At 38.9% G+C, this 72,089-nt stretch overlaps 1 protein-coding gene across 2 annotated transcripts; it reads left to right on the top strand.

Moving 5' to 3' along the window:
- The first annotated feature begins 19,720 nt into the window (after positions 1-19,720).
- On the top strand, positions 19,721-47,149 carry LOC127618733 (histo-blood group ABO system transferase 1-like). Of its 2 annotated transcripts, none has more exons than XM_052091349.1 (7): positions 19,721-19,855; positions 41,052-41,081; positions 41,202-41,255; positions 41,389-41,430; positions 43,406-43,438; positions 43,566-43,700; positions 44,128-47,149. In XM_052091349.1, exons 1-7 carry the CDS (start codon positions 19,794-19,796, stop codon positions 44,816-44,818), a joined length of 1,047 nt encoding a protein of 348 aa, XP_051947309.1. In that variant the 5' UTR covers positions 19,721-19,793; the 3' UTR covers positions 44,819-47,149. The 2 variants fall into 2 exon arrangements, with proteins under 2 accessions (XP_051947309.1, XP_051947308.1); XM_052091348.1 differs by having other exon boundaries at positions 43,563-43,700.
- Positions 47,150-72,089: the final 24,940 nt, after the last annotated feature.

The following is a 72,089-nucleotide window of genomic DNA, read 5'->3' as shown; positions in this document are numbered from 1 at the left end:
TGTATCCATCCTTCCATGTCACAGGAGGTTCCTGAGGTTCGCTCGGGGCTGAAGCTTACCAATATCGGGTTCTTCCGCTCGCCTAGCACTATCTCCCCGCACATTCACCAAATGTATGGATGCAGCTCTTGCTCCACTGAGACTTCAGGGCATCCGTGATACTGAATTATATCGACGACTGGCTCATTCTGGCCCAGTCTCGAGAAATGGCGGTTCGGCATCGAGATGTCGTTCTTGGCCACATTCGAAGTTTGGGGTTGAGGCTCAACACAAAAAAGAGTGTGTTACAACCATCCCAGTGCACAAAGTTTCTGGGCGTTGTGTGGAACTCGGTTACGATGCAGGCACGCATGCCTCCTGCACGTATCGAGTCCCTTATGGCGATGGTGGCCGGGTTAAAGCTAGGCCAGGCCATCACTGTAAAGCAATTTCAAAGACTGCTGGGCCTCATGGCAGCGGCATCCAACATTGTACCTTTGGGCCTTCTACACATGAGGCCCCTCCAGTGGTGGCTGAAAACCAAGGGGTTTTCCCCCAAGGGGAATCCATTTCGTATAATCAGATTAACGCGCAGGTGCCTTCGTTCTCTGCTAATATGGAAGAAACCTTGGTTCCTGTCCCAAGGGCCAGTGTTGGGAGCGTCATGTCGCCGGAAAACCGTTTCGACAGACGCCTCCCTCACTGGCTGGGGCGCGGTCATGGACGGCCGCTTTGCCAGGGGTCTGTGGCAGGACCATCATCATTCTTTGCACATAAACTGTCTAGAGATGTTGGCTGTGTTCAGGGCTCTGAGGAGCTTCCTTCCAGACATCAAAGGTTACCATGTCCTAGTACGTTCTGACAATACATCAGTGGTAGCTTATCTGAACCGACAAGGAGGACTCAGATCGCGCCCTCTGTGCATACTGTCTATCAGAGCAATATATATTCCGGGGGTTCAGAATCAGGGAGCAGACATCCTGTCGAGGCAGGGGCTGAGGCCCGGGGAATGGAGACTTCATCCAGAGGTGGTGAAGTTGATGTGGGACAAATTTGGACCATCGGAAGTGGATCTATTCGCGTCTTGAGAGACGTCCCACTGTCCACTTTGGTTCTCCCTCTCACATCCAGCCCCACTGGGGTTAGACGCCATGGTACAGGCTTGGCCGAGGCTTCGCCTGTACGCATTTCCCCCGATCGCTCTGCTCCCGGAGTCCTGGAAAGGGTCCGCCAAGAGGGCATCAGTCTTCTTCTGGTTGCCCCGATGTGGCCGCCCGAGTATGGTTCTCAGACATAATTTCACTCCTGATAGCTCCGCCATGGCAGATTCCTCTGAGGAGGGATCTGTTGTCTCAGGCAGGGGCACAGTCTTCCACCCTCGTCCAGAGCTGTGGAAACTGTGGGTCTGGCCCCTGAGGGGTTCAGTACCTAAATGCTGGTCTATCAGCGGGGGTGGTTGAAACCATACTTAGCTCTAGGGCTCCGTCTACTAGGAGATTATATGGCCTCAAGTGGAATGTGTTCTTGGTGTAGAGAACATGAATTAGATCCAGTTAACTGCCCGGTGGCTTCAGTTCTGGAGTTTCGTCAAGATCGCTTCTCTGTGGTCTCTCCCTTCCACACTTAAGGTGTACGTGGCTGCCATTTCGGCGTTCCATGCACCACTGAGTGATGGGCCTCTGGGGAGGCACCAGCTGGTCATTCGTTTTCTCCGTGGTACATGGAGGATAAGACCGGCAACCAGGTCCAGGGTTCCTGCCTGGGACCTGGCGGTGGTTCTCGAAGGGTTATCCCTGGCCCCTTCGAACCCCTTCAGTCGGCTTCACCCAAGGACCTGACGCTCAAGATGGCTTTTCTCTTAGCTATTACCTCTCTAAAGAGGGTGGGTGATCTTCAAGCCCTGGCAGTGATGCCAGCTTGCTTGGAGTTTGCCCCTGGCGGAGTTAAAGCCATTTTGCACCCGAGACCTGGCTGTGTGCCTAAGGTGCCGCCTAACACGGCACGGTCCACGGTCCTGCAGGCATTTCATCCTCCACCTCATGTGTCGGCAGAAGAAGAGAGGCTCCATTTGCTCTGCCCTGTCAGAGCTTTGAGCTGCTATCTCGAGAGGTCCTCTTCCTGGAGGAGGTCGGACCAACTGTTAGTGTGTTTTGGGTCACCTAGGAAGGGGCTCCCTGCCTCGAAACAAACCATTAGTAATTGTATTGTTCAGGCTATTATCTCGGCCTACAAGGTGCGCAATTTGCCTTCACCTTTGGCCGTAAGGGCTCATTCAACTAGAGGCATGGCGTCCTCTAGGGCTCTCTTATCGGGAGTACCCCTCCAGGAGATCTGGAGGGGTACAGCCGGTTGGGCTACCCCGCACACTTTCATCAGGTTTTATAGTCTGCACCTCCCTAGTACGCCTGGCGCACTTGTGCTCTCGTCCTAGCTGAGTGCCTGAGTTCAGTTTCACCCTAGGGCAGGCCTTTTTCGCGCGTGGCCTAGTGGGCATTCGTTCCCCAAAGAGTCGCTTTCAACGACGCAGTGCGAAGTTCCCTCGAAGGGAACGCCTCGGTTATGACTATAACCCTTGTTCCCTGAGAAGGAACGAGACACTGCGTCGTCCTGCCACGCCCCTCAAGGCCTGAGAGCGGCTTGCTTCATCGCTAGGCTAATGTGTGTGTGTGCCGGCGTCACTTATGCATCTGGTTCTGCCGTCACGTTACGTCATGACGCAACACCAATCAAGATTGGAATAGTTTCATTCATACTTCAGAGGCGCACGCTAAGGAGCGTTCCCCAAAGAGTCGTTTTCAACGACGCAGTGTCTCGTTCCCTTCTCAGGGAACAAGGGTTATAGTCATAACCCGAGACGTTCTTGTTGGCATGAATTAATTGTGAAATAGACATTTGAGTATGTTGACAGCAAAAAAAAAAAAAGTAAAGCGATGGATACTCTAAAACAAGTGAAGTGCAGTATATAGATACTAAGAAACAACAATGGTAATTTTACTCACACAGGCACCTGAGACTCGTAGTGACGAACTAATTGACAGCTGCTGTCAGACTCTATGTTATTATTATTCCTCACACGGTCGCAAGACGACATGTACATGAATCTGCCGTGGTTAGCTGGAACCTGCTTACGTCAGCTGTCACCGCTTACGTCACGAAGTACCGCAACAGCCAATAGGAAAATTCAACTGCAGTAGCCACCATTCAACCTGAAGAGGGCAGCACTCAGACGTTTTTACACCATATATTGTAGAATTAAAACACTTAATACACAAATGTCAAAAAAATTACTTGAATCAATGACCAGTACTAATAAAGCCCCATGCTTACAGATCATTAACTAAAAAAAGTTGGTTTAGGGTTTAGTTACCATTTAACTTCTCCGGTTAGTTTGATAGAAAGGCTTTGCAGTGGCAAAATAGGGGCAAGGACTTCCAATTCAATAGAAAACCATGGAGGGGCTCTTTCAGGTAGAAGCAACAAATGAGCCAAATGCCTGAGACCAAATCTTCGGTAGGCCTAGCCCACCTTTGTCAATCGGCCTATGAAGTTTGTTGAAATGTAATCTGGGATGCTTACCAATAAAGGATTTCGTTATGCTATCAAATTGCTTGAAATAAGCGAGGGGGACATCTATAGGGAGTGACTGTAGTAGGTAGCTGAATTTTGGAATACAATTCATTTTAATAACATTAACCTTCCCAATCATTGATAAATGTAATGATGCCCACCTGTCCACATCGCTCAATAACCTTTTTATAAAAGGTTCAAAATTAACTCTAACTAAATCAGACTAATTTTCTGGGAATAAAATACCTAAATGCTTAATGCCCTGTTTGGGCCACTGGAAGGTGCTCGGTTGAAAAGCTGTTACCAGGCAGTATGCTGTAAGAGCCAAAGCCTCAGATTTAGACCAAGTGACTTTGTATCCTGAGAACTTGGAAAAGTAATTAATCATTCTGTGGAGGCAAGACATAGATCTAGTGGGGAGACAAATAATAAAATATCATCTGCGTAAAGCAGAAGCTTATGTGTCACAGCTCCTGCAATCACCCCTGGAATATCATCCTCTTTTCTTATCGCGGCTGCTAATGGTTTCAGGGCAAGACAGAACAATAATGGGGAAAGAGTGCAACCCTGCCGAGTGCCCCTATTCAGAGTAAAATAATCTGAAATTAAGTAATTTGTTTGCACTGCTGCTACAGGGTGTCTATAAAGTAAATTAATCTAACCAATAAATGTACTCCCGAACCCATACATTTCCAAAATCTTAAAAAGATAATCCCATTCTACCATATCAAACACCTTTTCGGCGTCAAGTGAGATGGCAGTGACCAGAGACAGATCATTTGCTACTGACCACATAATAATAATGAAACGCCTAATGCTATCAGAAATATAAATCCAAATATCTGCAAGACCAAGATTTTTACATACCCTGTGAAACTATGATCAAGGACTGGGTTAAGTGTGTAAATATTAGCCAAAATCAACATTTGCCCCTGAATTTCTTCTAAAACAATAATGACACTTCCTAATTTATCTTTAATCTGTTTAAGAGAAGGGGATCATTATACGGATAAATAAACATCTACAATTCAAATATCTTACTTTAGCCAGCACTAAAGAAAATATGTCCATCCCATATCTTCACAAATTTGTGGACCACTTATGGATTATTATGGATGGCACGGTGGTGCAGCGGTTAGCACTGTCGCCTCACAGCAAGAAGGTCGTGGGTTCAAACCCTGGTTGCCCCGGCCTTTCTGTGTGGAGTAAGCATGTTCTCCCCGTGTCTGCGTGGGTTCTCTCTGGGTACTCCGGCTTCCTCCCACCATCCAAAAGACATGCAGGCTAGGTTAATTGGTGTCTCCAAAAAAAAAATTGCCCTAGGTGTGGATGTGGAGGTGAGTGTATGTCTGTCTATGTGTGGCCCTGCGATGGACTGGCGACCTGTCCAGGGTGTCCCCTGCCTTTCGCCCAATGTTAGCTGGGATAGGCTCCAGCCCCTTGTGACCCTGTACACAGGATAAGCGGTTGATGATGGATGGATGGATGGATGGATGGATGGTTACTGTTGTAACGTCTGTTCCCTGATGGAGAGAACGAGACATTGTGTCGAATGTAGTGATTCTTTTGAGAGCCTCGTGTACCTCTGAACGTGAGAAAAGGCCAATGAGAAATTAGTAGAAACAATTTGCATGTCCCGCCCCCGGACATACGGGTTTAAAGGGAAGCGGGTGTGCGTCTGTCAGTCAGGTTTTTGCACTGAGGAGCTGAGAATAAGGTACGGCCGTTTACAGTGGTAGGTCTAGTGTCGTGGCAAGGGGACACAACGTCTTGTTTCCTTTATCAGGGAACAGAGGTGACGTTCCCCTTCTGTCACTCACTCAATGTTGTGTCGAATGTAGTGACACAAGGGGTCCCATTTTAAAGTGCCATGCACTAGACCGTGTTAAGTGAACTGCTGACACAGGTGCAAGCAGGCTGCTGCGTGCTAGAACCTACTGTATCAGCCGCACATAACCCTCCCCAACACCCATAGAAAAAGGTGTCATATACAGACCTTAGGTTACCAGCTCCCCTAAGGGGGGAACAGGCGCTATATGACCATAATGGGAGCAAGCCAGCCAATCGTGGTCTTGTCTCTCTCTATGTTTCTTGCATAGAGCGTAAAGCAGCTGGGGCTATCTTAACACTATGAAATGCATCGAGGAAGGCGATCTTTCCCGATCCTATTCTTTCAAGGGGAAAAGACCCTGGGGAGACCACATCCTGCTCAGACTAGGGGGAGGTGATACATGTGGCCAATACACCACATGGGTTGTCAAGCCACACGTGGGAGTGGCGCGGTGGCATGTCCTACCTGATGAGGGAGGAACTCTACAAATACAGCGACCAGGGGCAGAGGGACTGGCCAAAGGAGACGCGGGTCCGCCGACAGGGGGACCGTACCGCAGAAAATACAGTTGACTCTGAATTTCTTCTCCCGACGTGCCTTCCAAATGAAGTCCCTGGCTCGCGGCCTGTTCAGGAGTGTCAGCTTGAGCAAGTAAGTGTCTTGTAATGTCTCCAGAGTCTGAGGATTTTGACTTCTTTGCCATGTATAGCCATGCCATGCAAATATGTAATTGGGTGTGTCGAATCTCACTGGATTATAACATACAAATTATTAAAAAAACTAGCAAAGTGTGCAGAGCTCGTGGCATCTGCTTCTCGCATGGCTTCATGTATCCCTCGAAAATATAAAATTGATAAAAATCATTCTATCATAAGGTTGCAGTATCTGTGGGTTTTTAAAGGCATCAGTAACATCTTACAGAACATTATCCAGGTTTAGACCTGTGTTTACATTAATGTGCCCAATTCAACTCTTAGATCCTGCATTATTAAATGCACTACTGGGTAGTGAGAAGAATTTATAGGGAAAAAATGTATTAAATATTGATCTGTTTCTCACCGACACTTATATTGCTTCTGAAGATATATATTTGACCACTGGAGTCATTTGGATTACTGTCATGCTGACGTTATGTGAATTTTGGGGCTTCAAAGGGTCTGTCACAATTCAATTGGATTGTAAGGACCTACAGAGCTGAGATATTCTTCAAAAAATCTTCATTTGTATGCATCAGAAGAAAGAAAGTCATACACAGCTGGGATGGAATGAGAAACTTTTACAGGTGTCCTAATTTGCTCTCTTGAAGCAGTTCCTGAGGTGACGTGGCCTGATATGGGCTGACGGGAAATTAGATAGCATGAAACTCCATGCACATGCCGACTAGGCAACCGTTTTTAAGGCATCATAGGCACTCACCTAACATGGCTAATTCACACACATTGATTAATGTTCTATGATTGGATTTAAATCATCAGCAAAAAGCAAGAATTATGAGTTGAGTTTAATGGTACACAAATGCGCAGCGAAGTGATTCATTTGCTACCAATGGGAGTCCAGACAGTGGAGTTCACGTGATCCGCTTCATGATGCAGTTGAAGAATTTTCCAAGAGTCGAAAGAATTCTCTTTGAATTTTATTTGATGTTGAATAAAAAGTATAAAAATAGCCCCTGCTACATGTGATGCTATTGTCTGTCCAGTTCAGCAGTAATGCTGTAATGTAATCATTGCAGGTACATGAAATGATACAATAAAAACGTAACAACTGTAAAGGTATACGGGCATCAGGGCTAGACACAAGGGTTATATATCACAGTAATTATAACTATGTGAGTGAGACTTTCAAGCTCTCCAGGCAAATATATATTGCAATAACTCTTTACTTGAATGTTCCCTATGTTAAGGTATTATAAAGGGGTTCAGTAATGACTAATAAGTAATATACAAATGCATTACATACATTAAAACAACATACATTAAAAAGTGGAATTTCATGCAATACCTGCCATATATTGAGCTATTTTACCTCACATGTTATAAATGCATATTATCACTTGCTAAACATTAGTAACCTACAGTATGAAAATGTACCTCAATGTTATTAAGGAGTTGCCAACGTTAGAAATCTGTACATAAAGTTCAGCATAATTTAATGGTCATCAAGCAGTATTATGTTATATATGCTGTGAATTGTCATGAAGTGCTGAGAAGTGTTTTAGCATGACTTTATTTAACTAGGACTAGTTAAGTTGGGACACCACTCATAGTTGCACTTCTTTTTTTTTTACATAAATCATCAACATGGTAATGTACAACACAAGTGAGTAAAGACATTTATGAATATAACACAAAATAAAATTATCTCTGCTTTTAATTCACTATAATACTATTTTACTGCATTGTGCACTGTGGTCACAGTCTTCTTACACAACCAGTTAAGCCTGCTCAAAATTCTGTGTAAAGACACAATGCCATATAAATGCCAGATGATATTAAGCCTGCTCTGACCCACATCAGCATAGATTCCTTGGGAAATCAGAACAAACAAGTCCAAAAGTTTCTTTTCCTGAGATTAATTGACAAATTGTTCAAAAAGGTTTGATTGTGGACATTGCTTCCACATAATTAAAATTATTTTCTATTATATGAAATTAAAATGTAGGCTCTACTCAGATACTTTGTGTAGCAGAAACCTAAATGAATTGAGTAAACCCAACTTAAATGTGATCTTTTCAAATACTTTACAGAATACATATATTTTACAGAAGTACAGTACAGAACCTCGACCTAAACATTATCTCCACTCTTCTCCACAATGGTAACCTCTAAATAAATTCAACATGACTGAAACTCCCCTTAATCCCAAAATAACAGAACATTAAACACAAATCTTATACTGGGGTGCATTAATAATTAATACATTAAAATAATACTTAATTTAAAATGTACTTTCCCAATCCAATCCCATGCAAAGCATACTGGGAACTGGAAATCACCTGCCTGGTTTCAGCAATACATTGATATATCAAATATTATTCACATAGTCCCAACACAATTGGATTAAGTAAACACAATTAACACAATAATTGGATTGTACACAATTAAGTTATGTTGAGATTAAATTCTTGAGAATTGTGCTACGTTAGCTCATTTCAGTTAAGTAAATAGAACTGTAGAAGTAGATCCGGCAGTACTTCACCCACTTACAAGGTGCATGAATAGAAACAACAGGAATGGCACACAGGAATCCAGCAACACCTGCTGTGAAAACCTGTAGTAAATGGGTTGAATATAACTTGGACTTTACACAATGTAATTAATGAGCTGCTTTCTCTTTTTTTCAGCATGTTTGCTTCCTTACAAATGGTTCATCTTCTTTTCCATCTCAGAAACATGATTTCATTGATTGCTGTGTCAACAAAATAACAACAAAATCAGCATGTTTCCTGATGTGATTTGAAACATCTAACCCCACAAGAGATTCATAACTTGTCAGATCATGATCATATTGAGTTTTCCAGAGGGTCAGAAACATTTCTTTCTATAGGCTATGCAATGACTGGGTCCAATGCACCAAATGCCCAAAAACAGCATCCTGACTTTTGTAAGGTTTTTATATGGTACATATATGGTAACAATTACAATAAGGTTCCATTTGTTAAGATTAGTTGACTACATTTGTTAACACGAATAACAAAGAACAATACCTTTGAAGCTTTTGTTAGTCTTGTTCATTTCAAATGTACTAATCCGTTTAATAATTAAAAGTGGTATATGTTAACATTTGTTACTGCAATATGAACTAACATGAGCTATGAACATTTGTGTTCATCATGCTGTTTATTGTTCATCATGATACCTACTGCATTAACTAATATTAAACAAATGGAACCTTGTTAGCAAGAATATTTAAAGACAAGAACTAGTTCAGATAGTATCACAATCATATTTGATCAAAAGACAACATAACATCCCCAAAGGCTCATAGGTGAACAGATTGAATGTTTTCTGATTCTGAGTCACAAAAGGCCCAGTTACATAAAGGATATGATACTAATAGCAAGACTGTGTTGTATTGAAGGGAGTCAAGCACAAAAGGCAATTGTCAGGTGAATGTTGAGGATGTGGGAACTTAACAGATCTCCACTGGGACCATTTACGACACAAAAGATGTGACCGTTTGTTTACTCCCATCACTTTTCATGCCACAACACTACCACAAACACTCTTAATTAAACAGTTAAACAAAAGGAAATCACGAAAGAGTCAAATATTTTAACAAAGATATTACTATTAGTATTGTATGTGTTCTAATCAACGAATACTTTCTCGCAGTACTCGTATGTCACCACGAGAGGACACCTGAATACCTTTTCTTTCCAAATGCGATGATGTGGCTGAAAAGAAGCTATACCAGAATTAATGTATGGAAAATGGATCCCGCCATGCAATACAAAAATAAAAGAGTTAATTCTGACTTTGTATCTCACAATCGTGTCTTTTTTCTTGCAATTGCGAGATATAAAACCCGCTAGAGTTGGAGTACTCGAGTTTGCACTCGGACTTGTGTCTGAGTCACAAGTCCAATTTTAATGGACTTGGACTTGTCATGGACTCGGATGCATTTTTTACTCTGATTCAAGCCTTTGGGACTCTGGATTTGTTTCAGACTCCAGCAAAGTCCATGGGATTTGATTTGTGATGCAATGAACTAAATAAATAAATACAAATAATGAAACAGAAATAAATGGACACTCGGTCTGCAAGCAGTTGTAGCACCCCCTGATGTCGTAGACGTAGCCAGAGTTTGTTTCACCATGTTGAGCAAACACACCTGCAGAGAGGCATATTCAGTCAACTAATACGCTTGAATGTTTCTAAGAAGACTGCTGCGTAACATCGATTTCTGAGGTGGCTGGCACGATAATCACATAAAGACAGGTACATATTTATCCAATGTACAAGAAACTACAAGGCAGTTTCGCACAGTACGGGACCTGACAACTAAAACTGCACACAGCGTTTGTTCAGCCAAGACAGTGGTCGCATTGTGGTTTCGTCGTGGTCGTGGCTTCATTAAGTCAAGTCACCCACATCATGTCTCTCACAGTTTACTAAAACAACAAATACAAATTCTGAAAAATAGTATTAATATTGGATATTAAGTCTTTCTAGGCATAATGTATCCACACATGTAGGCATCTCTAGTCTCTTGTTGTCAATTTAAACTGGTCCTTGATTAATTAACTTGTAACCTGTAACTTTTTAAAAAGTCGGGGAAAAGTTGTTTTTATAATAGTTGTTATTTCTTAAGCAGAATGCAACTCTGAAAAACAGATAAACAGCACCTATTTATTGTTTTCTATTTTAAAAGCATTGATGAGCTGCCTAAAATATGTTCTTTTACAGTTTTTTCCCACAATGAAATGTGTGAAGTTATTTTAGGTAGCGATTATTTTATTATTTTAATTTTTATTATTATTATTATTATTTTTTATAATTGATTTATAGATTGGGTGACCTGATGTCCTGGTTTATTACACAGGCCAGTCCTGGTTTTTGGTAGGGTCACCGATGTTTTCTTCTTAAATTGAATCTCCTCATTGTCCTTCTCACTATTGTCTCTGGTATCGTTAGCAGAAAAGAAACTTCATTATACATTCATTCTAGTCAAATCAGCTGAAATGTATCAGGTTAACATGGCAATGACGTCATGCGCTTAGCGCTCACACTCTATGTCGTCCTGTCAATCAGCACAAATGCCCAAAATAATGCAAAAATGCATTTCTACAATGAGCTGAAAAGCCGGTCCAACTGTAAGCAGGTTGTTCTCAGAATGTTCATTTTCCCCATGAGCACAGAGATAAATCTGTGCCACATTCAGACAGATACATTGCACTTTTTACATAGTAAGCACTTAAAGGAACATTCCATGTTCAATACAAGCTCAGCTCAAACAACAACATTTGTGGCATAATGTTGATTACCACAAAAATGTATTTTGACTCTTACCTCCTCTTTAAAAAAAAGCTAAAATCTGGGTTACAGTTAGACACATAAAATAGAAGTCAATTAGGTCAGTCTGTAAACGTTAAAATAAGTCCAGTTCAAAAGTTTGCATCCCCTTGGTTCTCGGGTTACACCTTTTATAATAGTTGTGTATGTGTCCATCAATTGTCATAAGTGTCAAAAGTTTGATGTCTATATCAATTAGCCATTGCTGGGAAGAACTCAAATGTGCAGAAGTTTCTGGGAAACCAAAGAATGTACAGTATTTTCTAAAGAGAAGTGGCTCTAAAGCTCACGTGCAGTCTGTCTCATGAACCAGCACAGGAGATCAACGGTCGACTTGGCCCCTTTTGGACTCTGACTCGACTCAGACTCGACTAAGGTGGATTCGAACCCAACTCTACAGTTTGATATGTAACCATTATTGTTTTATAATTAATTTTTGTTCCTTTTGCAAGGCAATACGCTTTTGTTATACAACTCTTTTAAGTTATTTGCATACCTCAGGCAATTACAATCCAGTAAAGACCTCAGATGTTTATCACTGTCACAGACAAGCATCCTGGACAGCTCAAAAGTTTATTAATTAATTTAAAAAAAATGATTGTGTAGATTGAAGAAGACTGAACATTATTTACAGATATTGTCTGCTTTCTATCCTTTATAAACCTAGATCTACAAAAGAGAAAAACTGATCTCTAGTGGACATTTCACTTGAAAAGTGCAGCAATTTGTTTCTGGAGAAACGTATTTCAGGTTTTGTAGGAATGTAGGCAGAGTCACATATTTCCAGGACAAATGGTTCAAAAGATACAAGCAAAAGAAAAGCGATTTTTATTTAACTGGTGGTGGCGCTATTTCCTAGAGACCCCACAATTTGTCAGGGGAGCTATTCATGACCACCCTTATTAGGGGGCCAAGCAGGAAACGCAGGAAATGCTGCTGGAACCCTCTTGTAATTGTACTGATTTTCTTCTTGTTTTTTCTGAAAGTCGTGGAGACACCAATCTTGGCAGGATGATCACAAATCACCCCCACTACTCAGGCACGCAAACGCACACCCATCTGACCCTAGGTGGTGCTGTAATATACACTTTTGCATATTGGCTCATATCTCTGCAACCATAAAGGCTGTAATAATTTTCAGCATATTATAACTTGTTTTGGGAATGGCTATGCACAAGCAGGGTGTCAACTCGAAGCCGCATATAAAATTTTATGACAATCAGCCACACGGTGGCGGTATAATTATTGCTCATGTTACCGGAACCGTATAGGCTACAATACAAATGTGTAGCTTCTCTGAATCCACCAGGATCGAAGACATAAGTAAATATATTTTGGGGCGTGGCTAACAATGATGTATTAGGTTGTATGTTGTGAGCGCAATTTTCAAACTTAGCTAAATTTGTACATATAGACAAGAGAAAATTTCAAGTTTAAATGCTGAGTTTTATACATTTTTGAAGCAAGGAGGCACTATAACTTAAGAAAATCCTAATTGTGCAACTGTGCTAAAATCAGTTGACTTAACTCCATGGTGTGCACCAAACAAATGGACCGTCCTTCACGAAGCTCAACGAGCAGAATAGCTGCCGACTCTGCTCCGGGGTCCGTCTGACCCGTTGCTGGATGGCTTTCCTCAGATGGCTATAGTCCAGGAGGCTGGCGGCAGGAAGTTGTTGTGCCGCCAGCTGCGCCTCCCTGGAAAACAGGGACAACAGGCGGGCCGCCCATTGATCGGGAGGCCACCTCCATACCTCTGCCGTTTTCTTGAACAGGTCGAGGAAGGCCTCCGGATCATCGCTCGGCCCCATTTCGCTTGGCAGCACCAGCCCCCTCCGCAGCGCTTGCCGGTCCTCGGCTTGTGCCTGGAGCAAGGATTGGAAGCGCTGTTCTTGCTCCCGGCGAACCTCCAAGAGGGCATGATGTTGTGTTTGCTGGATGTTGGTGAGGGCGTTGATGTTTTCGGCCAGCGGTGAAGACGGCACTCTCCTCCAAACCTGGGTTTTGGCACCACTGTGAACTGGTTGGGTTGGAGCGATGGAGCAATCAGGAGACAACGAAGCAGGTTCAAGGTCAGTCCTTTTATTCCTTTTAAACATACAAATAAATATTCTATGGCTATGAAAGCACTCTAAATAATATTCATCAATCTCTCTCTCTGTTCAGTGCTGTCGTGCTTTCTGGACATTCTCTCTCTCTCTCTCTCTCTCTCTCTCTCTCAACACTTGGCGTTCCTTAAATGTCTCTCTCCGTATCACTATAACAAGACACAGGTGTTAGAGATAATTACAAACCAGGTGACAAGCCTCTCTCTCTCTCTCTCCCGCAGACCGAAATACGACCACGCCCACCATGTCACAGAAGGATTTCTACTGCCCTTACTTCATCATACCCAACAAAGGCGGTGGGTTGCGACCAATTTTGAATGTCATGGTTACTATTGTAACCTCTGTTCCCTGAGGGAGGGAACAATACATTGTGTCCCTTCTGCCATGGCACTAGACCTACCACTGTAAATGGCCATACCTTATTCTTGGCTCCTCAGTGCAAAAACCTGACTGACAGACACATGCCCGCTTCCCTTTATATCCGTATGTCCGGGGGCAGGACATACCCCTTGTGTCACTTCATTCGACACAACGTCTCATTCCCTCCCTCAGGGAACGGAGGTTACAACAGTAACCTTGACGTTTCTTCTCATCATAGGAGCTATGTTGCCCATTACAGTTCGGTACAGGCGTCGGAATCGCCGTCAGCCATCCTTGCAGCATATCTTCATTTGTGTGTGCAACGGAAGAATTCCTGGTGCTGTTTTGACACTTTTACACATTTTATTCGCTCTTCGTTTGTTTTCAGCTGGTAAAAATACCACCATAAATACATATATAAATCTAACGAGCACATTTCGCCCAGCATCAAGTATTGTTTTGGATGGGTCAAAAAATATAAAATCATAAAACCTTTTTTTCCTGATGCCTTTTGTTTTGTATCATTAGGTTCGGTGTTAAAAATGCCAGTGTGAACGCTAAGCAAACCAGGACTAAATGTATAATTTTCTTTTTTGGTCTGGACCAAGAGAACGAAACTACAAGTGTGAACACACCCTCAGACAAAATCTGGTGCGGTTTGCTTGTGGTCAGAAAGCAAACCGACCCAACGGACCAACGAACCAGACAATATCCCTATAATAACCATGAACATAACTGAGGGATCTTTGCAGAAGACATCTGTAGATCAGCACTTCTCTGTAATTCATCATCAAAAGGTGGATATAGCCTTTTGGCAATTATATTAGATATAATTTCATGTTTAAAATAGGAGCTGTTTTATAATTCCTGAGGTATAATGTTAGTATGCTAGTTTCTATCTTTTGGATAGAAGCAGAACACGGGCAGGATGTCGTTAGTTACGTGGCTTTACTCTGCTGTTTGTATGTTTGTATGTTTGTGTTTGTGTGTGTGTGTGTGTGTGTGTGTGTGTGTGTGTGTGTGTGTGTGTGTGTGTGTGTGTGTGTGTGTGTGTGTGTGTGTGTGTGTGATCTGTGAGAACAGGCAGATTTCAATGGAGAAATAATGCAAAAGAAACTAATGATGAATAAACATAACAATGACGGAAACTTTACAACTCGAATCCATCCGATTTACGGATCATTTGTATTTGAAGCACAACCTCGAACTGGCGACGCTCAAAAATTCTCACAAATTTGTAATGGTTGACATTTTTTACAGGCATATCATTTTAACTGGTATATCAATGGATGAGCTTAACCCTGGAACAGAGAACAAACACAGTGACCAATAAGGGGACAGCTTGCATGTAACTTTTATTAACATAGTTTTGGTCTGTTTTGAAATGTTGCCTTGTGAAAGCAAACCGAACCAAGAAGGCAAGGCAAGTTTATTTATATAGCACATTTCATACACAATGGTAATTCAAAGTGCTTTACATAGAAGAGATTAAAATAAGTAAAAAAAAATATAAGAATAATTGTTTAGAATATAAAATAAAATAAAATACAGTACAAACAGTGGGACACACAGTGGCACAGTGCTCATTCAGTAAATGCACAGCTAAACAGATGTGTTTTAAGTCTGGATTTGAATGTGACTACTGTAGGAGCACATCTGATCTCTTCTGGAAGCTGGTTCCAGCTGCGGCTGGCATAATAGCTAAAAGCAGACTCTCCTTGCTGAGAGTGAACCCTTGGTATTTCTAGCTGATGTGATCCTAATGACCTGAGTGATCTGTTGGGTTTATATTCAGTGAGCATATCTGCAATATATTGAGGTCCTAGCCTCATACCAGTAATAATTTATATACCAGTAATAATACTTTAAAATCAATCCTAAATGTAACTGGGAGCCAGTGTAAAGACCTGAGGACTGGTGTGATATGTTCATATTTTCTGGTTCTGCTCAGAATCCTGGCAGCAGCGTTCTGTATGAGCTGCAACTGTCTTATGGTCTTTTTGGGAAGGCCAGTGAGGAGTCCATTACAATAATCCACCCTGCTGGTGATGAAAGCATGCACAAGTTTCTCTAGGTCTTGACTGGAAACAAAGCATCTAATTCTTGCAATATTTTTCAGATGATAGTATGCTGATTTAGTTATTGCTTTGATATGACTACTGAAACTAAGGTCTGACTCTAGAGACACACCAAGATTCCTGACTTGCTTTTTAGTAGTTTGACCCCTAGCGTCAAGGTATGCATTCACCTTGAGAACTTCATCTTTGTTTCCAAACGCAATGACTTCAGTTTTGTCTTTGTTTAACTGAAGAAAGTTTTGGCACATCCAACTGTTTAATTCATCAATGCATTGGCACAGGGAGTCAATGGGGCTGTGATCGTTAGGTGATAGGGCTAAGTAATTTGGTTCTTTTTTATTATTTGGGAGCATATACAGGTTGAACAGGAGTGGCGCAAGAATTGAGCCTTGCAACATTAACAATTTAGTCCCCATTTCAGAACAAAGCATGCGGTCTACAGGTCTGAAAACGCCCTAAGTCTCACTGTGGCAGCGGGGGCGTGGTCAAGTGCCCGTCTGGGAGAGAAAGCGGTAAGGGCGCTTACACCTGAGCTAGATTATGTCTAACACCTGTGTCTAATTTCAGTAAGCCTGGGGAGAGCGGCATAAAAAGGCAGCAGCCACAGAGCCTCGAGAGAGAGTGTGACACGTCAGTACAGTGTTGATGTATGCTGCATGAGAGAACAGGTTGAGAGAACTATTTGTTATTAGAAGTTTATGATTGCTGAGCGATTCCTGTTGACTGTCAATTAAAGCCTTACCTCTGTTTTGGAAGCCCTGTTCCCAGTGTCCTCCTTCCCTCCTTAAAGACAAACTTTACATTCATGTACCTAAAGTGTACAGTACATACTTATCTCTGTTAATTTCAAGATGGACATCTTAGGAAAATAATGAAAGCAGAGGGTCTCTGATTTTTTATACTTTATGCATCACTCATTACATAAGTGTGTTACTGTACGATTATAATGTTGCTTAAAGCACAAGCATAAAGTATGACAAAATAAAAGCACACATTTAATTTTTTTTAAAAAAATATTAAAAAATGTATGTTTTAATAAGATGTCAAATTATAATAATAATAAAAGGGTTATGGTTTATATCAGCAGTCACCAATTAGCGGACTGCGGTCAGGGTCCGGGTCTCTGCTGGATTCCATTCGGACCATGAGACATCATGACATCGGCTGTCCCATCTCTGCATTTCTGCACTTCAAGTGATCAGCGCAAGTGTTTGGGCATAGATCGCACTGATATTTCAGCACTGCATCCTCAAGTATTTTTCTCTATTACGGAACACACTTAATTTATACCCTTTCGCACTCCGCACGCACTTATTTTAATGACAGTAGGCAGTAGAAGAAAAAAACAGAGAGAAGCAATATAGATACTGGCATCATTCACTAAAACACACTGCAGAAATCAAGAATGAGGCAAAGAGAAATTCATGTGTCTGAAATGAATCTGACTGTTCAGCTAAATCAGGTTTGTGACAGGACAACATGCTTCCAGAGCACCTTTAAACATGAAAAAAAAAATTACCTCTAAAATTGCCTTTATTATGATCAGCATGTTTAAATCTTTCACAAAAAGATTATTTTTGTGAAAATGAATCAAAGATGTCATAATTTCTGGCATAGATGGCAAGGCAAAACAACAAGAAATGTGATATTACTAGTAGTATAGTGGAGTTCTCATGAGAATGTTTCCATTATTTGATATTTATATTCCATTTATATTTAACTTAACTTTAGCTAACAGTATTTTTACTTCTGTACTATTGTGATGTACAAAGTTTGTTGTTGGTACATTTTCACTTTATGAATACGGTCCCTTCAGACTTTTAAAGTTGTCCATATTTTCTCTTGGGGGTACCCCTGAACCCCTATAATGTATCTTTCTTTAGTCACAAGGCCTGCTATGCCCCTGAGGCATCTAAAAATATTCAAATACAAATACTGGACTGCTGTCTTTCAGCTTCATGAATACCATCGCCCGCCCGAGTGCCTGCGCTGTGACCTTCGTGGCTCTGAGAGCGAGGTCGGTGGCAGAGAGCAGTTCCTGCAGCACATCGGGGTTGGAAATACCCAGGTGCAGATCTTTGAGTGCCTTGGCTTGGTGAACTTGCAGGAGAGCCATGGCATGCAGGGAGAGGCGGCCTGTCTGGTGGCGCTGTAGACTTTCGAGGTCAGTGATGACGTCATTCTACAGGCTCTGGAGGGGGTACCGGGCGGTCCCGCAAGGTGGCGGCGTTCTCGGGACACAAGTGTATCGCAACCGCTCTGTCCACCTGGGGGACCTCCGTGTACTTGTGGGCCGCCCCGGCATCCAGGGTAGTGAGAGCGGACAAGCGGAGGGGTCCTTCCGGGCAGTAAAAGGTGCCCTCCACGACCGCTCGTCATGCACTTCCGGGAAGAACGGAACCAGGGTGGCTATGAGCGGCACCCGATGAACCGATCGAGTTGCCGTGAGGGGGGGTACGGAGGTTTCCAGTCCAGCCTCGTGCTCACGGCGGCCCGGGAATGCATAGCGGACATCTGCAATTCAACCTCATACTGGGCGAGCAGACCTGAAGTTGGCAGCCCAGATGAGTAATCAGCATCAGACACCGCTGTGACGCTCTCCAATGCAGCGGCGATGTTGTCATCCAATTCCGGGGGCTCAAGGGAGAATGCCGACTCATCCCGAGCTCGGACGGAAGCAAGCAAGCGTGGCTGGGGGTGGGTGGTTCATGGGGATTTACCCGGCGAAACCGAGCCTGTCATCATCCACAAATCGCCTTCATCATCAGCCAGGTTGTCTTCGATCCTGTGGGAAGAAGGAACGACGCGGGGGGCAGCTGAAGTGGCTTTCTCTCGTGAGAAAAGAAAGCCGCGACCGCAATGTTACCATGTCTATTTCTGAGAACATGAACCATTCATAAAACGCTGCCTGCGTGTGATCGCAGCCCAGTTACGCGAGGCAGCTTTTATAACCGTCAGAAGTGGAGAGAAATCAACTGCATCCAGGAACTACACAGAGGCGGAAGACATCTTTAAAAAGACGTGTTCTGAAAAGGACGTTCAAAACTTGCTGTGTATTGATCTTTTATGAGTGGGAACTCCTCAAAAAATCTTTTAGAGGAAATAAACTCTTTTTAGGAGGAGAAACACTCTTTCGGGCAATGAAAGCGCTGTCGAATAGCCCAGGGGCATGGACTGCACAGCGTGCAGAGAGAGAGAAGGCCAGCTGGAAATGTGCCGTAGATCCAACAGCAGTGCTTATCGCCAGTAGAGGTGAGTGAAACAGAGGTGAATTCAGCTTTGCTGTTGCACAACCATTCGGCTCTGAAGAAAAATTCTGACTGACACTCGCTGCCCCGCTTCCCTTTATACACCCATATGTCCGGGGCGGGGCATGCAAATTCTGTCTGCCAACTTGACATTGGCCTTTTTTCAAGTTCAGAGGTACGCTTGGCATCCCAGGAAGACCCCTTGTGTCACTTCATTCAACACAATGTCGAGTGAGGGACAGAAGGGGAACTATCTACATTTCCTACCTGTGCTTATACTGTATGGTATTGCCCTGTAAACATAAGGGCAAAGGCTTATGACATGAACAACAAACATAATGTCACTTGATAAATACCCATATACTTGAAAACAGTGACCAAATCAAGTACTAGGAAATGCAACCCAGGGTATATTATAATACATGTATCCTGTTTAATTGTTTTATACAACATCTATAATATCCCTACCATGGAAAAACAAGTTTTTCCTGCTCTAATATGTGGCTCCACCCTGTATATATGAAACTGTCAACTCTCTCACAACAGCAACCCACTCCTTGCTCGATCTGAATCTTTCCTGCTTTGTGACAAAAGACATCCAGGAAAAAATGAAACTCAATCGGATTTTTATATTATTCATTCTGTTATTGCTTGGAATTTTATTCTATGGGTATGTAAATATTATTATTTCTCTCTCTCTCTCTCTCTCTCTCTCTCTCTCTCTCTCTCTCTCTCTCTCTCTCTCTATATATATATATATATATATATATATATATATATATATATGTAGCTGGGATGCTCTTGTCTTTGTTGTTTGGATATGACAATAATGCAGGATTAATGTAAACTCTTAATTGAGTGTCCCTAGAGGAACAGAGTTGGTCCACACACACACACACACACACACACACACATGTTGTGTTTCCATGTTTTATGGGGACTTTCCATAGACATAATGGTTTTTATACTGTACAAACTTTATATTCTATCCCCTAAACCTAACCCTACCCCTAAACCTAACCCTCACAGAAAACTTTCTGCATTTTTACATTTTCAAAAAACATAATTTAGTATGATTTATAAGCTGTTTTCCTCATGGGGACCGACAAAATGTCCCCACAAGGTCAAAAATTTCGGGTTTTACTATCCTTATGGGGACATTTGGTCCCCACAAAGTGATAAATACATGCTCACACATACACACACACACACACACACACACACACACACACACACACACACACACACAGTTGTGTTTCCATGTTTTATGGGGACTTTCCATAGACATAATGGTTTTTATACTGTACAAACTTTATATTCTATCCCCTAAACCTAACCCTACCCCTAAACCTAACCCTCACAGAAAACTTTCTGCATTTTTACATTTTAAAAAAACATAATTTAGTATGATTTATAAGCTGTTTTCCTCATGGGGACCGACAAAATGTCCCCACAAGGTCAAAAATTTCGGGTTTTACTATCCTTATGGGGACATTTGGTACCCACAAAGTGATAAATACATGCTCACACACACACACACACACACACACACACACACACACACACACACACACAACATATATATATATATATATATATATATATATATATATATATATATATATATATATATATATATATATATATATAAAATAAAAACAGATTTTATTAAAAAATAATTGTAGACATACTGTATATGGTAAATGTGTTTTATTGCTTTCAATGTTGTCAAGTAATTTTTATCTGTAAACTGCTTTTCACAACACACATCGTTTCAAAGCAACTTTACAAGAAAACATGTATTAACAAAAACAAAATACAAAAAAGTGTGATATCTATAATGCTTACAGTGATCATTCTGTAGTTTGATTAAATATGATTGTAAAATGTGTATAGAAATTAAATAAATAATAATTGTATCTAGAACCCCTGTGAGGAAGCTTAAGGCGACTGTGACAAGTAACACAAAACTAAAACAAAACCTCACATTGGGGGCGAGTTTCTCTCTGGCTAAACAGCATGAATATACCTCCGTGAAGTTGGCACCCCATATAATTAAATGATCACCAAAACCATTTCATTCGTTTGTGCTGATTTGTGCCGCATAAAATAACGTTTGTGCTGTTTGGTTTTTGAGAGATAAGCATTCTTTTTCGGGCGTGGTGACGTCATTCTCCACCCCATGTTGTCTAAATCGCGCCAAACCGGTGTCATTCGTTTGTGCTCGATTTGTGCTGGTTAGTGCTTGCTCAGTGCAAGTTTCTTACTGTTGCTGTCATTGCTATTTATTTTTGAATATTTTAACAGTTTGATCATTGCAGTAAATTCAAGCTTCAAATCCAAATCACACATGCCCTGTATTTGTGAGTGTGGTAAAGTTAGTTTTATGTTTGACATTCGCGACAATTCCCATTAAACTCTCCGTGCAAATCACATTTTCAAGCCAAACCAACCTGGACATGCATGAATATGTTTTCTTTGCCTAGCAAAAAGCTGAATAAAAAACAAATCGATTCTTTTCCCATATCGATTTTATTAGCCCTATAAATCATTTAAACAATTTAACCATTTGATATTATGACATCACAAAAAATACGAAATGTTCTTAAAACATTTAAAGTTTTTAAAATATATTATACTCAATTAATATAGAAAATAAATTAAATTAAATAATTAAAAATACAAAATATAATATAAAAAATAATATAATAAAAAGTAAGTCTTGTGCTGTATAAAGAATAATATTACAGTTGGTTTCATGTCTCTAGGTCAAACGGTCATTGAGTTAATGGAGTTAGAATATTATAAACATTTACACTACTATATTTATTTGAACACATATAGAATGTAAATTGAAAGGGATATTTTTAAGAACATTTCGTATTTTTTGTGATGTCATAATATCAAATGGTTAAATTGTTTAAATGATTTATAGGGCTAATAAAATCGATATGGAATAAAAATCTTTTTTTTTATTCAAGTACGTGTCACGTGACTTTCCGTTGACGCAAGGGTAATTGTCTCTTCGGCTATTTTCACTTCCCAATGAAACGGCCATGCGTAGAAGCACATAAAGTACAAATATATAGTGAAAACTGGTTTAAATCTAGAATATAATACAATAATAATTTCCATTACTCTTCTTTCTCAATTGTTACCTCATTCTTAGAAACATTTTTGTGAGAATTTTTTACAACGTCCATAAATATTATACTGTATATGCATTTTAATTCAATATTTATTAGCATAACTTATAATAAACTGTTAACCCTTACTGTAGTTAATAGGGTAAATAACTTACAGTAAGTATGGCCAGAAAATTACTACATTGCATCATGGACAATTTATGGTGTCACTTTTTACAGTAAATTACTGTAGATTATTTTAACTGAATAATTAGAGTAACAAGCTGTAATTACATCCACTCCCAGATAGTGTAAATCTCTGAGATGTCAGACTAAAATCTTTTAATCTGGAAAGCATCACATTGCGATTAACAGCTGCTATACATCTTAAACAGATTTGATTTACATCTCAAAGACATTGACATCTCAGACAAAACAAATAAAATCAGTCTCATAGATGTATTGCAGATGAGCAAATAACATAAAAAAAATATGTCTCAGATGTAAACCCACACACATCATAAAGATGTCTGGGGGGTGGGTGTTGAATTTAAAATGGGTGTTGCTATGGTTGGGCTTAGCATCCAGAGGACCCCCACCTATAATACATTTTGAAATATGTTACAATATATAATAAATAATACTATATACTACACCAATACCTTAAACATTAAAGCAATCGTACATGTAAAGAAAGGGCGTGGTGCTGACCATTTTTTCTTCTCTATGCCTGAATAGCACATATACACCCAGAGGTGCTGTGCAAGGTCAGGGAGGACTTGGAACAAGTCATTCTAGTGGCTCCCTATTGGCCCACTCGGACTTGGTTCTCAGATCTCGTACTCCTCCCGACAGCCCCTCCCTGGCAAATCCCCCTGAGGAAGGACCTTCTTTCTCAGGAACGGGGCACGCTCTGGCATCCGCACCCAGACCTCTGGAAACTCCACGTCTGGCCCCTGGATGGGATGCGGAAGATCTAGCACGCAGATCTTTAAATGTTCTGAGCAGCTCTTTGTCTGCTTTGGTGGACAGCGGAAAGGGAACGCTGTCTCCAAACAGAGGCTTTCCCACTGGGTAGTAGACGCCATTACGTTGGCCTATCGCACCCAAGCCGTGTCCCCCCCCCCCCCCCTTGCGGGTCCGAGCACACTCAACAAGAAGCGTTGCGTCCTCATGGGCACTGGCCAGGGGCACCTCCCTAGAAGACATATGCAGAGCAGCGGGTTGGGCAACACCCAATACCTTTGCGAGATTTCACAATCTCAGGGTTGAGTCGGTTTCATCCCGTGTTTTCTCTGGTCCGAGCCAGTAGAATTTGGTACATGCTGACAAACTGACCGGGTGGACCGCTTGCACATAGCGCACTTTCCCTCCGCTGAGGTAATACAGTGTGCCTTTACCCCAGGAGATCCCACAAACTCGGCTCCCTGGATGACTCCTCCCTAGCCCACTGGTCCACGAATTCGCCGACCAAGATGTGGACTTTTCCCCCTGTGCGTATTTTCCGTGGTACGGTCCCCTTGCGAGTGGACCCGTGTCTCCCTTGGGCAGTCCTCACGGACCCCCAGTCGCCATGTCCTCCCTCCCAATGAGGTAGGATCTACCACCGCACCATTCTCCACATGTGACCTAAAAGCCCATGTGATGTATTTCACCACTCTTTACCTCCCCCAATCTGGGCAGGTGTGGTCTCCGCAGGGTCTTTCCCCCCTGAAAGAATAGGAAAACTGGGAAAGATCGCCTTCCCCGAGAGCGTATGATAGCGTTAAGATGGCCCCAGCTGCTTTATCTCTATGCGAGAAACATAGAGAGAGAATGCGCCCATGCTTGGCACGTCGCATTGCTGAACTAAGGCACTGTTGCGGCCGAACCTCATTGTCGGCTCCTCAGAAAAATGCATTTTCCTCCCTTTATACCCATATGTCTGGGGGCGGGACATGCAAATTCTGTCTGCCAATTTCTCATTGGCCTTTTCTCATAGATCAGAGATGCAAAAGGCTCTAAAGAGAGACCCCTAGTGTCGCTTCTTTGACACAAGGTCTCGTTCCCTCCATCAGGGAACGGAGGTTACATCCGTAACCTAGACGATTTTATTAATATCAGTATTGCAACTGAGGAGAAACTTAATACCGCCAAATTTTTTTTTAAATAAATTTGGCATAAAATACCACAATTTGTTATTAGATTTGATACAATTCTGAGTCAATTACATTTAAATCACCTTGATGAAATAGATTACCTAATACACCTCTATTTAAGTAATGTGGCCTATTATTCCAAATAAAATTATACATTTCTTATTAACTTGCCTAATAATTAACTTTGGAGCATCTAAAACCATTGCTGTATAAGCTAATTTTGAAACCATTCAGCCTTTGATAGAAATATTCTACCAGTCAAAGATAAATCTGTAATTAACTAAGCATTACATTTATTTTGTACTTTATCAATTAATGGAAAATAATTTAAATAAATTCTTTCCATTTGATTTTTACATATTTTGATCCCCAAATAAGAAACTTGGTTTTAACTGGTATGCCACACAATTCCAGCACACCATCAGGTATGTCTTTCAAAGGGAAAAATTCACATTATATTTAGAATTAAGCCCGAGACAAAATATATCTAAACACCTAAGTGCTGCATCTATTTCTCTGTCACTTCTCAAAAATATGGTTTTGTCATCTGCAAGCTGTGATCATTTTATTTCTTTGTCAGATATACAAATACCCTGAAATAGCTACTTTTTAACATGAATACACAACACTTGCATAACTAATAGAAATAAGAAAGGAGCTGCAGGATCTCCTTGTTTTACACCTCTAGAAATATAAAATCTGGGAGTTGTTCCAAAAGGTAATTTAATAGAAGTATTGCAATCGCTATACATTGTATGAATCGCTCTGATAAAGAATGCTGTGGACCATGCATCAAGAATGCATGGTCCACAGAGTCAAAGGCTTTATAATAATCAACAAATAATATATAACTTCATCCTGAATTAAGAAATTATAATCAATTAGGTCCAAAATTAGACAAATATTATTTCCAATATATGTGCCACGCATAAAACCTGATTGGCAGTCATCAATAATTGTATCCAGACAAAATTTCAACCTCTCTGCAAATATAGACAATAACAATTTAGCATCATTATTAATTAAAGATATGGGCCTCCAATTTTCAATATTAAGTAGGTCTTTGCATGATTTTGGAATAAGGGTTATTAAACTTTGAATCATTGTAGGCAACACTTTCTCAGCTTCCAATATTTCCGGAAAAACATGTAAAAGAAACACAGAAAGATCTTCCTGAAAGGTTTTATAAAATTTGGCAGTTAAACAGTCATTTCCCAGTGATTTATTATTCTTCAGTTTGGCAATATTTTTATGAATTTCATCCAATGTTATTTCCCTATCACAAACTGAATTTTTGTCTTTGTCTATTATAGTACAATTTATTTTAATATCATCCAAGAATGATTTTACATCTCCAATTCCTTCATCTTTTGTGTATAATTTTTTATAAAAGCTTGTTACAAATTGAGAGATCTCATTTAAATCAGTTGAAACTTGAGCAGTGATCAAAACAGTCCTGTAGCATAAAATCGTATTGGTTCGACCAGCACCGGATCGTTCTGAGTGTGGGTGCTTCCTGTTTCAGTTTCTGTCTGTAAGTGGGCAGAAGCAGAACAGAAGAGTGGTGCGATTTGCCAAATGGTGGGTGGGGGAGGGATTTGTAGCCATCCCAGAAGGGAGAGTAGCAATGGTCTCCTCGTGTGTTGAAACTGATGTGTTGGCAGTATTTCGGTGCTATTGACTTCACATGAGTATATTGCGATATTATCCGATCCTATGGTACAGAAACTATCGGAAACATCATGCCGACTTCACGTGAGATTATGTTGATTGAAACACACCACGTGTCATTCTTTTGTCAAATACTTCAATTAAATTAGTTAATTAAAACAGATTCTCAATTTTTATAATTACAATACTTAATTAGGCCTAAAATAGAATTTTAAGAAATGAATCAGCTACAGTACAAATGAAAACCAGAGGAATTCTGATTTTCTTTTATATTTTTGCCCTGTACACTATACATAACAGAATTAGAGGATATTTTCTGTACCGCCAATACATTCTTTAAGAAAAGATGCTCAGAATACAGAAAAATGTACTTGTTGTGTACAATGAAGTTTTCATAAAACAAAATACAAATATATTTCAAATATGAATTAAAACTCAAGCACACCCTCTGAAATAACTATTTTCTCTTGTCACATCTTGTTAATGATCAAACTGCATGTCAAATATAATAGTTAAAAGTCTTTAAATGGTGTAAAAAAAAAAAACATTTTAATTCATACATGTATTATAAATTAGCAGTTTTGCATTTAGTTGTGTCTTGTGCTCAACCCTGTTACCTAGCTTGATAAATTAAGGAGAAAAACAACAGGTCACATGATGAACAGAAAATGAAAGGGAGTGTTCACCCAAAAATGTTAATTATTTTGTCAGTTACCCACCCTCAAGTCTTATGTATCATATGATTATTCTTCAGCTGAACACAAATATTTTTAGAAGACTGTTTCAGCTCTGTTGGTTCATACAATACAAGTGAATTGTGGTCAGAACTTTGAAGCTGCAAAAATCAATTCATAAGACTCCAGTGGTTAAATCTATATCTTTAGAAATGATATTGTAACATAACGGTAGGCTGAGGACAAGACAAAGTATAGAACCCAAATTTTTATTACAGTGCTGATTTTCAAAACAAAACAAACAGAAATGACTTGACTAATCTATAAACTTGGACTTGACTCAGAAACAGAGTTACAACAAAACAATACTCCACAAGGGACTAATGCAAACAAGAGGGATTAAATACACTGACAAGGGAAACACATGACAAAGACAACCAATCACAAGACTAAACTAAGAACAAGATAACAAGACTACTAACACGTTAACAAGACAATAAACCAATGAGAACAAGATATATAAATATGAGGGAAACAGGATATCACATGACGAGACCAGGAATACACAGAACTACAAACTAAAAGTCTAAAAGTGGCCACTATGGCGGATGTCCCAATTGAAACTTATATAAGTGTGGGTGAGAAACAGATCAATATTTAAGTCCTTTTTTTTTTTACCATAAATCTCCACTTTCTCTTTCAATTTCTTCTTCTTTTGTTTTTGGTGATTCACATTCTTTGTTCATATCGCCACCTACTGTGCAAGGAGGATAATTTATGAAGAATTTAAATTAGCTGTTTATATAAATATATATAATTTTTATAATCAATATTATACCTGCATTCATGTACAATACAATTTTTAAAGATTATAGAGCAGCTGATGGAAACAGTCAAAGCTCCTTGGACTCAGTTGCATGATTTATTGTTTCACTTGTCTTTTTATAGACCAGTACATATATATATATATATATATATATATATATATATATATATATATATATATATATATATATATATATATATATATATATATCTCCACTTAGCGCTGCTGAAAAGCAGAGGCGCTATTGTGTCAGTTAATTGAAACAAAGTTTTAAATTATAGTTTTGAGATCCAGAAAACAATAGCTAAAACATCGTTTTTTAAGAGAGTGTTTTTGCACGTCAAAGTTGATTATGAGAAATGTACAATATAAGTTTCAATTTTCTAATTTCTAGAGGGAAGATTTAGTAAGAGTCAGCTGATCCCTTTGTCTTCTAACATTTACAGTACCTGCCATCTTGTAAATCAAAACTAGGTTAAAAATAGTAATTGCTGTGTTTGCTCGATAATCATAGCCACACTGCAAAGACAACAAAAGTGCCTTTAGCATCTTGCGACTCTCAGTCTTGTTTTACTGATCGCAGACTTTGTGTTTCACCTGGTATTGAGATGCGTTTTCATTGATCCGATCACAAATGTACTAGCGAGACACCTGGGCGTATCTTTTGACCACTTGTGTTTTGATTTAGAGGGGAACGTCTATGAATTCATGAGGACATACATCATTTATAATGTCTATGTATTGTTGAATGAAAAAATAAAAAAGTCAAATACAAAAAAAGCACTAAAAACCACCACACAGTTTCTTTTAATCATACGCAAACATAACATTAAGAGTAGAATTCTGAGTTATTTTAGTGCAGTACCTGTAAGTGAGCTTCTAATGTCCTTGTTTCTCATATCTGTGTACCTGTATGTTGATTTTAGACACACTGAAGAACTTGTGCATGTACATGCATTCGCTTTTTAAAATTGCTATGTTCGTACTGTTAATTCCCTTTTAAATCCGCACGTAACCAACAAAGTTTTAACTCTTGTTTTATTATGTGGCGCTCTGCTGCTGTGGCACTATGAGCCCAAAGTATGAATGTGTTTGAAGTAGAGTTTTTAATTTTTCTTAATCACAATTAACGCATTTCTTCTCAAAACAGTAGTGGAACTATGGCGGAACCTTTGCAAATGTGTCCATCCAGAGTCATTACACTGACAGACATGCCACAACTCACATGTAACAGCGATAGGAAAGGACCTGTTAATGCTATTCGCATGTACAAAACAAGCCCAGATTGGACTTTTGACAGAAGGCTCTTAACTTTATCATGAAAATGCAGAATGAGACCTTGTCTGCAGCACTTTATTTTTGTGGAGATTAAAGCCGTGGTTGACGCTGACATTGACGTGATTACGCAAATCATGAATGCGGCCAAGTGATTGCTGTAGGCACAGTTTCCTTGGTGAGTAATATTATGGAGGATGAGAGTTTAAGAGATTTAATGTCTCTTACAATGAATATGCAATCTATGGGAGGACTAGTTCTTTCAATTAGTCAAACTCCCTCTTAGACTTTAAGAAAAGTTTAATGGTCCTTGAATTGGTGCTATTTTAGTGCATTTCTACCTTTATACTCTGGAAGCTTTGTTTGGAAAATGTTAATAAAGCATTATATTGTTACATATTGACTGTGAAAAATGATGTGATTAATCGTGATTAATTTGTTTGAAGTGGACAAATCTCAAAACAGTTTGGACCTCATGGACCTCAAAGCTGTTTTTGGTGTAAATGGATCAGCCAAATTGCATCTTAAAATTACAATTACAAAATAAATTCATAAACTCGCACAGTTTGTTGTGATAATGTCAACAAACATAAAAGAATGGCTTGTGCACCTTTTTGCACTCATTTGCACTTAGTTGAAAAGGGGGAAAATGATATATAAAAAAAATGATAAAAATAATAGAGAATAGAACATGTGGGGTGATGTTTTATTTTATTTTCTAATTCACGTTTGTCTCCTGTTCCTACACCTTTCTCTCCTCGTGCACTCTCTATATTTAATTGGCTTTGGCTCATAGTCAGTCTCTCGAATCTAGATATCAAGAAGGTTTGTAGTATCTGTTGAAGTACACGCTACATAAAAGTTGGTTGTGAAAACTGAGACAGTTGGTGACTCAAAACATCAAACAAGACAAACAAGACAAACTTGAGTCGTGAAGTGTGCACTAGGCTTAAGGACATGTAACTGTCGCATAGGGACTATGGTTCAAATTTAGCTATTAAAGTTACAATATATATTGTGAATTTTCATTGAAAAATAAACAAATAAATAAACAAATCTCAGGAGATCAGCAGTTACAGAAATACTCAAACCAGCCCGTCTGGCACCAACAATCATGCCACGGTCAAAATCACAGAGATAAAATGTTTTCCCCAATTCTGATGGTTGACGTGAACAAATCTAAAACATTAACAAACAGCAATTAGGTCAATATACATATGCATGAAAGACAATTTTCCAACTCATTAGCAATGTTGTTTTAATTAAGTATTCTCTAAGTTGAATAATAATTAAATCAATTCACTGAATTGAGTAATCTTATAAAGTACATATTATAACTTCAGAATATATATGAATTATTTAATTAAACTTAAATGAGGACTATAAACTTAAAAAAAAAATTAGTAGGTCTAAACAAAATTAATATGTTACAAACAATACAGTGTGGTAAAAGGCAAAGCATCTGTTGTCTTTTGCATTAATTAAACACATTTAATATGGAGCAAACTTAAACATATTTCAATAATTTAAACCATTTGTTTGAATTCAACTTTTTTTAAAGTAAATTACTGTGCATTGGCCTTTGCTCATTTTCTCCATCCACCACCTCTATCGGGAACTTTTCATGTTTGTTGTGCAACCTGTCTTTCCACACCTTCATTCCATGAATTCTTGGTTTGGGAGTTTTTCTTCACTGTAAATAATAAAGTACAAGAAATACATAATAAAAGCAACATAGTCTAACTGAATGCAGACTTAATTATATCAAATATATTTAAAGGTAGGCCCATTTCTCATGTGTTGCCAACACCTCCATATTGTTTGATAGACTATTCACAATGCAAAGTCCAATGATTTAACAATAAGTGGCTGTATCCAGCATAAGTATTATTGAAATGTGCGTAACATCAAGTAACACTTGTATACACTTTTTCCCGATCATCATGGTTCAGAAACAATAATAGTTTAACAATGGTAACACTTACAATAAGGTTCCAATTGTTAACATTAGTTAACAACATTGGTTAAAATGAACTAACAATGAACAATACTTTTACAGCATTTAAGCATGTTAATTAAAACCTACTGTATACTAATACATTTGTAAGCATTAGTTAATGTACTATGAACTAACAATTAACAAATGATAACTAAATGCAGTAAAAATATATTGTTATTTTAGAATCAGAATGAGCTTTATTGCCAAGTGTTCTCACTTTTTTTTTTTTTGGTGATAAGAGAAACAAGTGCACACAGAACAGTACAGTGAGACACATAATATAAAAAAAGATAAGAGTATAAATAGACATAGAAATGATAGGACATATAATGTCGTATGTACATGTGGACGTAGTAATGTATGTGCAAGGTAAAGGTATGTACAGTTACTGAATTAAATATGTCAATTCACATATGTACATGAGATAAGTTTTTACATTATTGCACTATGGGGAAGTCCTGAGGCAGTTTAATTGTTCATGTGGAACATGGCCTGAGAGTAGAAACTGTTCTTGTGCCCGGATGTCCTGGTGCTCAGTGCTCTGTAGCGCCAGCCAAGGGCAGCAGTTCAAAAAGGGAGTGGGCAGGGTGTGTGGGGGTCACCAACAATCCTCTAAGCAGTCCTGACTGTCCTTCTGTCTGACTTGGTGGCTGAACTAAACCAGACAGTTATAGGTGTACACAGGACAAAATCAATGACGGCCGAGTCGAACTGTTCACACCCAAATCCTTTGGTCCAGTTAATCTTTTTTTGCAAGAAGCTGCAAAAGCCTCCCAATGATCCGTTACACAGCCTCTTCTGTTCAGATTATTTCTATTATTCGATTTTATACTTCCTGAAACAAAAAAATGGTATAAAACATTGTATTAACATGGTAAAATCAAAACTTGATCCGACACTGAATGCTCAAGCAGCCTAATTTACACTTAGAAAACTCCTAATGTTGCTATAACAATGCACTTACCAATTTACTTGAAGTGAAAATCAGTCCTCCTTTCCTGTTTAGTAAATTAAGCAATCACACGGTCATGCAGAACATCTTGTGTATTTAAATCCATAAGGATTTCTTTCTTAGTGGTGATGTAGCAGTGATGACAGTCGACTCCTCAGTAAGATCTCACACTTTTTGCTCTTGAATTACGTACATCACTTAAAGCGTGATTGCGTCATTCAAGGCCAGCTAGAAGGCCTCGACTGGGACATATCCTAAAGATCACACCCACCAAGAACAAATAAATCAATCAGATTTTCTGATGAATCTGACAATCTGACTTTAGTTGCACATTCTTTTGCACTGTTGAGGAATTCTGTAGAAATTCTGAAGGCTTCCATCAAACATTTACCCTGGCTCCCCACGTGTTCCGCATATCTGCCCCATTCTTCCCAGAAGTTCATAACGAACTGACAAATTCATGGGGTGCGCCCTATTTAGCTTGCTCGCACAGCGACTCCACTCTCCTCAAAGTGGACCATGGGGAATACAAAGAATATGCCCAATTACCCCCTGTGGAAGAGGCGGTAGCAGCACATCTCTGCCCAGTGAGTAGCAGGGCGTGAAAATCATGCACCATTCATCCTTCCAAGACGTGTCGACTGACATCCGCACTGGTTGGAAAAGCTTTCTCAGTGGCAGGCATAGCTGATTCAGCACTCCATGCGATAGCATTGCTCCAGGTTTTCCAAGCTAAGCTCCTCAAGCAAATGGACGAGCAAGACTACGAACCCAAGACATTCTAAGAGCTCCGCACTGCTACGGACTTAGCGCTGCGAGCCATGAATGTCACTGCACAGGCCACTGGTAAGTGAATTGGCAACCTAGTAGTTTTGGATCATCACATCTGGTTGACACTCATGAAAAGGTATGATGCTGAAAAAGCCGCTCTCTTTGATGCTCCAACCGGCCTTTTCAGCAGCTCTGTGGATAAATTTGCTGAGCGCTACGTCACAACTCGGTTTATGCCAAAACGGAGCAATACAACTAGCTTGCTCCCGCTCTGTCTTGGGCCAGCATCTGGCAACAAAAAAAACAAACACGCCAGCTTGTTCAGCATCGGTGTAAGTCACAGCCAAGCGACTGGTAAAGCCACACAAACTGAATCAGTGTGAGACCCGTGCCGAGGGGAATAAACTCCCCATGCAGCAGAGCACACCTCCCTTGTACACTGCCCTACAAAGGCAAAATACCTTAACTCGCTAGAGTGTGGAACTGAGAAAAATTACTTTAAAGTTTTTTAGTTGTCCAGCCAAATGTATTATAGGTAGGACACTGAAAATCTGGCAATTAGATGTTTTAGTAATGAAATCTATCTACATAAAAAAATCTTGAGCTCAAACTTGACTTTTGACCCCTATTTTGAAGTTACTGTACTCTGCCTTTGTATTGTCTGCAAAAAGTTAAGCCAAGACAAAAGGCAGTAACTTCCATATTATCACTATTTGGTTGCTGATCACCATTTACAAAATCATCATAATAACACCTGTATAAAATCTAGTGATCATTGAATTTATTTTGGATGACTTACAATTACTTATAGCCATGTACTTATTGCTATCCTGTGCTATGGTTGTATTCTGATGACATTTTGAATACATTACACATACCTCCATAAATGGTAAATGGTCTGCACTTATATTGCGCCTTTTTAAGCCTTAACGGTATTCAAAGCGCTTTACACTGTGACTCATTTACCCATTCACACACACACATTCATACACCAATGGCGGTAAACTTTGGCATGGTGGAGTCGTGTAGGCCAGGATTCGAACCACCAACCCTGCGATTAGTGGCCGACCCGCTCTATCAACTGAGCCACAGCCACCCCAATAGTGGTCTAAAGTTAAAAAAAAAAAATAATAATTATTAATAATTGAATGCAAAGATATAAAAAAATCATGTAAAAATTTAAAATGCATGTACAAGTAAGTTAACTTGGAATCCTGTTAATTTCTTGTAGTTTCATGGTGTTCTTACTCATCATCCTCCACAACATTGCTCACAGGCAGTGAACACCAGAAAGCCCTCCTGTTTGGGGGCATAAAATTACATAGATTTGGGTGGGCTCTAGTGCTGGCAGTTGTGCTGTGACTGGAGTGAGGGGAAACTCCATAAGAGCAACAAGGGTGGTGTCAGGTGTGTTGCATAACAGCTCATCGGAACCAAACACCAGGAAACTAATATCCAGACACCTATCAAGAACTGTCCATGTTTTTCATTTGGGTGCTGGATCACAATCAATATTTTGATCGGAAATAGAAAGCTTTTGTAACATTATAAATGTCTTTACTGTCACTTTTGATCAATATAATGCATTCTTGCTGAATAAAAGTATTAATTTCTTAAAAAAAAATAAAAAACTTACTGACCCCCAAATTTTTAACGGTAGTGTATAATGTTAACAAAGCTTTCTTTTTCAGATAATGTGGTTATTTTGAGCTTGTCTCGGGGGCGTTCACAATTTGCATTGATCATCTCAGCACATTACCTTATGAATAATGTCCTCTGTCCATTGGTGTGATCACATTACGGATATATCTGAGCCGGGAGAAACTGTACATTGCTGTGTTTCATACAGATTACATTGCAGGAGAATATTTGTTTGAAATTTGACTTGTTCTATTTAAAAGTAGATATTTAAGCTTTCTTTAGACATATGTTTCATGTTTGTGTGATAATTATTCACGGAGTTTCAGTTCATTTTAGTGACGTGTTTCAGAAATATGCTCATGTAGACAGAGACGTCGCACCCTGTTTATTTCCTTTATTGTGAATTTACACAAATAAAAGTAGACCCTTTATAGTTTCTAATGATGTCTTACACTTATCTGTATGCCCAAAAATTAGTGTTTTAAGTTGTTTCTGCTGTTATGAGGAAAAAATCCTGCAGGGTGCACCGGCCCGTCCACCGACCCCAGAGGTTTAAACGCGGTAGTAAAAACACTCAACAATATTTGTTTACTACACTTTTATTCAGGTGTCGTGTGTATCAATGATATATGTATGACAGTACACGGGCTACACCGTAATTTAACCGCGGCAAACTTTAATGTAAAAACAAAGGCAGACTACCGTAACTCCTTGCCGGCACAGTAACTTCATTTTGACGCACGGCTAAACAAAGGCAGATGACCCTAACTCAATTTGGCCATTCCAAAACAAAGTCAAAGAGCGGTAACTGGAGTTACAGGGTTATGCCTTGGTTTCTCCTGGGCTTTTGTAAGTTACTGTTAAGACAACCCATTAATTTCTCGGAAAAACAACAACATTGACTCAAGATACTTATCCACATGATAAAGGAGGTCTTGAAAATCTCAAAATATAAATAACTAATTTTCGACCAAAAACGAAGTTATGGCCTTTGTACGGCTGTACAGCTCTATGAAGCAGAATACAGAGCTTGCCGTTCCTTCTGGACCCATCCCGAAGAAGGATTTGATTGGAGTCAGATAAGGCCGTTCCCCACTTCCCCACTGCTCTTTGTCTGGACATAAATATTGTTGTTCAAAATGTTTTTGTGTCTCACATTCAAAGTCATGCAATAAAGAATGCAAAAATGAGTTGAGTGTTGGCTGCACCTCTTGCCCTACGGAGGTTTCTCCCACTAATCCAGGGCAAGGACGTCTTGATCCGTTCAGACAGCACCGCAACGGTAGTGTACATAAATCTCCAAGGTGGCGTGCGCTCTCGTCATATGTCACAACCCGCCATCTCCTCCTTGGGAGTCAGCCGCGTCTCAGGTCGCTGAGTGCCACTCATATCCCTGGCAACTGCAACACGATGGCAGGCATGTTTCGCCCAGCGGTCCAGCTGATATTGGACAAGGCACAGAGAGATCTATTTAACTCCCAAGAAAATCCCACTGCCTGCTCTGGTACTCCCTGACATGAGCTCCTCTCGGGACAGACATGCTGGCACACAGCTGGCCCCGGGGGCTGCGCAAGTACGCATTTCCCCCAGTGAGCCTTCTTGCACCGGTGCTGTTCAAGATCAGGGAGGATGAGGAACAGGTTATCCTGGTGGCCCCTTACTGGCTCACCCGGTCCTGGTTATCGGATCTTATGCTCCTCGCGACAGCACCTCCCTGGAAAATTCCCCTGAGGAAGGACCTTCTTTCTCAGGGACAGGGCACCCTCTGGCACCCGCACTCAGACCTCTGGAACCTCCACGTCTGGCCCCTGGACAGGATGCGAAAGATATAGTCGTAGACACGATCAACCGAGCCAGAGCTCCCTCCACCAGGCAACTTTACACCCTAAAGTGGCGCTTGTTCGCGAATTGGTGTTCTTCTCAAGCCGAAGACCCCCTGAGGTGCACAGTTTGGTCAGTGCTTTCATTCCTGCAGGAGAGGCTGGAGGGGAGGCTGTCCCCCTCCACCTTGAAGGTTTATGTAGATGCTATCGCAGCCCACCATGACGCAGTAGATGGCAAATCCCTAGGTAAGCATGACTTGATTATCAGGTTCCTGAATGCCGCCCGGAGACTGAACCCTACATGGTCTAGCCTGTTCCCCTCCTGGGATCTCTCTGTGGTCCTCTCGGGCCTTCAGAGACCCCCCTTCAAGGTGCTTGATTCAGTTGTACTCAAGGCCCTCTCCCTGAAGACGGCCCTCCTGATCGCGTTAGCTTCCATCAAGAGTGTTGGGGACCTGCATGCGTTCTCTGTCAGCGACACCTGCCTGGAGTTCGGTCCAGCGCATTCTCACGTTATCCTGAGTCCGCGACCGGGCTACGTGCCAAAGGTTCCTACGAACCCCATTCAGGGACCAGGTCGTGAGCCTGCAAGCAAGCTGCCCCGGGAGGAGGCAGACCCAGCCTTCTCGTTGCTGTGTCCGGTATGTGCTTTGCATATCTATTTGGACCGCACGCAGAGCTCTAGATGTTCTGAGCAGCTCTTTGTTTGCTTCGGCGGATGGCGGAAAAGTAACGCCATCTCCAAACAGAGGTTAGCTCATTGGGTCATTGATGCTATTTCCTTAGCTTATCAGACCCAGGCCATGCCCGCCCCCTTGTGGGTTCGAGCACACTCTACGAGAAGTGTGGCATCCTCGTGGGCACTGGCTCATGACATCTACTTAGCAGACATCTGCAGAGCAGTGGGCTGGGCAACACCCAATACCTTTGCCAGATTTTACAGTCTCAGGGTTGAGTCTGTCTCGTCCCATGTTTTGTCAGGTCCGAGCCGGTAGAACTCGGTAATGCGGCACAACCGACCTGGTGTTCCTCTTGCACACAGCGCCCTTCACCAAGTTGATCCAGTGCGCCTTCTATCCCAGGTTAGCCACTAAGCGTCGCTCCCTGGATGTTCTCCTCCCTAGCCCTCTGGCCGGTGAATTCAGCAGAGCAATTCACGGCCAGACCAACTACGGGTCACAGGTGCTCTGTACTGGGGTCTGTCTCCACGTGCTTAGTTCTCTTTACAGGCAAACTTCCCGTGTCGGCAGACCCGCGTTTCCCTTGGGCAGCCCCAAAATTTACGCAACTAATCGCACCATAATAAGGAAGATTCCTGAGAAATGCAAGCTTGTAGTACCACCTGTTTATTCCAGAGGGCAGTAAGTGAAATTTCAGCTGTATGAGCAACGCACAGTTTATACAGTGAAGAAAACAAACCACAACACAGACATGCGCTACGTTCTTGCATTTAAAACACTTGAAGGAGCGCAAATGCAAACTAAGGGATCTCAAGATGTGTTTAAAGATTGAGCATTAAACTATATTTAACTTGAAACAGTGAACTAAACATTTTATGCGTATGATGCAATGCACCCGAGACACTACACAAGCATGTCTGACGTAGGTGTAAATTGACGGGTCCTTAAACAAGCCCTCATAATAAATCTCCAACTGATTGACAAATTCACTTGTGTTGCTGTGAACTGTAGGCCAATGATTGATTTATGATCAAAAATATGGTAGTAAATAATACATTGTATTGTCTTATCAATGATCAACTCTTCTGCTACAAGAATGTTATATATATATATATTATTTTTAAATATTTAAAGATAACTATGTATAATTATATATTGATATAAATATGTATAATCTTTATATATTGAATTATATTTATATGAGGGGCTTTCTCAGCAAATATTTGCACTGGTGGGGCTCATTGTCAAGACTAGCAGTAAATAGATTTTTTTCTCTCAACACAATAATGTGAAATTGAGCTGGAAAGGCCAGTACTCAATTTACAGCGCAAACTCAATTTAGCATTTTTGTGCCCTTGTCGGGCAAAACGGGAAGGGTATGGCACCTGAAAGGTCGTTCCAAATGAAATAAAATTTTTTTTTTAAATGTCATGAAGGACCCTAACTCAGGACTGTTAGGGAAAGGTACACTCATACAGTAATGCCATGCTCCCTTCAGAGTGCTAACATCAAGAGCTCTGTTGTGAGTGAGTAGAGCATAGGAATGATCACTTTGAATGGAATTCGCCCTTGATCACGACACCGTTTTAGCATTTCTTCCTTGAGTTACTTCTGCATTTAATGTTGATGGGGAAAATAGTTTTCTGTGCTTTATTGCAACCAGTTACAGTGGTTTTGATATCCGGGCAGGCCCGGCACCAGGATGTTGTAACTTGAGGGAGCATTTTAATTCCAAGGGGGTGGGGTAAGGATATCTCTGCATAAATCTTTGACATGCAAAGACACGAATGAATCCACTTCTTGCTCCTTCAGTTACAATGCCTATAAAAACTGTATGTGACACACACACACACAAAATAGGCATAATTATAATTTTGCGCACATGACAGAAAGCAGCCAGTACCATAAACATTTAGCTTACCATTAGAAGAGTTGTTATATGTATAAATGTTTTCCATCTGAAAGAACTTCATTAAGTTAAACAAATGACAAAAAAATGCAAAGTAATCTCATCAGTAATCAAAATTATTTTTGAATGTAACTGTATTAGCTGGGATAGGCTCCAGCCCCCCGCGACCCTGTACACAGGATAAGCGGTTGACGATGGATGGATGGATGGATGGATGTAACTGTATTCTAATTACCTATGATTTAAATTGCAACTTTAGTGGAATACAGTTACTTACATTTTGTATTTTAAATAAGTAATCCCATAACATGTATTTTGTTACATCACAACCCTGGATTCTTGAGTGTTTTGTTGTTCTTCTATGTACTGAATTATCACTTTTGTGCTTTGCCTTTAAGAAGATATACATGTTTGTAAGACGTATAAGGGAAAGGAGGAGGCGAGAACCGGCTTGGTAATATAAATAATAGATTAATGATAAACTGAACCAAAAACACACAGAGCAGCTTCCTGTAATTCTCTCTCTCTCTCTGGAACTGCCGTCTCCCCAGCCACATTTATCCCTCGCGCACCCACATCAGGCTGATTGGGGACTGGGCATGCATTGTTCCAGCCCTCCTCCACTCTACAATGTCCTGTGCTGATTTTGTGGAAAAATCTGGAAATGTTGTGGACTGAGAAATAGTACCACACACATATTCAATAAACAAAGATGCAATTCTACTTAGGATTGTCACCCATCCATAAAATATGGGATTGTCCCTTATCTAATCAATACAGGATGTGATTTGTCCCATATTTAAGCTGGTCCAATGGTGGCACCACAAAATCATTCAAGATCTTTAATTTAACCTTGATATTTGTTGGAAATTGTGCCTACAGTAAGTATGGAACCATCTGAAAAAGTCGTCACATTGTGCTAAAGGACCATATTTAGGTCCAGCACCACAGGGCTGTGTGCTGAGTCCAATCCTCTACTCCCTCTTCACTCTCGACTTCATACCTTGAGAGCATCCTGAGCAGCTGCATCACTGCCTGGTTTGGGACTTGCACCGTTTTGGACCGCAAAGCCCTGCAGAGGATAGTGAGGACAGCTGAGAAGATCATTGGGGTCTCTCTTCCCTCCATCAAAGACATTTACAAAAAACACTGTATCCGCAAAGCAACCAGCATTGTGGACGACCCCACACACCCCTCACACAAACTCTTTACCCTCCTCCCGTCTGGCAAGAGGTACCGAAGCATTCAGGCCCTCACGGCCAGACTGTGTAACAGTTTCTTCCCCCAAGCCATCAGACTCCTCAATACTCAGAGACTGGTTTGACACACACACGTGTCCTGAGTTGCACTTTAATAACTGTCACTTTATAACTGTCTGCTACCTCAATAACTGCTATGTGCATAGAACATTATCTCATAGTATGTTATGTTTACATTTTTAGAAACTGTCATCTTTTTGCACTACTGAGTACTGGTCGGCGCTGCACTGTCTATTGTCCTGTTCATTGTCAGTAATTTGTTGTACTGTCCTGTACTTTTTGCACATGTTTGCACATGCACTTTATATAGGTATATATAGGTAGTTTATATAGGTATTTTATTTCGTTGTGTAGTCTCATGTGGTCCTGTGTTGGTCCTTTGTTGTTTTTATGTAGCACCATGGTCCTGGAGGAACGTTGTCTCGTTTTTGCTGTGTACTGTACTAACTGTATATGGTTGAAACGACAATAAAAACCACTTGACTTGACTTGACTTGACCTGAGCATGGCTCCAACAAGTTTGCAACAAGGGTGGGGTACAGCACCTGGTAGTGTTGTGTGCCAACAACAATCATACACTCAACACCCAGAATACCATGGAACTGATTGTGAAATGGACAGGAAACACACACACTCCCATCTACATTGATGGGGATGAAGTGGAGTGTTTGACAAGCTACAAGTTCCTGGGTATCCATATCTCTGAGGATCTCATTTATATATTTATACCTCATTCTGTACAATGCACCTTCAATTTATGCTTCCTCATTTGCAACGTATACTGTATTATAGACATTTGCATTCAGCTGGTCTCTGCTTCTCTACATCATAACTTTGCACTCCAAAAAACCCATATTGTGTATACTTACATATTTTTGTATATATATATATATATCTATATATATATATGTATATTTTATATATACATATTGCTATTTGCACTTCTGGTTACATGCTAACTGCATTTCATTGGCTCTGTATTTGTATTTTACACAATGACAATAAATTTGAATCTAATCTAATCTGAAAACTTCAACCAGCAGCACTGAGAATGAGTGAACAATCACATATCTATCATATAAGGTCTCTGCTTATGGATTTATTCTGTTCCTTTACCTCACAGGGCATCTTACCTGGGTTACATACAAGAGAGGTGAGTTTGTTACAACTACACATATCATCTTAACAAACCCACAATTACCAACCACAAAGAATAACTATCCATTTGAGAATGATGCGATGCTGAACATTTTTCTTGTTGCTGTTTTTTTAGTTACAGAAAACTACAAATACAGATAACAGATCCAAGCATCAAGACAGTATTGATGTAATTAATATACACATACATGAACTCTCTTTTCAACATACAAACATGTGCACACACTCATGTACAAATTAATACAAACAACACAAGGCTAACAATACTGTAAGTAAGAGTCATATTATGTTTTTTTTATCAGGACAGAGGAGCACAAGGACTTTGGATTGCGATCATCACCAGGGTGTGTAAGACTTCATACATTTCATTTTGTTGTAATAGTACTTATCATTTTACATAACTTTCCTGTAACATAGATTTAAGATCAGTCAATTGTGATTTCAAACTTTTTTAAATCAAGTGCATTCCCTCATCCAATGAGTTGCCGAGAGCTGACACCTCACAGTTATAAGTAGTTAAAGATGAATTGTGTACTACCTTTTTTAAAATAGTTTCTCCTATTCCAGTTTAATGTGCAGATATAAGGCATCTTTCATTTATAACTGTAAGTAAACTTGGTTGACTTCTCCTGAAAAAGGTAAACACTGTGGCTTAGTTGAATTATCAAAACATTGCTATTTGTTTGAACATCCCGAGCAACCCAACACAGAAAAATAGTTCAATCAATGGTGTGAGTTTAGGGCAGGACTAATGGAAGACAAGGGAAGTACTCTGGGAAACCTGTTTGAATACAGCAATTACTGTACGTTTGGTTCTGTGGTTTATGCAGAAATTACTTCACCTTTAAAGATGACTACTGCTCTTGGAAGAAATAAAAACATTTTTACATTTGTATTGTTCATAATATAGCTGTGCTTCCAAAAGCTGATAAACAGTGAGAGGTTAGTATTGACCTTGCCTCCTCACTTCCAGAACTTCAGGTAGTAGTTTAAATCTGCATCAACTCCTATGTCCATAAAAAACATTTAATAATAATTAGGGCTGTCAATCGATAACATTTTTAAATCTAATTAATTACATGTTGTTCCGATTAATTAATCGTGATTAATCGTATACTTGCTAAGAAAGCCCCTCATATAACAATAATTCAATATATAAAGATTATACATATTAATATCAATATATAATTATACATAGTTATCTTTAAATATATATATATATATATATATATATATATATATATATATATATATATATATATATATATAAAATAAATAATAATAATATATATATGTATATAAAAATATTCAGATAATTAAACTGCATTACATTCTTGTGGCAGAAGAGTTAATCATTAATAAGACAATACAAAAAGCGGCTTTAGAATACAATGTATTATTTACAACCGTATTATTGATCATAAGTCAATCATTGGCATACAGTTCACAGCAAGTGAATTTGGCAATCAGTTGTAGATGTTTTATGAGGGCTTGTTTAAGAGCCCGTCAATGTACACCTGCGTTAGACATGCTTGTGTAGCGTCTCGGGTTTGTTGAGTCATAAACATAAAATGTTTAGGTCACTGTGTCAAGTTAAATATAGTTTAATACTCAATCTTTAAACACATCTTGAGATCCCTTAGTTCGCATTTGCGCTCCTTCAAGTGTTTTGAACGCAAGAACGTAGCGCATGTCTGTGTTGTTCTGCCTACGAAAGTGTTTTCTTCACTGTATAAACTGTGTGTTGCTCATACAGCTGAAATTTCACTTACTGCCCTCTAGAGTAAACAGGTGGTACTACAAGCTTGCATTTCTCAGGAATCCTCTTTATTATGGTCCGTGGGCATGCGATTAATTGCGTTAATTATTTTAACGTGTTATTTCTTGTCAAATGAATCTCACTGAATTAACGCGTTAAATCGACAGCCCCTAATAATAATAGTAAGGATTAATTAATATAGCTCATTTCCAGAGCTCAAGGGCACTTAGAATTTTCTAACTTTAGTGAAGTTTAAATAAAATATTAACTTTTGTATAGTTTAAAGGTGCACTCAGTAACTTTTGTCTTTGTGTTATCTTGGACTTACACTGATACTTAGCGGCTTGGATCATGGTGTGTTTCTCACGTGCCTGCATGTGGGCTGTCTCGCTGAATATACTCTTGTAAATAATATAATGTGATTCCAAATATTCTGTTATATTTTTATATATATTTAATATGGAATAAATAAAATTGTTAATAATAAAAGAAAATAGTAAGAGATCAACAAGTTTCAGGGGAGGAGCAGAATACATTAAGAATATTTTTTTGTTTTACAGGTTTTTGTACAGTCAGCCCAGCCTCCTGGAGGGGTGAGTATTATGTGCTTACAAGGCCAGTAAAACTGGATCTAAAAAAGGTTGCTAATGCAGTTTCTATTGATGGGTGCAATGATTACAGCTGTGTGTGTGCGTGTGTGTGTGTGTGTGTTTAAAGCAGTCGTACAGATGTTGTTTCTATAACACCGTGGTTGGCTCCAATTATTTGGGAAGGATCCTTTGATTCCACTCTAATAGACTCTATTTACAAACAACAAAATATCACCATAGCGACCACAGTCTTCGCTTTGGGAAAGTGAGTGCAACATTACACCTCTCTTTCAATCCTTATCTTCATTCCCTCTCTTTTGTATTTATTGCCCCCATAAGACAGTATATTCTGAGGAATTGTGAATTATTCTTGTGTTAGGGGGTTGACAAAATCATGTCAATGCACTAAAACTTCATACCTCCATGTTATCGAATCCAAATCTGGGTGATTTTGCAATCTAATAAATTTGGCAATTTCAGCTATAAATTGATTTTGTATCTTTAGTATAGATATCCAGTAAATCTACTGTACATCTAGTTACTTACTACTAAGTACTAAGTGCTAGAACAGAAATCTAAAAACCTGTATATTTCAAATATTTGATCAACCCATTTGTTGTTTGTTACCCAGAAATTATAATGGGTAGAATTGATAAATATACTGAAATACCACCCCTGTTTTTTTCCTCTAGATACACACGTTTTCTTAAAGAATTTCTGGAGTCAGCAGAGCAACATTATTTTGTTGGATTTCGAGTGCGTTATTACCTGTTTACAGATCAACCAGAAGAGGTTCCTGAAATAAAGTTGGGTGAAGAACGTTATCTTACGATACTGAAGGTCCCAAGTTTGGACAGATGGCAAGACATCAGTATGGGCAGGATGGAAATATTGGAAAAACTAACCAAGAGCGAAGTGGCCAATGAGGCAGACTACATTTTCTGCCTTGATGTGGACACAAAGTTCTATGGCCCCTGGGGTGTGGAGACTTTAGGTCGTCTAGTAGCTGTGATACACCCTTGGTTCTATGATTATCCACGGGACCAATTCACATATGAACGTAGGCCAGAGTCACAAGCATTCATTCCAGTTGGGGAAGGGGATTATTATTACACTGCTGCTGCTTTTGGTGGCTTATTCAAAGAAGTTCATGAACTCACCAAATACTGCCGTGAACGCCAGAGCATTGATGCATCTAAGGCCATTGAGGCATTATGGCACGATGAGTCTCACTTGAACAAGTACTTACTTTATAATAAACCCAGTAAGCTGCTCTCACCTGAATATCTGTGGCGGGACATCAGTAGCAGCACCAGACATGTGAAAGTCATTCGCTTATCTCACGTAGCTAAAAATAATGTGGAGGTTCGCCCAAATGCATAGCAACTTTCGCCAATGACATTAAATAGCCACGTGGACATGTTGTGTGACCTCACATGCCTGAAATGCATTGTGAATCTCGGATATATCAACGGGTAAAACTGATAACAGGGAAGGCACAGAAATATTATAAAGACATTCATGTGGACAATTATGTTATGAAGTACCAAGAACCGAATCTGCCTTGAATAGACAAACATGCTAAATTGTTTTGTAACTGTTTTCTTTGTGTATTATTTTTCAATTCATCGTGCAACTAAAACCACTCTGAATTTCTTCCTCTTGGTTTTATGCATTTGATTTAGCCTGCCTTTAAATTTTATGAGTTTCTTTTTTATTTAATTTTTCATGTCCTTCTTTATAAATAATCTGGGATCTGCTGGGTTTCTAGCTGTTATAGTCATATGAAGGATGTATGTGTAAAATGAAGGGTTTATTTTGAGGAACTTCAGGGAGGGAATCCTTTTTAATCACTCTGGTTTTTGGAATTAAACTACATTAAACAAACAAGTAATATTTAAAACAATAAACCTCATGAGCTTTTGTTGTTTGTTCTTTTGACACTTTCTTTGAATAATAAGGAAATTACTCCTATAAAGAGAAAGATTTCAGTCCCATATGGCTTTCTTTCTTCTGTGAAACAAAAAATTTGATGTTTGGTAAAATGTCAGCCTCAGTCAATCTTTCACTTTCATTGAATCTTTTTTTCCCTCCATACAATGAAAGTGAATGGTGATGACTGAGTCAAAAACATGTTTTCCACAAAAGAACGAAAAACAGACAGGTTTGGAACAACATAAGGGCAAGGAGGGGCAGTATAGGGTCAGTTGATATTCAGACCTCCATGGATACCTATGGGGTCATGAGATGAAATATCGAATTCTAATACAGTTTATAATTTTTTTATATAATGTTTTAATGTTTTTAAATGTTTCATCAGTGGGGTGTAATTTATAAAGTAAATCTTTAAATATTACTGAAACTAAAAGGTCACACTTACCTTTTTTCTCAGCTTCAGATACGCTCAAAGATCAGAAGTTGATTTTAAAAAGACACAATTTTTATCCCTTCGTAGTTTAGAAGAAGAAGTTTTATTTAAATAGCACTATTAACAAAGCTCAAGGTCGCTTTACAATAAGTACATACAGAAAATACATTGCATAACATGATAAATTATACAAGATACATATAAATAAAAATAAGTTTACTTATAGTGTACTGCAAATAGATTCATTTTCAGCTGGGTCTTGGAAGTGGATATAGAGGAAATATTACGAAGAGTAAGGGGTAATACGTTCCATAGCTTAGGAGCAACAACACAAAATTACCTTCCACTTACAGTGGACAATCAAGATCAAGGAGCAAACAAAAGATAAAGTTCAGAAGATCTAAAATACAGAGTAGGCAAATAAGGTGAAGTAGATCAGACAAAAAAAAACCAGGGCTAGTCTGCAACAGGTAGCCAGTGGAGAACATGCAGAAGAGGGGTAATGTGGGCAGAGCCCCTTGTGAAGGTGAGGTGAGGACTCATGCAGCTGCATTTTGGACATACTGTGGTCTTGCAATTTGATGTATTTTTTTATTTTATTTTATTTTTTTTTTTTGGTGAGCCAAGAAATTAGAAGATAATGGCAAACATTGTCAAACAAAGAATGTTTGTAGACAAAGATTAGATAGACAGGAGTGTAAGGCTATGCCAAGTGAACTGTAACCCAGCACATCCACATGGAACAACAAGACACTGGAAAAACAATGCTCAAATTCTCTCACAAGTAAAGTCAAGTAAGATATATGTGAACATGTAACAAAGAAAACCATGAAAACAAATAATGTAACTAGGCATACTTGACATCATTTAAGAGTTCTCTGTGTGACATCCATGTCTTTCCCATGTTGATAAAACTAATGGTAACAAAGTTATAAGATCTCTGCCAAATACTGTTTAATTTTGGTGGTCTAGCCCCCTCCTTTCGTGTATGTTAATAAGGTTAATCCCCAGGAAGAACCCATTCACACACAAATTCTCAAGAAGCTCAGGCAATCTGCATTCAGATCTCACATGCTTTACAATTGCATGTAGTTTTTTCAATTGCTAGGTATGTTTCTTTGAATTGTCTTTTATTTTTAGGAATGTTTATTTATTCTGATCATACTCACTAAAATCAGTTGGGTTAAAAATGACCCAACACATAGCCCAATGGTGGGTTGATATAGCACTGACCCATTGTTGGGTTATTTTAACCCAATGCATTGGGTAGCATGTTTTATCCAATAAATTGGGTTATAAAATAACTAATTTGTTGGGTTTTATTTTTGGGACGGCCAAAATGTTGCTTTAACCATCCTAGTATTATTGGTACTATTATTATTGTTGACATTATTATTATTTGTATTATTGCTGTGTAAATAATTTATAATGCACAAGTTACAAATATCTTGAAAATGCTTTATATCCATTAAATTAAAAGTTGCAAACATTTTCATTAATTAAGGAAATGGTAGCAATTGTGTTATCAATTTACTTCCTTATCATGAAGTTACTTACAATCATGTTTAAATTTACAAGAACCACCACAAATAAATAAGTAATAAATAAGTAGGCAATGGTGTAACGTTGAGGGCAAGGACAAAGACGATGGAGTGACGACCCCAAGTGCAGTTTATTAAACAGAAGTGTGATCCAAAAACCCTAACTAGAAACATGAAACATAAACATGAACATGACTAAACTAGACTTGACACAAAACATGACTTGACTAAATCTTGACTTGGATTGATTTAAACAAAACAACTACAACAAAGTTACATTAACAATACTCAACAAAGGACAATGACAAACATGAGAGCTAAAATACATTGACATGGGTAACAAGTTGACAAGACCACCAATGAAAATACAAGACTGAAAACAATATAACAAGACAATGAAACATGAACCAATAACAAGACAAGACTAATAAACAAAGCAACCAATGAGAAAAAAACACATGAATCATGGCAGGAACAGGATAATCACATGACTAGACAAGAAAGTGAACAAATTTGGAGTCAGAAATTAAAATTGGAGTCAGATTAATATAACATTGGAGTCAGATAAAATTAACAACGGAATCAATTTGTAAAGTGTAAATGAACAATAATTGCTTTACTTCAGCACTCAGAACAGACAGAACAATGCAGAGACCTTCAAAGGGCAATCTATTGAAGTTCCACTCCGAACCGATTGGTTTTTCAGTGCGTTTCCTTTTTTACAGGAGAATGTCATTAACCACACATAGAAGAGCAGTCTCAGTGCTATGTGATGGATGTAAACCAGACTGGACCATTAGAATTTAAGTAAGTCTGCAGTTGTGAGGCTACTACTTTTTCAGATATTTTTTGCTAGGTACATTTTAAATTGGCCTTTAATTATTACAATTTAAAGGATCAAGACCAGATTTCTTAAGAATGAGGGTTACAGCAGCTGTTTTAATTCTGCTGGAACAGTGGCAGAGGCTAGGCAACAATTTATAAAATGTGTGATGGTAGGAGAAATATCAGTAGGTTTGGGGAGTAGTGGAATACATGTAACAAGATTATGTATTTAAAATACAAAATATGTGTATTCCAATACAGTTCCAATTTAAATAATTGGTGATTAGAAAACAGTTACGTTCAAAAGAATTTTGATTACTAAAGAGATTACTTTGCATTTTATTGTCATTTGTTTCATTTAATATTTAGTCCTTTCAGATGGAAAACATTTATACATATAAATGATGTGATCCAAAGTGCATTTGAATAGTGGTGAAACATTTTCTTATGCTAGAAGTTCTTCTGCTGTTCTGGCGGTTAGCAGCTCCAAAAGCCTGCGAAGTGACGTCACTTGATGTCGCAGCTAGTGCGCATTTCTTGAAACTCAGAGTAGAGATGGTGTTTTTTTTTTTAAAGACCGTTCCCTTAACCATAAGCATGTTAACCGTTAAGCTTGTTTGATTATATGAATTAAATAATTAATAACAAAATGTAGTTGCATATAATGGATTAATTAAAGAAACAAACAACCTCCATGATGAAATCACCAAAGAATTAAAAAGAGAATGTGGAAAAAAGCTAAAAAACAAATGAGTAATAGGAATTAAAATAATAATGAAATACAATAAATAACAAAGTTGACGGAAACGGGCTTTACAACTGATCTTTCTTTTTAAAAATATAAATCAATTTGCAATTTAGTTCTTCAGCCAAGTTAATTGTGTGTGTGTGTGAGAATTATGTTAAAAGATATTACATTTAAGTTTAGGTGTCACTACTACATTTTATGACAAAGTCAGACCAATTTGCCACATTGTAAAAATGTGACGCAGCTTGAAATGGCATCTCTACCCTACCCCGTGCTCCAGTCCCTGATCTGTCCACCCCCAGCACTCAACCTAAACTGGTTCCAGGAATGTATAGCCATATTTCACCCAAAATGAGGCCAGCACTTATGGTCCATAGTCGGGATGAATGTGGCTAAATGTGCTGTGTCTCATCCAAAGCCTCCACCTTCCATGGCTCTGCCCCTCGAGCCTTCCATGGTTCCACCTGCCTTCATCCTGAAGCAGTCCTTGCCCTTTGGTTGCCTCCCAGGCCACCTGACCCAGTCCCTGCCCTGTGGCCCCCTCCCAGGCCTCCTGACCCAGTCCCTGCCCTGTGGCCACCTCCAATGCCCCCAGATCTTCCTCCTTGGATCCTTCTTCACCTTTTGCATCACCCTACCCTCCACATCCGTCTTTGGGTACCAGGAGTCGCCCTTTAAGGGGGTAATGTCACAGTCTGTCTCTCTCATTTTCAAGGACAAGGACTCTTATTTTGAAGTTTTCCTCCGGACTACATCTCCCATAGTGTGCTGCCCTTATCACTTCCATCTGCTCTTCATCATCCTCACCTGTATTCCATTCCCTGGTAACACTTTACGGTAAGGTTACATGAATTATCATGAATTCATGTATTAATTAGGCATTAATTCATGCGTTAATATTTAATGAATCTTCAGGAACTAACACAAATTCAACGTTTTCATTAATGACTTCATGGATGAACAACACCTTAATTAAACCATTAACTAAGATGAGTACATCATCATGAATTATGATTTATCACGCATGATCATGATGTTTTCTTTGTTCACAAAAAAAACATTGGTCTTTACTATCCATTGTGGATAAAGCTACGGTTATGGTACATGAATCATCATGAACTCATGCATAAAAAAAAAGCATTAATTCATGCATGCAGGACTACTCTTCGAATTATTAAAGGAATATACAAAAATCCACATTACCTCATACATGCATACAGGCTAGAACTGTATATCAATTGATGTGAGAACTGTTTTTCTGAATTATGATCTGAGTTATCCAGCATGTTCATGTCTTCTTCATAGCCTGCAGGTAAATGGACAGACCCCAAAATTGGCCAATCCCAGCACATAGCACACCAATTCTGTTGACATTCAAATACAGTAGTCATCATTAACTAAGCATTATCTTTTAATGACTTCATCATGTGTGTGGCCCTCAACTAAAGTGGTGACTTGGTCCTTTAAAACACTGATGATCAATGTGATTTCATTATGATCTGAGTTATCCAGCATGTTCATGTCTTCTTCATAGCCTGCAGGTAATTGGACAGACCCCACAATTGGCCAATCACAGCACATAGCACACCAATTCTGTTGACATTCAAATACAGTAGTCATCATTAACTAAGCATTATCTTTTAATGACTTCATCATGTGTGTAGCCCCTCAACTAAAGTGGTGACTTGGTCCTTTGAAACACTGATGATCAATGTGTTATTAATGGTGGCATAACTGTGAAATGACATGAATATGAACATGAAAGTTCAAGCCTTTGCAGACAATGTACTGTGGACACAAATGGACTTTGATCTTAACTTTACTGCTTTATTCTTAAACAGTACAAAGAGAAGAGCTGAGAAGGAATTCAGTAAATACACCATGAACTTTAAATTTAAATGCCTGTATCTGAAAACTCTGAAACTGAAGATGTTTAAAAAAAAATAATAATAAATAAAAAAATTCAGGGAAAGGAGTCACCTTTTAATGTACAGGTGAAACTCGGAAAATTAGAATATTGTGCAAAAGTTGATTTATTTTAGTAATTCAACTTAAAAGGTGAACCTAATATATTATATAGACTCATTACATGCAAAGTGAGATATTTCAAGCCTTTGTTTGTTATAATTTTGATGATTATGGCTTACAGCTTATGAAAACCCAACTTAAAAATTAGAATATTGTGAAAGGTTTTCATAGCTGTAAGCCATAATCATCAAAATTATAACAAATTAAGGCTTGAAATATCTCACTTTGCATGTAATGAGTCTATATAATATATTAGTTTCACCTTTTAAGTTGAATTACTAAAATAAATAAACTTTTGCACAATATTCAAATTTTCCGAGTTTCACCTATATAAAGCAACTGATGTGGACTCCTCCATATCATGAAATATTTAATGCTGAACAAAACTAAACTAAAAAAATACATAGCACAAACACATGGCAGTACAAACAAACTACTTCTAAAACTTCTTTACAACTACTTCTTGTAAATATCCAGTAAGGATCCATCATCCTTTTTCTTTAGGATAGCTGAAGCTGTAGGCTCCTGGTCACAAAAACATCTGCAAGTTTCAGCAAACCTTTTCAGACTGTCCTTTCTTTTGAAAGTGGACCTAAATGTATTGAACAGATCTGTGTTAGTTGCTGCAAGTTCTGCAATCGGAGCCTGAAACACAATAGTATTCCGATCGACCCCAAGCCTTGTATATGCTTCAGCTTTGCCGATGCGTTCCTTTTTCATCTTTTCCAACACCATGTTGTAGCGGCGGATGGAGTCGTTAGGGGTTTTGACAGTAGAACAAGAGAAAGCGTTAATGGTTGAATCCAACTAAATCAAACCAGCCTAATTATAGTGCTGTACTACAGTTCACAATTCCAAACCAGTTAGTTGGGAGTGGAACTAGATCTATGGCCATTTGTGTACTGTGGAATCGACTAGAGAACACAGAGTTTGAAAAGTGCTTTAAAAGTGCTTATTATTAATTTTTTACCTACTGCCCAATTAGAGACTGACCACTGTATCAATTTGAGTACGACTTACTGCATACCTATTAGTTTTTTGCCCATTTTCTTGGCCTTTTTGGGCTGGAACTTTAACAACTTCTTGGCTTTCTTGGGCTCTGGGGACTCAGAATCGGGCTCAGAATCAGATGAGGAATCAGAAGATGAGGAATCAGTTACATCTGACTCCCGTTTCCTCTTTCCAGCTGCCTGCTCTATAGGTGGGATATTGCTGGCCACATCTACCCCCTTGTCACTTCTTACGGCAAGAGCTGTGAAAAGAGAATAGGAATTGTTTGACAATGGTGTTATGAAAATCAATATTTTTGAAGCTGTAATGTCCTCAAATCAGTTTTACCCTCTTTAAGTCTCACCCGGAGGAAATCTCGATCCTCTTTCAGTATATCAACCCATTCTTTTAAGGCGGCAATCTCTGTCTTTTGACCTTCAATGGTTTGCTTAGCCTCCTGCAGAGCTGTTTGCAGAGTGGGGGCTTCTATAATAAATTAAGACCTCATAATTAGATATGGTTATGCAGATTAGTGTTGTCAAAAATATCGATATTTCGATAAATATCGATACTGAAATATCTGAACGGTACCAATACTAATTTCCCTAAGTATCGATACTAGCCGAGCTGTCACTTTCACTTCTCTCCAAAGGCGCGTTGACAAACACCACACACACTCGCACTCCTCTCATTCGCTCTGGTTAAATAGCAAAAGTGAAGTGAATGTAAAGATGGCGAGTGCATGCGGCGCCCAGCGACCAGTTTTGTTTGATAAAGAACACAGCAGGAGTGCTATCTGGAAATATTTTTGATATGAAGCCAGACATCCCAAGTCTCCCGGAAGTTCCGGGAGTCTCCCGCATATTGATAGCTTCTCCCTGATGCCCGCAATTTAGTTCAAATCTCCCGAATCTATAAGCACATGCGAGACAGAACATACTGCACGCATAACATAGATAGCGCGCACACAACATACATAGCGCGTGCACGGCAGAGAGGGAGAGAGCGAGAGACCTTATGAAAGCTAGTCAACCCCATGTATAAAGTTCTGTCCCACAGACAGAACGTTGGGTTAAGATTGTTGAAGGGCGACATGCTAACATCGCTGCTGAAGGACTGCTACACTACAAACTTTCAATAAATTCTTCTCCCCACAAGAACTCTGGTCAAGCTTACTTATTTTATGTATTGGAGACATCTAATACATTGGCGAGCCACCCAAACCACTGCTCGGCCAAATACAGCAAAATCTAACACCCCTTTTTGGCAAGATATACCTTCATATCAGCACTGCTCTAGATTTCTATGCATAGAAGTATTATTGTTGTCACAATTTTTATAATAATACATTGAAAGCCAAAAAGTCTTGGGCCAAAAAAAAAAAGTATTTAGTAAACCCACCTTTTTCAGCCTTCTTGACGCATGCAGATTTCTTTGGCATGTCTTGTGGAGACTGCTGCACGGACGGGTCTGGGTGGAAGATTAAAGAAGATGAAGAGAACAATATCAAAACAGCACTTTATAACACAACTTAACACTTTTCATTTTGTTGGAGAAAGGGAAAGGAGAAAGTGTTGGAGGATAACGTGAACCTAAGCTGTTAGAAGATGCATTTTAATTGTCACTCAATTAACTGGTACTTACAATCTATTGTAAGTAATTGCATTGCTGATAAATTATATTCTATTACTCCCAACATAATAATGTCATCTATAAATGTCAGCTTAAATTACCATGGCATAGTTAACATGAATAAGAATCTTATTCAGATTTTTAGACTAATGCCACGTTCATATTAACTTGATTTATGATTTAAGCCCAATTTGCAAGTCACCAAGCTCACCGACAAAAGCCCTCGATCAGAGGAAAATCGCCAATCTGCATGGTCCCAAATTCATTATTTCACTATAATTATATTAAATAGGTCTTATTTATAAAATAAAAAATTATTGATATCGATATCATTGTTAAAAATTATACAACAATAGAATATTGTGCAAAAGTTCATTTATTTTAGTAATTCAACTTAAAATGTGAAACTAATATATTATATAGACTCATTACATGCAAAGTGAGATATTTCAAGCCTTTATTTGATATAATTTTGATGATTAGCCTATGGCTTACAGCTTAAGAAACCCCCAAATTCAAAATTTTGTGAAAAGGTTTTCATAGCTGTAAGCCATAATCATTAAAATCATAACAAATAAAAGCTTGAAATATCTCACTTTGCATGTAATGAGTCTATATAATATATTAGTTTCACCTTTTAAGTTGAATTACTGAAATAAATCAACTTTTGCACAATATTCACATTTTCCGAGTTTCACCTGTTCCAGTAAGTTACCATACTGAGTTTAGCTTAGTCTACATTAGTATAATGTTAGTCTATGCTCAGTTAACTAGCAAACAAGGTAATGATAATATAACCATTAGCCTAACCTAAGGGTTAAACACCACAGACCAATGCTGCCAAGCAGAAAGCTGGAAAATACTGTTATGGTTCATTATACATGAGCGAAAAAACTTTTGCAGCCGATTATTAAATAGGCATTAAAGAAGGCTAACGACAAAGGCGAACGTTAATCAATCAGCTAACGTTAGCTAGTACTTGCGAGCCAGCTGCCTAGCTATGAAGTAGTGGACATAAATTTCAGACAAAATCAACTTAATGCATACATCAATACTGACACATTTGTTGTCAGTCCACATACCAATGTAATTCATCTTTCTTTTGCCTCTTCGCATAGCCACGGAGTCCATGTTAACAAAACTGCAAAGGTGATTGCCTCGATGTGTGTTTTTGGACTTGGCGCGCTCCTCTTCCTCCTCCTCTTCCTCTCTGCTGCTGACCGGTTCAAGTCGTATGAATGCAGAAGTTGTTCTCGTTCGTAGCCTCATTTTGCTCTCACCAATTTGGGCTACAGGCATTTAACCGTGAATCATTCAAGGTGGTTTGTTGATCCTGTAAGTGGAGCTCACACTCAGCACTTGGAGAGGGCATGGTTAACATACAAATCGACAATTTGGCGATTGAGGGGAAACCGAACTGCCAAGCTTTCGAAGCAGCATCTTGCAGTAATAGAATGGACCTACTGGCTTGGAAACAAACATAAGAAAGGGTTACTTGGTCGTTTATTGAAGGACATTCGTCACCAGTTTCCCTGTTAGCCAATAATTGAAATTCATTTAAAAAACTTTATACATTAAAAGGTGACTCCTTACCCAAAAACAATTTTTTTTTTTTTTTTTTAATAAAACAGCTTTATGGTTTTGTAAAGAGTTTTCAGATACAGGCATTTAGAATAAAGTTCATGGTGTATTTACTGAATTCCTTCTCAGCTCTTCTCTTTGTACTGTTTAAGAATAAAGCAGTAAAGTTAAGATCAAAGTCCATTTGTGTCCACAGTACATTGTCTGCATAGGCTTGAACTTTCATGTTCATATTCATGTCATTTCACAGTTATGCCACCATTAATAACACATTGATCATCAGTGTTTTAAAGGACCAAGTCACCACTTTAGTTGAGGGGCCACACACATGATGAAGTCATTAAAAGATAATGCTTAGTTAATGATGACTACTGTATTTGAATGTCAACAGAATTGGTGTGCTATGTGCTGGGATTGGCCAATTTTGGGGTCTGTCCATTTACCTGCAGGCTATGAAGAAGACATGAACATGCTGGATAACTCAGATCATAATTCAGAAAAACAGTTCTCACATTAATTGATATACAGTTCTAGCCTGTATGCATGTATGAGGTAATGTGGATTATTGTATATTCCTTTAATAATTCGAAGAGTAGTCTTGCGTGCATGAATTAATGCTTTTTTTAATGCATGAGTTCATGATGATTCATGTACCATAACCGTAGCTTTATCCACAATGGATAGTAAAGACCAATGTTTTTTTTGTGAACAAAGAAAACATCATGATCATGCGTAATAAATCATAATTCATGATGATGTACTCATCTTAGGTAATGGTTTAATTAAGGTGTTGTTCATCCATGAAGTCATTAATGAAAACGTTGAATTTGTGTTAGTTCCTGAAGATTCATGAAATATTAACGCATGAATTAATGCCTAATTAATACATGAATTCATGATAATTCATGTACCCTTACCGTAAAGTGTTACCCATTCCCTTGTGTATATATATACCCTCTACTTTTGTTCATTCCTTTTTCAGTTCTTAAAGTGTTATTTAGTTGGTTATGAAGTGTTCCGTTGTATTGTTATGTTCTGATATTTAGCATTATAATTTTTCCACTCCAGTAAGTTTCCTTGATTATTCCATGTATTTGTTCCACTCCAGGGACTACAGTTAAAAGATTGAAAAGTACTCCTGCGTCTCCTCTCTTCCATTCCTTGAACCAACATTACAACTGTCACCAAATTTGTGCAACATCATGCCAAGACATTGTAGATGCTAAATTGCAAACAGATTTTTTATATTTTGAACAGTGTCACCATGGCAAAGACAGACATTTATGGTGAAAATATTACTTCTGTGCATTGTGATGAAAATTCTGTTGTATTTTTTAATTTTTTTAATGTTGCTGTTTATGGACTTTTAAATATGTGATGCATGAGACTGTCACCACATTTAGAAAACATTATGGCAAGACGCTGAAGATGCTACATTTTGAACAGATTTTTTATATATCGAATGGTGGCCATGGCAAGGCATTAAAAGAATGGTGAAAAATGGGAAACAGGAAGTGTCTCATATCTTCTGTGTGCAATGTGTGATCAAAATTGAATTGAGAATTATGTATAGTCTTGAGGGCTAATCACATGGATGTGAATATTTTGGGTCATGGTCATAGCGCAACCACCTGGCAGTAGGAAGTGTGGCTATTACAGCAGACTTTAAAATAGTCCTCTTATATTAACCCAAATTGCTTCAAAATTGGTCAGAACAATGTCAAATGCATGTGTCCACCTCGCATTGTTTTCCAAAATCCAGTGGCAACGGACCAGTTGTGCTTGGGTCTGTCATCTTGCTTGCAGCTATATTTATTAGTAGTAGTAGTAGCAGTGGTGGTGCACGATTTTTTAACACCAATATCGGCTGATACCATTTTGTTTTCTTACAGTATCCTTTGCCACACTTTTTGCAAGATATGCTGCAGGTATATGCTTATGCCCCACACAGTAAAATTACAGTAACATTTTACAAAAAGGTTCCATTTGCTAACATTATTTTATAACATTACTGTATTTAACATGAACTAATGAACTTAATGTTAATTATAACAGACAATACATTTTTTCAATCAAAAGTTGGATTAGATAACATTAATGCATTATGATCTAACATGAACAATTTAATTTTTATTAACTAACATTATGATTAATAAATGTTGTAAAAAATATATTTGTTTATGATACCTAATGTATTAACTAATGTTAAAGAAATGAAACCTTTTTATAAAGTGTTACCAAAATTACACTAATTGTGAACTGTTAACATTTATTTGTATTGAAACAGTTATGAATATTTCTGTCGTCAATATAAAAAGTCATTGTGACACTGGCAACCAGTAAAAACCATGAGAGCATCACACAGTAGACATGTTCTAAAATAAGAAAAATACTGTATATCCATTACAAGCTCTAAAACTGCTCGTGTGAGAGATCATTAATATCTATGATATGTTTACTGTCTTTTGTGTCTTGTTGTAACACAAATCACTATTTATTAAGCAAATGCGAGAAGGCTCTGTGCCATTATTGAAGTTTAAACAGAACTTTCCACAATTAATGGTATTGTGACCAACATTAATCTGATTTAAATTGGGATCCTCACAGAATAGTGCTGAGATGAGTGACTGATGAGATACTGAGAGCGCCTGCAGAGTGCGCTCATTTGATTGACACAGAGAGTACTCATGTTGAAGAGAGTAAAGCTAAAAGTGCTCATGATCGCTCAAGCAATCTCTATTGCTCCACACTACGCCTGACTCGTTGTCACGACTCATGTTACGTCACATGTACTCAGATTTTTATTTGCATGTTTAGTTGTTGTTTAATTGGATTTTATACCCTTCTACAGTCTCTTATCCTCTTCCTGCTCACTGTGCGAGTCAGAATAACTACCATAATGACTCTAGAAAATGGGCAGCTTGATATTCAGACACATGTTATTCTTGTAAATATTTAAAACCAAAGCAGCATATTCATGTGAATGTCACCATGTCTAAAAGCTTAAATTTGTGAATGCTTAGAATTACCAACAACTCACCCTCCAAAGGCCACTCTGTTATGCTACAAGGGCTAAGCAAGCGCTCATTCATTAGAATAGCAGTGTATGTGTGAATCCCTGCATGCTGCAAAAATGAGCAGCCCTAAATCTAGGCATAATCGCTGATCACAGATTTAAGACGAATATCGGCTGATTTAGATCGGTTGCCGATCGATCGGTGAACCCCTAATTATTATTATTATTCCTCCCCAATGGGAGTCTATGGCAGCCCATAGAACAGTATATAGGAAAATTAATACATTTGGCACACTGATAGAGGTGTTCATGAAATGTCCCCATTGCAAATTTAGAACCTCTAGGACAAACTGCATAGCGCCACCACCAGTTAAAAAAAAAAACAATTATTTTGTGTGTATCTTTTGAACTGTTTGTACTAGAAACACCATTCTTTTTGTATGATTACTCTCTTCAAATGGTCCCCTTACATTAAACATCTGTGCATTACAGTGGTCACCATCTTTGATTGTGAAGTTTACAGTTAAATGTACTTCAAAATTTGTCCGATTTGTACAAACAATGTCTTGAAATATTCTCCAGAACAAGCTGCACAGAAATGATGAAACAGAATTTAGATTTTCGCCATTGTTTAAAAGTTACAGCATCGCAAAAGTTACAAGGTCAATGTAAAATGGATTTAAGGCTGTATCTCAGCAGTGCTTTATTCTATCAACACGAAACTTGATATGCTTTGTTAGGACCATGATCTGCGGGTACTTGCAATGTTTGGAGACAGCATCACCTATGGGTCAAAAAATGTGGAAATGGCTATTGTAAGATTATATATGCAGAAGAATTCCACCAACATTATTTGAAACGAGAAAAAAGCAGCCTTTCAGTTTGAAATGTTTCAACGTTGTAAATCACTGGCCTTCACAAGAACCCCCACACCAGACTTCTCTTTTTTAAGGTTACAAGTACCATCAGATTTGCACAACTCTAAGACATTTCATCTTAATCTAGCCTTGCTAGATGATGCTGAAAATCTCTTTGAACTGTGGTAATTTTTGTACCTGACAAATTAATGATTATAGACTGATGAAACTCTTTCAAATATGTGAAGCGATGTGCAATCACCAATAATTGATAAATATAATCTTTAATTCTGTATGATTTATCTCATTCTACTAAGAATGGTAACTATTAGAAATAAAAGTCTTCTACACCACAGTAGTGCCTTTTTCTCTCCATCTTTTATTGAGTCGTGAATGAATCAGTACAAAGCATTGAATCCAACGTTGGGGAGTGAACAAATATGCAGCTCAGCTCGTCTTATGTGCGGCATACAAAGATATACTGCAATAGTGAAGGGGAGTTCACAATTCTAACCAATAAGAGCATACATTATCTCAGACAGATATCACATATAACAATTCCATATGGCAAAGGCTCCTTCAACTCCTGGAGAGCCTTCGGACCTATATGGTAAACTCCGTGGTCCGTGAGAGCCCGTCGGACCCTTTGCCATACACACTAATACAATATACACACACAGACAGAGTATAGACAGAGAAAGAAAGGAGGGGGCTCCTTACAACTCCAAGTTAATATGAAACAGATGTTTGATAATGCACACACAGCATTTCTTTCTTGGACAGAGCTGAGATATAGAAAACATTTCTTACAGTAACTATAAGGTTTAACTTGATAAAATGCAATGATGTTTAAACCAATATGATTTTGTAATCAGAGATTTTCATGTTTTATTACCTACATGTATAACATCCATACAAAATGTTATGTTTAGTATGTAAACATTTGTTTGTGTATGAAGAAAAATCTGATGACAATGAATATTATGCCTCTTGTATCCTTCTCATGTATATGTATGTTAGATTATATTTATGTTTAGAATAGTAATAATAATCTGTGTTAAAAGACAACTTCACTGTGGTATATTTTGATAAATAATCTCATCCCTGTTTATGAAAGATTTTGCTTCAAAGCTATACCTAAATACATGTGATATTATTTTCAATAAGCCATGAGAATAATATCACTCCAATAAGTAAAATAATCATTCACTTATTAAAAGTAATTCCTTACAGTAGAAATTGTGAGCTGATACAACTAGACGTTGTATTACGATTTCAGTGGTGGAGAATCTATTAAGACAATTAAACTAGTTATTTGTTATTTATCTAATTTAGAATGGTTGTCGAACGCGACTAATTCCGTCATACATTTCATTACCTAATAAGGACAGTTTAATTTAGTTCATAGCTCACATATTTCAAAACCCTAAATTCCCTCATAAATATCCCTTTTCTTAAATACCCTACATATCTGAACCTGATCACATCTCTACAATATATATGTAATACCCTACACTATTTTTGCCTGTAACTCTTGAAATCTGTTTGTCCTAAAATCATGAATTCATAAAGCCAAGAAGGCGGCAGGAGCAGTAGGCGTTGTCACAGCTCTCTTAGTCTACAACTTGCTTTTTAATTTTTTAAGTCCTATTAATTCTAGTTTCTTTGTTGATCATTCTAATAACCATTCATTATTTAACGGATATGAGAAAATATTTGTTAATAAAGCTGACTGGTTAATTAAACAAACATACAGTGCCTTGGGAAATTTCGGACATGGGCAGCACATTTTAGCGGTAACCTTTATTTATCCATCTTTATACACACGAGTGAAGAAACATTCAAAGTCAGTAACTCGACATCATCAAAGTGAAGCTTTAGGTCTAATAATCATGATTTGTTTACTATTATCAGGAGATATTCATCCCTGTCCCGGTCCACATCACGCCAAACCAGTGAATTTATTGGATTTTACGTCGGACTCGGCTGTCTCTCAGGTACGCACTCTGGGTCGCGGGACGTTGCTGTCTGGTTATGTACAACAAACTAACCTCCCTTGCTCTGGTTCGCCGGGTTCTGGTGGGGGCACCTTGCCCGAGTGGAGTGCTGTGACGAGCGGGGAGGTGGTCGAGGCCCAGCGGCTGGGCACTACCATCATGGACCAGCATCACACTGGCCCAGTGGATTCCATGTTGGATCCAGCTATCCTTCAGGTACGCACTTTTGGTGGCAGTACGTCACTGTCTGGCTATGCTCAACACACTAACCTCCTTCGCTCTATCTTGCTGGATGCTGGTGGCGGTGTTGGTGTGGGGAGCTTCGCAGCAGAGGAAGCTGAGTTGCTGGGGGTTACCACGGCCGCAGTTGACGTTCCGCGGCACGTCCATACGGGATTGTTGGCGTCTGAGGCAGGCCTGGGTTCCCGTGCGGCGAGCGGGAGTGACACGGACTTTCAGACGAGATCGTGTATTTTAAGACCTTTGGGGAATGAAGGGAATTCTGCTCCGCTGGAGTCACCAAACAATTCCATTTCTGCTAACTCTGGTTTAGGTACTTCACAAGTGTCTGCAAAGTCTATGCAAAATTTAAAATGTAAAGTTGTAAATCAAGGTATTTTAAAAAATAAGAAATGGGGATTCTTTCAGACAGTAAATCAATCTAGAACAATTTGGGATCCTAAAGTCAAGCCAAAGGGCCTCTTAGGTGGGCATTTTAATATACGAAGTATTATATCAAAAAGTGATCAAATCCATCATCTTTTACTAGACTCTAACTTAGATTTTCTTTGTTTATCTGAGACATGGCTTCATGAAAATTCTCCGTCTGCTGCATTAGAGGTACCTGGTTTTAAATTGTATAGGAGAGATAGGGTTGGTTCTAAGGGAGGTGGTGTTATGATTTATGTGAAAACTACCATCCTGTGTAATGAAATTGCCTGGGCAAATTGTATGTACTTGGAATGTATTGGTCTGAACTTCATATTATCACCACAAATGTCTTTTGTATTAATTGTAATTTATCGGCCACCATCTTCTAATATTAGTTTTTATGAAAATTTGAAACAATTACTAAAGCAGTGTGATTTTAACAAAAAGTTATTATAATGGGAGACTTTAATATCAATTGGGAAGATAAAACCGTAAGAAAGAATCTCAAACAGATAACTGATCACTTTGATCTGAAGCAAATGATTAATGGGCCTACAAGAATAACTAATTCAACAAGTTCTAAAATTGATTTAATTTTTAGTAACCGAGCAGAGAGAATTTTAAAAACTTTTAATATGTTAACAGGCCTTTCTGATCACAATTTGATTCTAGTGGCCAGAAAATTATCTAGCAAGAGATTCAATTCATTCAGAAGGAAATATGACTCTTATGGCATTCCAAAACGTAAACTAGATGATTTCAGAAAGGCATTTCATCAGATTGAATGGGAGGATTTATTAATCGGAAAAGATCAGGACGAAGACAGTCAAATATTCTCCAAAAAATTAGAGAGCACTATTAATGATTTCAGCTTTAAACTTAATCCTAAAAATAAAAAATATACTGTCCCTTGGATTAATTCAGATATATTAAAATTAATGAAAAAACAGGATCTTGCTTTAAAAATAGCAAACAGATCAAAGTTTAGTCATGATAGACAACATTTCACTATGTTACGGAACAAGGTGGTAAAGTCGTTGAGAAAAGCAAAGGCTGATTTTTTATCTGAGGATAATTAATGAGGCGAAAGGTAATTCAAAAACAATCTGGAATAAGTTGAGCTACTTAAAAGGTGACAAAAGAAAAGATAGGTCTTCACTTGAATTGATGGTTAACGGAAAGCTGACTAACAATCCAGCTGATGTAGCCGAAGCACTAAATTATTATTTTGTTGACTCCGTAGTCACAATTACACAATGTTTTTCCCCTAAGTATACAGAAATGTATACAGTTAATACAGGTGAACAAGCCCTTACTCTAAGGGCAGTCTCTGAATTAGACGTCATAAGAACAATTACATCTCTTAAACCATCCAGAGCAAAGGACATATTTGGTATGGACGTGGTAATGCTTAAAGAGCTTAGTGAGTCGTTAGTTAATCCTATCACTAAAATTATCAATCTTTCAATTTCTGTGTTTCTTGATTTCAGGAAGGCCTTTGACACCATAAATCACAGAATTCTGTTGTCTAAATTATTAAGTTTTAATTTCTCTCCACATACGTTGAGATGGATCGAATCATACTTGTCAGGTCGCACACAGTTTGTTAGTATACAGAATTATAAGTCAGCTCCTCTAAGTATATCCACTGGTGTTCCACAAGGATCTATTTTGGGTCCTTTACTTTTTATGTTGTACATCAATGATCTTCCATCTGTCTGTCCTAATACTAACATTCAAATATATGCAAATGACACTGTTATTTATATACACGGAAGTAGTGTGTCACAACTTGCAAATTAACTTACAGAATCTCTGGTTCATGTTGCGGCTTGGCTAGAACAATGCTGCTTACAGTTAAACATCTCTAAAACAATGTGTATGTTTATCACCAAAACTAAGAATTTAAGTATAGTGCCAGATGTATTTGTATCAGGGGAAAGATTACAAGTTGTATCTGAATATAAGTACCTTGGTATTCTGATTGATTCCAAACTTTCATTTAAGGCGCAGGTTAAAAAGGTCTGTAACCGGGTCAGATTTAGTTTATCAAATTTTAGATTTATTAGTGATTATATGTCGTCTGAAGCCGCTTTGATGTATATGCATTCCATGATCATTTCTCATATTACCTACTGTTTAACTACTTGGTCGCAAGCTAGTATTACTACTCTGAAACCACTAGAGTCTTTGTATAAACAATCACTAAAAACTCTTGATAAGAAATCAATTCGGTTTCATCACTGCTCAATATTAAAAAAATACAACTTGCTAAGCTGGGATAACTTGATCAAATATGTACATATCTGTTTGCTGTTTAAGACTATACATAGCCTGTCTTCACAGTTTGTGAACATTAGAACAACTGCTCACCGATTTACAAGGGGTGGGGAAAGAGGGGACTGTATTATCGCTCTCAAAAGAAGTAACTTTAGCCAGTCTGTATTTTTGGACAAAGCTGCAAGGGAATGGAACTCCGTCCCATCAACAATTAGACGATTACATGCTTACTGACAATTCAGCACTGTCAACATTAGTACTGTATTCTTGACAATAGACTTCTTTGTACTAATTGTTCTTGGCTATGTTGCTCTCGTCTGTTGCCATCTTTCTCTCTCTCTTTCCTTTCTCTCATGTTTACTTTGTTTTAGATAATTCACGTTTATTTTGTATTTATTTATTTATTTATTTTTTCATTTGATGTGTATATGTGTGATGCTCTGTCTCTGTTTTAAGGGTGACCGTTAAACATTCTGTCAAGGGTCTACAGATGAAAAATAGCCTTTTGGGCTAATTCTGGCACGTTTACATTTATGTTTATTAATGCATTGCCCCTGTAAATAAATAAATAAATAAATGAGGTTGGTGTCTTTGGACAACTTGGGTCATGAGGATTTCAAATATACCAATTGTTCCCATGTCAGCCATACTGTCTTTGTGCCATATTTAATTTTATTAAAAAGTGAAATAGCTTCTAAAAGCATTGTCAGATATAAAAGAAATTTGGAATGTGTGAAATAATAAGGCCTCTCAACAACAACTTCTCTGGGTGATGTAGCATGCTGTGTCATCACAAAGCACAGCTGCCCCTTGCAAGAATAGGTTGTTTCTATAGGAATGTGTTTCCTGTCTCTGTACTCTCACGTTTCACACGTAGCTCAAACATGTATGTCACCCCCATATAAGGTAAATAACTATTTCATTGGTGGGGGTCCAATGGAATGTGGTTTTTCTGGACCATATAACGAAGTGCTGAACAATAAATGTGGAAGAAGGATTTCATAGCATTGCTCTCTTTGTCATTTCTTTCTTCCCTCAGCTGAGTCGCATCCAGATGGGGATTGCAGATCAAAAAAATAAAGTAAATACATTGAATGACAAAATTATCTAATATATTTGGGGGCTCGTCCGGAATCTCTCCAGACAGGTAAGACTGATTTAATTATTTACATTTATTCATATGGCAGACGCTTTTATCCAAAGCAACTTACAAAAGAGGAAAACATAAGCGAATCATCTTAAGGAGACATTTGCATACCTGCCAACCTTGAAGAAATTTTATGAGTACTACAACCCACGACGACCCCCCCCCCAACCCCCGTGCGTGCGCGAGAGAGAACCTGACATACCTAACACTATAATACATATTATACATATAATATACTTTCACCAATTAAGATTTATTAGTTACTCAATAACCATATACAAGTAGACCATAAATGTTATACAGTTACTGAAATCACTCCGAACATTTTGTACAGGAGGCATAGCCCATGGAAACTTCTTCCACCTGAAAATCTTGTCAGAAGGAATTTGTGACTTTCAGCTGTTCAACCATATCAAAGTTTCATAATTAGGAAGTCCGCGCTTTTTCTCTTTTCTTTCTTATGTGCTGAAGGGCCAATGTGCCTTGGTGAAACGGTGTTTGTATGTGAAGAGCTCTTTTCCAAAACGCCATAAACCTAAAAAGCTGCCTCAAAGAACCAGCAAAAGATTATGAATATGTAAAATATTGCAATAAGACATTTTAATTGTTTATTAATTTCTGTGTCGGCTGCAAAGCTGAAGTTGACGATAGGCTATTGACTCATGATTTTCGCAGTGAAGCACCGGAGAAATGCACATTTATCAGGCTACATAGTTTTATTTTGTTTTGGATGATTAAATGATTTCACGACACTGATACAGCCAGGAAACACTTGTTTATTAATAAACAAGTAAAATGTCTCCTTTCTATATTTTACATTATTTATAATCATTACTTTTGCCGGTTCTTGCGACATCTTTTATGTGCGTTATTGGCAGCGCCACCCTTACATGTTAGCCTACATGAACGCATGAACTGAACTGAGCTCGTCACAGCTGGACTGCGTTATGATGTCAAGGTCATTTTTAATGTTCATAATTAGGCTAAAATAGCCTGTTACCTTTATCTTACGTTAATCAGCACCTGGCCTGTCTAAAACCTTCTAGATTTCTAGCCATTCCACCACTTTTCTAACTGCCAACTAATTTCCCCAACTAATGGAAAGGATGGCCGGTTTGATAAGCTAACGTTAGCCTATTGACACTATAAACATTTTTTACTCATAAAGTCATCATCCTTTTATTTTTAAAATAATTATGTTTCTGGGGATAGGGAGTATTTGTGTTGTGAGACTGTGTTCGTTACCTGTTGCCCCTTGGTGACTGATGTCGACGTCCGTCTTGCAGGCGGTGCAGAACGCATGATGAGGTAGCCTGGACATCTGCAGGCAAGGCCATCTCTCATGATAGCGGTCTAAAAATCTTTGTGTTTTCCGAACCTTTTTTTGTGGCGGTTCAGCCATGGCATGAAAGCCTATGGTATCTTATACGGCTAGTCTGGTTTGCATGAAGCACTGAATTGAATTGAGCGCGAAGCATGTGGATGGGAGGGGTAGGTGGGCGGCAGGTTAACATGCAGCGCTCTGATTGGCCGAAAGCTTTTCACTCCACTTAAACGCTGTGGCTCAGCGGCAGAATCAGCGTCATGGATTGCATAGAAACTGAAATCGGCGAAATGCGAGAAGCAACAAAATGCGTACCTAGAGAGCAGCGAATCGTACAAGCGTACTTATGGGTCAAAATGCGTGCCGAGTACGAAAAATGCTTACATGTTGGCAGGTATGCATTTGTACAAAAAGTGCCATACTACAAAGTTTTACTAGCATCAGAATAGCATTCTAAACAGATTTAAGTGCAACAAAACTTTTTTTAGTGACTGGATAAGTGCTCTTGGAAAATTTGTGTTTTTAGAAGTTTTTTGAAGAAAGAGATTGAGTCAGCTTCACAGATGGAGTTGGGAAGGTCATTCCACCAACGTGGTATGATGAAACTGAGAGTCGGGGAAAGTGTTTTGGTGCCCCTTTGTGTTGGTACAACAAGGAGACGTTCCTTAGCTGACCGCAGGCTTCTGGCAGGAGTGTAGATATGCATTAATGATTTTAGGTATGCTGGAGCAGACCCAGTGACTGTTTTGTATGCCAGCCTCAGAGCCTTGAATTTAATACATGCATCAACCGGCAGCCAGTGGAGAGAGACAAAGAGTGGTGTAACATGCGCTCTTTTTGATTCATTAAAGACCAGACGTGCTGCTGCATTCTGGATCATTTGCAGAGGTCTAATTGCACATGCAGGAAGGCCTGCAATGAGAGAGTTACAGTAGTCCAGTCTAGTTATGACAAGTGACTGAACAAGCAGTTGTGTGGCATATTCAGAGAGGAAAGGTCATATTTTCCTGATATTGTAGAGTGTAAATCTACATGATCTTGCAGTCTTTGAGATGTGGTCTGTGAAATTTAGCTTGTTATCGATGGTTACCCCTAGATTTGTCTGTGACAGACAGCAGGGCAGTCTCGGTGGAGTGTCCACTTTTGAAGCCTGACTGATCGTCAATCAGCAGCTTGTTCTGTGAGAGATAGGCAGAGATCTGATTGAAAACTACCCTTTCAAGTGTTTTTGCCATGAATGGGATGAGAGAGACTGGTCTGTAGTGTTCTGTGTGGGGTTAAGTGCAGGTTATTTTTAGCAGTGGGGTTACTCGAGCCTGCTTAAATGTAGTGGGAAAAGTGCCTGTAAGTAGAGATGTGTTAATTATGTGTGTAAGTGCACGTAGGATGGACGGAGAGATGGCCTGGAGAAGGTGTGATGGAATGGAGTCAAGGGAACAAGGGGTGGGGTGGTTGGAGAGGAGGAGTTTTGAGACCTCAGTGTCAGTCAGAGGAGAGAACATAGAGAAAGAATGGTTGCATACAGGAGCCAGGTGTTTGACAGGGCGTGGTGCAGTGAATGTATTGCTGATGGTTGTAACCTTATTTGTAAAAAATGTGGTGAAGATATCTGCTGTCAGTGATGTGTCAGGTGGTGGAGGGGAGGACAGAGAAGTGTGTTGAATGTTCTAAATAAGCTACGAGTGTCTGTGGTGCTGTTGATCTTGGTCTGGTAATAGGAGGTTTTTGCAGCTTTAACGTTATCTGAAAAAGTTGCAAGCAGAAGTTGATATTTACCTAGATCTGCTGGATCTCTAGATAAACTGAGATCAGTCCGATCTTCACGAAGAACGTCAGACAGCCATGGGCTGGGTGGTGTAGTACGAGCTGGTCTAGAGGAGAGAGGACAAATGTTGTCTAGACAGGTTGTTAAAGTAGAGTTTAGTGTGTCTGTGGCAGTGTTTACATCAAGCATGGAAAATACATGTATTGTGGGAAGAGAGGTAGAGACATCAGTGGAAAGGCGAGAGGGTGAGAGGGAATGGAGGTTACGGCGAAAGTAAACCAATGGTGGAGACAGTTTTACTATAGATGGGAGAATCATGTTGAATTGAACAAAGTAGTGATCAGAGATATGTAAAGGTGTAACAAGAATATTTGAGGTGGTACAGTTACGTGTAAAAATTAGGTCCAGCTGGTTGCCCAATCTGTGAGTTGCTGTGGTGTGTAGTCTTTCCAAATCAAATGAGGCCAGAAGAGTATTCAGTTCAGTGGCCTGGGACTTGTCTTGGTGTATGTTGAAATCGTCAAGAACCACAAGTGGCCTGCCATCCTCTAGCAAGGAGGACAGCAGGACATCCAACTCCTCAAGAAAGCTTGTCTGCTGACCTGGAGGGTGATAGATGACAACAACATGTATTTTTGTGGGATGCATTGTAGTAACGGCATAGAATTCAAAAGATGTATTGTTACCTAGCGAAGCCTGTGGTGAAAAAGTCCCTACCGGTGGGTTATGTAGGGCTCACAGTTTAGGAGCGGGTTTGGTTATTAGCAATAATTAATAATTATCATAGATAACTATCAATTATTAAAATCAATAGAACATTGAGTAGAATCAATGTTAGCTTATTGATCCTTCAAATTCAACAATCATCAAAGATAATTGTGAATTATCAAAATCAATAGAATATTAATTAGGATTAATGTAGACGGGGCACCACCCTGGAATCAGGGACTAATAACCAGACAGTATAACAGTCTCAATGTTAGATTGTTCTCTTAGGAAAATTGATGTCCGTAGATCATCAAGATTAAAAAGGAAACAATGAAGGGTTGAATTCGAGCACTGGCTTGCCAGCCTTTGACACATGCAAAGCAAACCAAAACACTTCTCTTTTAATTATAACGAAGTTTAAGGAAAATATAATATCAATTAATAATCAATACAATGCAGTCAATAAACCTCCGACATTCAACGACAAACTAAACAGTGACATGATTAGATATGGTAACCAAAATTAGCCTATAACACATGAGAGGACGGTATGTGTGTTTGTGTGTGTGTGTGTGTGTGTGAGAGGAGTGACGTGCATGAAATGGCGGACGTGACTCTCGTGGAGAGTACATCAGGTGAGATTTCCGGCCAGAGAGTATGGCAGCGAATGTGGCCGGAGAGAAGCCGGTTAATGTTGTCTACCCGTGTGCGGCGTGTCTTTCGCTTGTACGTCTTATGTATGTATGTGTGTGTGTGTGTGTGTGTGTGTGTGTGTGTGTGTGTGTGTGGTTAGTACGACAGAGAGAGAGAGAGTGAAAGTGGTGGCGCCGAAGCCGGTTTCGCGATCGTGGGAGAGAAGGCAACTGTTATGGATAAATGCAGTGTGCCGGTCTCATCCGCGATGGCGTAAATACACAACAGTCCAACGTGGTTGGATTACAACACAGCAAACTCTCATTTGTGATAGTATGTTACATTAATACCTTGAGTATTAATAGCAACAAATGAGCGGACTCCGCGGTCCATAAACTGTACAAACAATAAACTTAATCCACAAGAATAACACACCTAAATATCCTATCTCTGCCCAGACGTAACCTCTTAGAACGTGTGTTCTAAGTTGTTTGACTCCGACTCGGTTCCACGAGTGATGACGTGAGGACGTTTTCTCACTCTGTCGGTGGGCGGCTGCTGATTCTCGACGGCTGGCGGAAAAATCAGTGACGTTAACTTGACTGAAGAGGAAAGGGGATCCTTCGGTCTTCACTTCTGCAGGCAAACGGATGAAGATGCAGATTGCTCGGCGGTTTCAGTAAGATTTATGAATTTGTTTTTGTGGGCCTCAGTCAGGCTTTACGACTGTGTTAAGCCTGCCTTTGTCTTGTATCTGAATACAGGAGGCCCTACAGTTATCAAGTATTAACCTGTCTGATGAGAGATTGAATAAAACATAGTTTAATTTGGCTCGATATTGTTAATAACTCTGCTCGGGGGCCTTTCCAAAGAGATGATTTTGCCCTATTATAAATAGGAGGAAAGGTTTAACACAATTATAAATAGGAAAAACCCACGACCACAGCAGTAGTTTAAAGGGTATTCTTATTCTGGTATGAGTCAGAAGAAGATGGAAATTGTCCTAAGGAAAAGACAGAGAATATCGAAAATTTGATCTGCATTATTGTTCTGCATGAACCGTGTCGATCGGGAAATTGTTTGAAGTATTATTAAAAGGGTGACATTATGGGACAGGAAATAAGTTGCCATTATCAAACGAAACTCCAAAACAGTGGATGTTTCCAAATAATCAGGGAACCTTATATTAGTAATCTGGAAGGAATAAGAAGGAAAACACAATTAGATCCATATCCTAGAGATGGCAAATTTTTTTTGCGATTCATGAGTGAATCAAAATCTATGGTTAAAAAAAGGGTAGAGGGACCCTCAGTGGGATTATAAATACATAAAAGAGTCATACAAGGTGTGGAAGAAAATAAAACCATTCTGGGACAAAGGTCCTGAACGAGCATGGGTGCCAAACTGCTCGTTATATGACAAAATCCTGAGAGAAGCAACACTCTCAAGGGTTGAAGAACCTATCAAGTGGACTGCTGAAATGGACATTGCTACCAAATTATGGTGAACCCTTTCATCTGTATGTGCATGAGGTGGCAGGCACAGCAGCAGCGATCCTTGCTCAGTCCCATGACGGAACATACCAGTGGCGTACTTGTAAAACATTTTAGATGCAGTCACCATAGACCTCCCTACGTGTTTGTGAGCAGTGACTGCTGTGATCTTGATGGTACAACATGCAATTTTTCTCTTACATTAGTTGTGCACACCTCTCACCAGGTAGGGACAATCATGCACAACATTACCACATGACAGCACAACGTTGATCTGGGTATGAAGTTATTTTATTGGCTACTGCTAATCTGACAAATAAACCAACCTCCGATGTACACGCCCTGACTTTATCATTACAAATTACAAACTAAAGGTACATTTTACAACAATTTACATTATTGCATGTACAATAAACTTGGAAGAAGGATTTGATAGCATTGGGTCTCTGTGTCATTTCTTTCTTCCCTCAGCTGAGCCGCATCGAGACTTGCAGATCAAGAAAATAAAGTAAATACATTGAATGACAAAATTATCTAACAGAATGTATCATTTACATTATGTCCTGAGTATACCTGAGTTCCCCTTCTGTCACTCACTCGACATTGTGTCGATTGTAGTGACACAAGGGGTCTCTTCTGAGAGCCTCGCGTACCTCTGAACTTGAACTTGAGAAAGGCCAATGTTGGCAGACAGAATTTGCATGCCCCCGCCCACGGACATACAGGTATAAAGGGCACATGTTAACAATCGGCCTGTGTAACTTATTGAAATGTAATCTTGGATGCTTACTATTGCAAATGAAGGACTTCGATATGCTATCAAATTGTTTGAAATAAGAGAGGCGGCCATCTACAGGGAGAGATTGTAGCAGGTAGTTAGTTGAATTTTGGAATAAAATACATTTTAATAACATTAACCTTCCCAATCATAGATAAACGTAATGAAGCACACAGGGCTCTAGACTGCAACTAAAATAGTCGCATATGCGGCCCAAAAAAATGGATTGCGACAATCATTTAAAATCTAGTTGCCATTGGCGACAGTTGGGTTGCGTGCGTTCATATGCGGT

The sequence above is a fragment of the Xyrauchen texanus genome, chromosome 25, assembly GCF_025860055.1.
Source record: "Xyrauchen texanus isolate HMW12.3.18 chromosome 25, RBS_HiC_50CHRs, whole genome shotgun sequence".
Taxonomy (NCBI): Eukaryota; Metazoa; Chordata; class Actinopteri; order Cypriniformes; family Catostomidae; genus Xyrauchen; species Xyrauchen texanus.
Note: the sequence above shows the minus strand (reverse complement) of the source record. Positions and strands in the feature narration are given on the sequence as shown.

Excerpts from the sequence above, each read along its gene's own strand:
- LOC127618733 (XM_052091348.1), top strand. The coding sequence starts at position 19,794 with ATGAAACTCAATCGGATTTTTATATTATTCATTCTGTTATTGCTTGGA. Across the intron at positions 19,856-41,051 it reads CTTGGAATTTTATTCTATGG|GGCATCTTACCTGGGTTACA; the intron begins GTATGTAAATAT and ends TTTACCTCACAG. Across the intron at positions 41,256-41,388 it reads AGCATCAAGACAGTATTGAT|GACAGAGGAGCACAAGGACT; the intron begins GTAATTAATATA and ends TTTTTTTATCAG.